The sequence below is a fragment of the Leiobunum rupestre genome, chromosome 7 (assembly GCF_980474605.1).
Source record: "Leiobunum rupestre chromosome 7, qqLeiRupe1.1.hap1, whole genome shotgun sequence".
NCBI classification, from domain to species: Eukaryota; Metazoa; Arthropoda; class Arachnida; order Opiliones; family Sclerosomatidae; genus Leiobunum; species Leiobunum rupestre.
In genome coordinates this window covers 12,783,043-12,855,131 of record NC_143390.1, presented here as the reverse complement: position 1 = coordinate 12,855,131, position 72,089 = coordinate 12,783,043, and the positions used below count along the sequence as shown (strand labels likewise).

Below are 72,089 nucleotides of genomic sequence, written 5' to 3'. Positions count from 1 at the left end.
TGGTGGAAGGCACAGAGGTTTCATGGAAAGACTTGGAAATTTTTTTCAATTTAGACCAAGAGATTGGAAAGTTCCGAAGTGCGCATAAATTGAAACGAAAGCATACCGCTTTACCAGCATTTTCCAACATGAAAGTTATTTTGGCAGCGCAAGTATTCAGCAAAAGCGTAGCTAATTGTATACAAGCAGCATTTTTCTTACACTGCGGAGTTCCTACTACACATGAATGATCTTTTTGATTGTTTCAATAGTAGGACCCTAAACAGTGCTACGCTATGCAAAAGAGACACATCCATCCATAAGCAAATGCTGAGTGAGAAATTGCAATGGTTTAACACATGGAAACCCCAAAACTGCAAATATAAAACATTGCCTTGTATCGAAGGGTGGAAACTTTCCATTAAATCACTGCTCTTTTTGTGGAAAGACCTAAAAGAAAATTTTGGATTTAAGTTCTTATTAACTGGGAGGTTAAGCCAAGATTTTGTTGAGAATTATTTTGGTTCTATCCGTCAAAAAGGAGGGAATAGACCACCCAAATCCTCAACAATTCCGGGCTGCATATAGAGCTGCATCAGTAAACAACCCTTTAAAGCCACCAGATTCAAATTGCATTGACGATTTAGATGATTTCATCTTGAATATTGATTCCTTTAAAACCCCAGCTCCAGGACCTGATGAAGATTTTTCAAATTTGGAAAGTCACGAAGTTCTGCAAAGGCAAGGACATTGCTCCGAAGAAGACTTGGAAATTTGTAAATCAATTGAAAGCATAAACCTACTAAAGCAAACGGTTTTAAGTTACATTTCAGGGTATTTAATCCACCGATGCTTTTCACATCACCAATGTTTATCTTGTCTTGGTCAGCTTAAAATTGAAAATCCAATGATTGATCCTACCAACATCCTCAGTTATTACAACGCAAATAAAACAGAGAAAAACTACGCTTTTGGTAACCTTATTGTACCAACAGAAGCATTCTTGAAATTTGTAACGCAGACCAATGAAGTTTTTGACACCAGTTTTCAATTACTGTCTCATATGACAAATGTAAGAGGCCGCTTAGAAAGATTTATAACACGACGTATTGAAAAAAAGTGGTTTGTTGCTCCAGACAATTCATCATGCGCAGCTACATTTCAAACCATGATAGGTTTTTTCATTGAGTTTTGTATTCACAGCGCACCAGTGGCGGCCCTAGGGGGTGGGCCAGGTAGGCCACTGCCTACCTTAAAATTTCGAAAGGGCCCCAAAATCACCCTATAAGGGGCCCCAAATTTCTCTAGAAAGGGTCTCAAAATTGTCCCCAGAGATAAAATTATTTATAAATAACAATGAAACAATTGTCGATAATGTATTTAGACATTTTTGAGGTATCTCCTAGTAAATAAAACCAGTTCTGTTATATTTGGACTCGTTTTACTGTTGGTAGAACTTTTTTGTTCGTCATGTACAGCACTACTATATTTTATTGAAGGATTTCGTTGAGAAAAGGGGGGTCGGGGGCCCATTTATTTGGTTTGCCTACCCTCGCGAAAATTCCTGGCGCCGCCACTGCAGCGCACTGAAAAAGCAAGATATCGACCATGAATACGCGAAATCTCAGAAAAGATTAGACAGAAAATTGATGAAAATTCAACACTAAATACATACCCAGGAATTTCCAGGAAAACCATTTTTCAAATAATTTCATCCTCATTCATACATAAGCGTAAACAATTATTCTTTCCATGTTATCAATTTAGGCCTTGGTCATTTTGTACAGTTTTCCATGAATTTCTTTAATTTATTAAAAGTTAGTGGTTGTCATAGTAAAACATAATAAAATAGTAAAATTTCTTGTCCTCACTAATGATATTTTTCATGAAATGTCTTTTTAATAATAAAATTGACCATCGGAAAATTTAGAGAAAACATTTTCCGGATCCTTACATATTGTAATGAAAGTATGAAACTCGTTCACTAGCGCCATCGCGTTTTGGGGACCTGAACTATCCCCCATGAAGCGCGCGCTTCAAAAATCTCTTACAAATTTTAACATTACGGGAATAGGAAGAGGCGCCTCTCATAGCGAAGCGACAACCCTCTCTGGTAAGAGCCTCAACAGAAAACGCGCTATCGAGAAACGCCGTGATTTCGAATCTAGGGTACGTAGTTATATATTATCTTTGCTACGACCAAAATTTAACGTTAGTCAGATAGGAAAAATCCACAAAAAACAATTATTTTTAAATACATTTTGAAAAACATTGAATTAAACCGAATGTAGGTTAATATTTAACTAATAGTATAATATTTTTTTCATGATTCAAATTTTTTAACGGTGTTTATAAATTATAAAAGAGTTAAACAGAAACCAAGAACATCCTCTAGATGCTGCCAGCAACATAGTATTATTGTTTAATACTTGAAACACATGTAAATAAATAAATAAAACAAAAAGTGAAAAGAAGATCACTGTAACTTCACGGTAAATATATTATTTTAACATTTTTTATTAAATAATATTAAGTTAAAATATATTATAAGCGCAATAAATTATAATTTTAGGTTTCAACAAGTTTTAAGCTTTCATTTTTTTAAACCTAGAATAAAATTGTGTATTTAGAAAGGGCCGGTTTGTAATTTTATCTGACTGAATATTTTTCCATAATAAACTTACAAACCTGAACAGAAATCATCCTCCTTGAAATGCAGGCTGAAGACCATCTATCTTTTACATTTTACCTATTTAGTTCCAAAGATGTACCTAAGCATCTTTTATCTTCAATTATATTAGTTTTAAGATTCTTACTCTTAAAACTAATTAGATTTACAGAAAATACTACCTAAGAACGGTTATAAACTCGTGAATTTGCTATATATATATACTATTAATAAAGATTTGTTATTATTAAAGATTTATAAATTTTAAGACAGCCTTCAAAACAATGAATACTAATATGGCGCCTTCGCGTAAAAAACGCGTCTCTTTTTCTTCATTTAATATTTATAAGGTAATATTTTTTTAAATTATGAATTATACATAAATATATTGTGAAAAGATAGTTTAACTTACTATACCTTGTTTTTTCTAAATAGGAAAGTGGAAAACCGAAGAAAAAACATTTTTCCGCGATTTCGCTTGTATTCCCGGCCTTTGGTCATGGATGAAGGAATATGACTGGGACACGGGGTACAGTCATAAGGATGAGCATCTCAATAGGAAATTTGGCAGACTAAAATACGCTAGCGCCACCTGCGCGCGGGCGCTCGTACTGCAAAAATAAATTAAATTTATATTTTTATTTCCGGCGGGACGGAGCTTTCAAAATAGAGTGTTTTAGCAAATCGTCGAAGTGGAATAGACAAAATTGTGGGGCCCATAGTTGTGTAAATTCGAGAGCTAATAACCCAGATTTATAATTTTTTCGTTTCCCTAAGAATTCTTTAAGGTAATTACTACTCTTTACGTAATTAAAACATTTCTTACGCCTATTATCCAACTACTACCACTAAGCCTTGTCACGTCACTTAATTATTATTAAGATGTTCCCAATGCATTGAGAATTCTGGGAGGATTGATTTATTTGGACGAGAGGCGGAGTTATTTAAAGCTGAGGTTGTTCTGTGTGCTAATCACTTTGAAGCACACTTTTTTATGATATCTCCAAGAGGTTAGATATGTAATTATTCTTTATAATCTCTCTTTTACTGAATTTAATGTCTTTAAAGAAACAGCCTGGTAAAAAATGCATTTCCAACAATATTTCTATTTATTACCTGAAATTGTACTGTTTGAAGATGTACCACAAAGTGAATTAGAACCATCAAATCTAAGTATCAAAGATGTAGAAAACTTAAATGTAGTGATGGAAACCAGCCCAAATTTAACATTTAACAGTAATATAGAGGATATCCCTAGTATTAGCGGTGTTAGGGTCAAATGATATGCATATTTGGTTTGCAAATTAATAAATGGTTAAAATTAAGCGATAAAATTAAGGAAAACACTACGAAAGGTTTATTTGATTTGGAACTATTTGACCAAATGATTTGATATTATCAAATATTTTTATAGCTATTTTCAAATATAAAATTTTGGTCAACAAATAAAATATTTGACAAATCGTTTTAAGCACTATTTGATTTGGCGAACCGATTATTTGATTTGGTATTTGGTAGTACTAAATATTTTTTAATCATTACAATTATACCATAGTAAATAAAAAGTTTATTATTTTTCTTAATACATGTATATCAATAATATTGTGATTTCCAAGAGATTTTGTTTATCTGTAATAGCTTATCAAAACAGCTTTGGAGGTGGAAGATTTGATTTGGGCCTGAATCTGTCATCCATTCATGATTATTTATTTTAAAACTTCAGTTTTCCTATTAAAAATATATTTTAGCTCTTCAGTTAAATTAAAATTTCAAATTAAATTTTTTTTTATTTACCTATGATATTGGTACCATGGGGGTACAAGAGCCAAGTCGTCTTGCGACTTAATAGGTCAATTCCAAAATTCAGGAGAAGGGAATTCACTTATGTCTTAACACTGCAAAGACAATTTCCCTTTGACTTTCCTACGATTAAGACAACATTATAATGTAGGTGAAGTGACTGTTCACTTTATAAGGGGATGGGAATTTTCATTCACTGACTTTCAGAATTGACCTATAAAATGAATTCTACTAGAAAATATAACATCATAATGGTACCACTAGTGAATGTTTTCGTTTTTTATTATATAGCTGGCCTTCAATAGTTTATTTTAATATACTCAAGTATAATCACTACTATGGATTCCTTCTATATTGTTTTCAGTTGATAAATTACATCCAGGGTTTCTGTAATTATGATATATAAATTTCATGGTTTAGAGTCACATAGTAGTAAAGTTCACCCTCAAAACAATTCATTTTTTACCAGGTTGTTTCTATAAAGACATTAAATTCAGTAAAAGAGAGATTATAAAGAATAATTACATATCTAACCATTTGGAGATATCATAAAAAAAGTGTGCTTCAAAGTGATTAGCACACAGAACAACCTCAGCTTTAAATAAATCCGCCTCTCGTCCAAATAAATCAATCCTCCCAGAATTCTCAATGCATTGGGAACATCTGAATAAAAATTAAGTGACGTGACAAGGCTTAGTGGTAGTAGTTGGATAAAAGGCGTAAGAAATGTTTTAATTACGTAAAGAGTAGTAATTACCTTAAAGAATTCTTAGGGAAACGAAAAAATTATAAATCTGGGTTATTAGCTCTCGAATTTACACAACTATGGGCCGCACAATTTTGTCTATTCCACTTCGACGATTTGCTAAAACACTCCATTTTGAAAGTTCCGTCCCGCCGGAAATAAAAATATAAATTTAATTTATTTTTGCAGTACGAGCGCCCGCGCGCAGGTGGCGCTAGCGTATTTTAGTCTGCCAAATTTCCTATTGAGATGCTCATCCTTATGACTGTACCCCGTGTCCCAGTCATATTCCTTCATCCATGCTTTGGTGATAGTAGGTTTTTGGTCGTATGTAGCGCCCCTATCGGGATTATTCATACACGCGAATTAACATTAGATGCGAGGCGATTTACGGGGCCGCTAAAGCGATCGAAGTTGGCCGTGCTTAAACAAATACCTATAAAACGATGCATTTTAAATTATTCTATGATGTTCCTATCATAAGCTAAGGAGACTTTTAGGTTAAGCGGGGTAAAAATTAACATTTATAGAACCCCCTGGCGCCATCTAAGAGCGGAGATCGGGACTAATTGGTAAATCTACGATGTTAAGACCTAACAATTTGCAAGTTTAACAGAAATAATAGCTATAGCTACGAGCTTTTTTTGTTTATTTTACAATTGATAAAGTAATTATTAATTAAAATCAACCGTTATCGAAGGAAATAATGGTCAGCATTTGACAGAGAGACTATTTGAAATCGCGAGGCGGTGACATGGTTGCCAGGGAATAAAATTCAAAATTTTCATCTTGAGCGCGGACCGGAATACCACAAATGCACTACTTCGCGCGTAATGCGCAGTCCTTATTGGTTAGAAATATCACGTGATCACTAGCTCTTCAAATAGGGTGTCAAACATGGTGGAAGGTAAAATCTCCTATTTACTTTTGGTAGAAGAGTATAAAGTTTTTTAACTAAGTTTTAAAAACTAAATTTATTTGAAAATAGACAAAATGTGTATAATTAAGTATATTTCAATATCTATTCATCAAATATTTTATTATAATATTTTGGGAAATAATAGGGGTGGTCACACTTACCTCCATTCACCCTATGTTATTTCTAGAGTTGACTAGACGTTAAATAACGTCTGGCAAGGCAACCACAAAATTCAAATATATTATAATTCGCTACCTGAGAGCAAAAGTCAAGTAAGTCGAGATACGTGACTATTGAAAGAAATTCAAAATAAGAATCCTTAGATTATCGTTGTTATTATGCTAGATTTTGAACTTAAAACTGGTTTTTCTCAAATAGGGGTTTTCAGACTTGCTTGACTCTTGCTCTAAGGTAAAGAATTGTTGTAGTCATAATATAAGAATTTTAATTGTAAATAGTTAAGAAACGTAGGTGTCATATTTATGCAGTATATTATAAAAACTATTCTCAAATAAATAACGCTGTGCAAGCACAAACAAAAAATGACAATTTAATTAGATTATTCGACAAAGTATTATTGAAAAATGAACTATATAAAATATGTTAAGTTGTAAATAAGTAATTTTTGAATCATTAAAAGTTCTTTGAAATCTGCAAAAAATAAAAAATAATTTAATATACATAATTAGATAACAGAAAATTTTAAATAAACATGTGGATAGTGATTTAAAAATAATTCTAGACAATACCTTTTTGAACTCTTTCTGATCATATAGCTTGTGTGAAAGAAGCCTTTCATGTGTGGTAAAAACTGTGAAAAGACAAAAATAAGTTGTATTCTAGAATTAAACTAATGACAGTATGTACTTTATTTCTCTGTATATCCAGGTCATTCAGCAAACTTGTCATCAGCAGTGTTGCCTAGGACTAGGTCTAGAACCATTTTCAGAAGGGTTGATAGCCAAAGCATGATTTCCAATGCCAGCTAGATTGATCAAGAAACCACTTCCAGAGCCAGGGTCTTCTATGAAGAGAGCCACTTCCAGATGCGGGTAAAATCCATTTTCATCAACAGGTTGATTAAAAAAGATCAAGCCAGGTTGATGGCGAATATAAATCATATAGAAATATGTTGCTGGAAAAAAATCCTTAAAAACCGAGACTGAATGTCAATCATCCCTATAGCTTATATTAAAACTGGTGGCAGGAAAGTTAAATTAGTTGGTCCATCATATACCTGGAAGTTCCTACTCCCTTTAAATGGTAGAGCCAGGTCCATTTGGAAAAATAAATTCAACCAGTTTAAATTGTCTAGCTATGTTAAACAACCAACAATGGTTGAGGATCTAAGTAAATAATCACTAAAAATGAATCTAAATAAAACCCAAATTCTGATAGAAACTGCAGCCAGATTTAAACAATTGGTAAAAATTGGATCAGTTTGTGCATTTTGTGGGAATTTAAGTAATCCCATCAGGCAACCTTTAACATAAAAGTTATTTAATATGTTATGTTTAATTAGGATGATACTGTTTACAACAATACCTTAAGCTAATGTGATTAATCACAGACAGCTATCAGGTCAAAGTACTAACACCTTTAGAGACCCTCAGGTCTTGGATTAATTAACAGCATAGTGATATTATGGTTTAGCAAAAACCTGGAAACCTGTGCTAATAGAGTGAAAATGCAACACATACCTGCAAAGGCGCGAAAAACGGGGTATAGGATATATTCAGAAAGGAGATGTTTATTTTTCCAAACCAATTTTAGAGTCCAATTTGTAAATAGTGAAACCGAAAATTTATCACTGGTTGCGTAATTAACGTAGAAAAAGTGTGCCCCGTTTTTCGCGCATGCTCATTGTTACAGAATATCCCTGTGCGTTAATTAATCCAAGCTCTGGTGTAGTTAAATTTTTCTAAAATATATATATTAGGACAAATTGAAACCCTAGGCAAGCCTCTGTCCAAAATGTCCACTGTTATCCCCTAATTGAATTTAACTTATTAAGAATTAGACAACCTATACATAACATCAGAAGTTTATACATTCTTTATGAGAGAAGTACCCATCTAGAGTTCTAGACCATTAAAATTAAAACACATGATATGTAAGTTGCATCACGGCTCAGTTTACTGGCCATATTACTTTTTCTAACCAAGTAAAATGTTAAAATTACATTGCGGAGAAATAAGTGCTAATTAATAAATAATTTTCCTGATAAAATAGGTTTAGAAACTTGGTATACGACCAATTTTGTCCACATTCTATATTTTCTTCGTAAAAGCATTTTTCAAAAAATAGCTGCGATGGTACATGTTATAACATCAGCAGGAAAGAGCGATAAATACTTCTCTCGTAAGAGATATATTGTACACTTCTTAAGAGATAATTATTGATCTTCATATATTGCTAATATTACGCAAGCTCCCACTGATTATTTGGAATATGTTTTGAAAAAACAATTGTGCAAAGGAAGTTGGTTACATTGATTTTACAGGAAAAATTTAATTTTTAAATAAAATTATTCTCAGTTGATTTTTAAATCTCTTTACATGCAAGCATTAAATTTTTAACAGTGATAGGGTGTACACAAATGGTTTCACTAAAAACTGCAACAAGTCTGCAGAAATAAGTGTTTACATCCCAGATGGATACTTCATTAAGAGGTTATTGCATTGGTGAAAATAAAACTATTTTTGATTTGATATTATAGGTATAAATTTGATAGTTTCAATTCTAGAAAACTCAATATTTAAAATACTTGATAAATTTAAAATTACATACTCAAGAATGTGATGTACCATTTATAAAAACTAGTTTGGCAAACTTGAATTAAATTCTTGTAGTGTTTGTTTTATGTTTAGGAAATAAAAGTGACTGTATATATCCATAAAATTAGATTCATTCGAATTTTACCTTACTAGTTTCAATTTAATTATTCAAAAGATTATTTTATACTTTACGAAGAAAAATGAACCTAACTGCTTTAAACTAGAGAACTATTTTTCATTTTATCGAAACTGTTGTTGGAATACTTAGGACTACTTTCATTTCCAAAATATCACAACTACCTATTAAACTTGAAACTTTTCCATAATTACTGTATTCATTTCCTAGTCATTTTTTTAAACCCAATATTTAAAAGACGAGGTGGCATAATCCATACTGATTTATAAAATGTAGAAATTATAGTGATTGGCTTACATAAATTTAATTAAGGAAAATATGTGGTTTTTATATTGGGATGTGGCCCTACCTACATAAAACTAAATATTAATTTTCTTTGTTATTAACTGTATTAATTTCTTAAAAAACCCAACATTTAAGTTAGTGTTCGTACGGGGTGGGTCTAACCCCGCGAAAAACAAGTCGGGGTCGGGGTCGGGAATGGAAAATTCTTTGTACTTATTAAGAATAGAAAAATTATAAAAATACCGAAATTTTACTGTGTAAGCCAGCCTCTGAGCCTAGGGACTATTAGTAATAGCCTTATTCGATAGCTACGCCGCAAAATTTTCGTTTTGAAAACGAAAATATTTGAGAGAGTTGGCCGTTTCGATCTATCGAAATCTGGCAGCCTTGCCTGCCTTCCGGCCTGTATCTCCATACCCAAAATGGCCGACGATTACGCAGCCGAAAATATTTTACAAAACTGATCGGCGGCATTTTGACCGTTATTTTGTATTATCGACTAAGAGTCTAAGACTATAGTAAAAATAGATAAGATAGGTAGATTTTAAAATAGAAATCTATAGCTTAGGCAATGTAATTGTTTAAATAAGTTGTTTTATAAATTCACAAGTTATTTACAAACATTGTAACTCCACACTCGGACACTCCTTAGCTGAGACTGAGAGAGCCCGAAACAACGGCAATTATGAAACTAAAACTTAAAATCGACTCAAGTCCGAATCAAGCGTTAAGCGAAAACCACGTCAGCGGCATCAGCCGAAGGTCATTTTTATCATTCTATTGTCGCCCATGAAAAAAGGGAGAGAAGGAACCTATCTATTTTATATTTTTAGGATTTAACGGGGTGCGTCGGCGCGAAAATTTAAAATTACACTACGAAAACATAACCCCGAAAAGTGGAAAACCCCGACTTGATTTGCGACAGTCGAGGTCGGGGTCCCCGTACGAACACTAATTTAAGTTATTTGCAACACCAGCTAGGACATATCATACGGATTTATGAAGGGTAGATATTATTGAGATTGGAGAAAAGACACTGCCTACATAAAACTAAGCTTAATTATTTCTTACAAAAACCTCATTTCAAATATTTGATGAATATTTTTCGTTTCGTACACTAGAAGAGATATAGCATACCGATTTTGAAGAGTATTTAGAGAAAACGTTTTTCTATATTTTGAGAATACAAATTATTTTGCCTACATAAAACTAAACCATTTTTAATTTAATATTTAACATTATACTTTGTACCTTTTTGATTTTTGAAGCGTAGATAGATATAGTGATTGGAAAACTTATTAAATTGGAGTAGTTTGTTTTGAAATTTTGGGAATAGTAGTAATCCTGCCTACATAAAACTAAATAATCATTCTATATTTTAACCGCATTAATTTAAACTTTTTCATTTCTTATAAAATCGGTTTTTTATAGTTTGCGAATAGAATTAATTCTGACTACATAAAACTAAACAATTCTTAATTTAATATTTGACATTATAGTTTGTACCTTTTCATTTTTTAAGCGTAGATCGATATAGTGATTGGAAAACTTATTTAATTGGAGTAGTTTGTTTTTAAATTTTGGGAATAGTAGTAATCCTGCCTACATAAAACTAAACCGTTATTCATTTAATATTAACCGTTATAGTTTGTATAACCTTTTGATTTTTGAAACTTTGTTTTAATATTTTGGGAATAGAAGTAACCCCGCCTACATAAAACTAAATTATCATTCTATGTTTTAACCGCATTAATTTAAACTTTTTCATTTCTTTTAAAAACCCCATATTTAAAATATTTGATGCATTTTTTTGTATCATACTGGAGAAGATATATACCATACTGATTTTAAAGAGTAGATATTATTGTGAGTTAGCGTTTTTTTACAGTTTGCGAATAGAATTAATTCTGCCTACATAAAACTAAACCATTTTGCTTTCATTATTAACAATAATATTTTGTATCTTTTTGATTTTTGAAGCGTTGATAGATATAGTGATTGGAAAACTTATTTAATTGGAGTACTTTGTTTTTAAATTTTGGGAATAGTAGTAATCCTGCCTACATAAAACTAAACCGTTATTCATTTAATATTAACCGTTATAGTTTGTATAACCTTTTGATTTTTGAAACTTTGTTTTTATATTTTGGGAATAGAAGTAACCCCGCCTACATAAAACTAAACCATTTTTAATTTAATATTTAACATTATACTTCATAACTTTTTGATTTTTAAAGCTTAGTGATTGAAAAAATTAATAAATTGAAGTAAACTTTTTTTTTATACTTTGCGAATAGAATTAATCCTGCCTACATAAAACTAAACAATTCTTAATTTAATATTTGACATTATAGTTTGTACCTTTTTATTTTTGAAGCGTAGATAGTTATAGTGATTGGAAAACTTATTTAATTGGAGTAGTTTGTTTTTAAATTTTGGGAATAGTAGTAATCCTGCCTACATAAAACTAAACCGTTATTCATTTAATATTAACCGTTATAGTTTGTATAACCTTTTGATTTTTGAAACTTTGTTTTAATATTTTGGGAATAGAAGTAACCCCGCCTACATAAAACTAAACCATTTTTCAATAAATATTAAACATTACAGTTTTTTACCTTTTTGACTTTTGAAGCATAGATAGATATAGTGATTCGAGAATTTATTTAATTGAAGAATACAGTTTGTCTTAAATTTAAGGAATAGAAGTAACCCTGCCTACATAAAACTAAACCATTATTCGTTTAATATTTACCGTTATAGTTTGTAAAACTTTTTGATTTTTGAAACTTTGTTTTTATATTTTGGGAATAGTAGTAATCCTGCCTACATAAAACTAAACAATTCTTAATTTAATATTTGACATTATAGTTTGTACCTTTTTAATTTTGAAGCGTAGATAGATGTAGTGATTGGATAACTTATTTAATTGAAGAAAAGTGGTTGTTTAATATTTTGGGAATAGAAGTAACCTTGCCTACATAAAACTAAACCATTTTTCATTAAATATTTACCATTATAGGTTGTTGATTTTTGAAGCGTAGATCGATATAGTGATTGGAAAACTTATTTAATTGGAGTAGTTTGTTTTTAAATTTTGGGAATAGTAGTAATCCTGCCTACATAAAACTAAACCGTTATTCATTTAATATTAACCGTTATAGTTTGTATAACCTTTTGATTTTTGAAACTTTGTTTTAATATTTTGGGAATAGAAGTAACCCCGCCTACATAAAACTAAACCATTTTTCATTAAACATTTAACATAATAGTTTGTATAACTTTTTGATTTTTGAAGCGTAGATCGATATAGTGATTGGAAAACTTATTTAATTGGAGTAGTTTGTTTTTAAATTTTGGGAATAGTAGTAATCCTGCCTACATAAAACTAAACCGTTATTCATTTAATATTAACCGTTATAGTTTGTATAACCTTTTGATTTTTGAAACTTTGTTTTTATATTTTGGGAATAGTAGTAATCCTGCCTACATAAAACTAAACAATTCTTAATTTAATATTTGACATTATAGTTTGTACCTTTTTAATTTTGAAGCGTAGATAGATGTAGTGATTGGATAACTTATTTAATTGAAGAAAAGTGGTTGTTTAATATTTTGGGAATAGAAGTAACCTTGCCTACATAAAACTAAACCATTTTTCATTAAATATTTACCATTATAGGTTGTTGATTTTTGAAGCGTAGATCGATATAGTGATTGGAAAACTTATTTAATTGGAGTAGTTTGTTTTTAAATTTTGGGAATAGTAGTAATCCTGCCTACATAAAACTAAACCGTTATTCATTTAATATTAACCGTTATAGTTTGTATAACCTTTTGATTTTTGAAACTTTGTTTTAATATTTTGGGAATAGAAGTAACCCCGCCTACATAAAACTAAACCATTTTTCATTAAACATTTAACATAATAGTTTGTATAACTTTTTGATTTTTGAAGCGTAGATCGATATAGTGATTGGAAAACTTATTTAATTGGAGTAGTTTGTTTTTAAATTTTGGGAATAGTAGTAATCCTGCCTACATAAAACTAAACCGTTATTCATTTAATATTAACCGTTATAGTTTGTATAACCTTTTGATTTTTGAAACTTTGTTTTAATATTTTGGGAATAGAAGTAACCCCGCCTACATAAAACTAAACCATTTTTCAATAAATATTAAACATTACAGTTTTTTACCTTTTTGACTTTTGAAGCATAGATAGATATAGTGATTCGAGAATTTATTTAATTGAAGAATACAGTTTGTCTTAAATTTAAGGAATAGAAGTAACCCTGCCTACATAAAACTAAACCATTATTCGTTTAATATTTACCGTTATAGTTTGTAAAACTTTTTGATTTTTGAAACTTTGTTTTTATATTTTGGGAATAGAAGTAACCCGGCCTACATAAAACTAAACCATTTTTAATTTAATATTTGACATTATAGTTTGTACCTTTTTATTTTTGAAGCGTAGATAGATGTAGTGATTGGATAATTTATTTAATTGGAGTAGTTTGTTTTTAATTTTGGGAATAGTAGTAATCCTGCCTACATAAAACTAAACCGTTATTCATTTAATATTTAACATTATAGTTTGTACAACTTTTTGACTTTTGAAGCGTAGATATAGTAATTGGAGAATTTATTTAATTAAAGAATACAGTTTGTCTTAAATTTTGGGAATAGTAGTAATCCTGCCTACATAAAACTAAACCATTTTTAATTTAATATTTAACATTATACTTCATAACTTTTTGATTTTTAAAGCTTAGTGATTGAAAAAATTAATAAATTAAAGTAAACTTTGTTTTTATAGTTTGCGAATAGAATTAATCCTGCCTACATAAAACTAAACAATTCTTAATTTAATATTTGACATTATAGTTTGTACCTTTTTATTTTTGAAGCGTAGATAGAAGTAGTGATTGGAGTAGTTTGTTTTTAAATTTTGGGAATAGTAGTAATCCTGCCTACATAAAACTAAATAATCATTCTATATTTTAACCGCATTAATTTAAACTTTTTCATTTCTTATAAAATCGTTTTTTTATGGTTTGCGAATAGAATTAATTCTGACTACATAAAACTAAACCATTTTTTTCATTATTGACATTAATATTTTGTACCTTTTTGATTTTTGAAGCGTAGATAGATATAGTGATTGGAAAACTTATTTAATTGGAGTAGTTTGTTTTGAAATTTTGGGAATAGTAGTAATCCTGCCTACATAAATCTAAATAATCATTCTATATTTTAACCGCATGAATTTAAACTTTTTCATTTCTTATAAAATCGTTTTTTTATGGTTTGCGAATAGAATTAATTCTGACTACATAAAACTAAACCATTTTTTTCATTATTGACATTAATATTTTGTACCTTTTTGATTTTTGAAGCGTAGATAGATATAGTGATTGGAAAACTTATTTCATTGAAGTAGTTTGTTTTTAAATTTTGGGAATAGTAGTAACCCCGCCAACATAAAACTAAACCATTACAGTTTTTTACCTTTTGACTTTTGAAGCGTAGATAGATATAGTGATTCGAGAATTTATTTAATTGAAGAATACAGTTTGTCTTAAATTTCAGGAATAGAAGTAACCCTGCCTACATAAAACTAAACCATTTTTAACTTAATATTTAACATTATACTTCATAACTTTTTGATTTTTAAAGCTTAGTGATTGAAAAAATTAATAAATTGAAGTAAACTTTGTTTTTATAGTTTGCGAACAGAATTAATCTTGCCTACATAAAACTAAACAATTCTTAATTTAATATTTGACATTATAGTTTGTACCTTTTTATTTTTGAAGCGTAGATAGATGTAGTGATTGGAAAACTTATTTAATTGGAGTAGTTTGTTTTTAAATTTTGGGAATAGTAGTAATCTTGCCTACATAAAACTAAATAATCATTCTATATTTTAACCGCATTTATTTAAACTTTTTCATTTCTTATAAAATCGTTTTTTTATAGTTTGCGAATAGAATTAATTCTGACTACATAAAACTAAACAATTCTTAATTTAATATTTGACATTATAGTTTGTACCTTTTTATTTTTGAAGCGTAGATAGTTATAGTGATTGGAAAACTTATTTAATTGGAGTAGTTTTTTCTTAAATTTTGGGAATAGTAGTAATCCTGCCTACATAAAACTAAACCGTTATTCATTTAATATTAACCGTTATAGTTTGTATAACCTTTTGATTTTTGAAACTTTGTTTTTATATTTTGGGAATAGTAGTAATCCTGCCTACATAAAACTAAACAATTCTTAATTTAATATTTAACATTATACTTCATAACTTTTTGATTTTTAAAGCTTAGTGATTGAAAAAATTAATAAATTGAAGTAAACTTTTTTTTTATACTTTGCGAATAGAATTAATCCTGCCTACATAAAACTAAACAATTCTTAATTTAATATATGACATTATAGTTTGTACCTTTTTATTTTTGAAGCGTAGATAGTTAGTGATTGGAAAACTTATTTAATTAGAGTAGTTTTTTTTTAAATTTTGGGAATAGTAGTAATCCTGCCTACATAAAACTAAACCGTTATTCATTTAATATTAACCGTTATAGTTTGTATAACCTTTTGATTTTTGAAACTTTGTTTTTATATTTTGGGAATAGTAGTAATCCTGCCTACATAAAACTAAACAATTCTTAATTTAATATTTGACATTATAGTTTGTACCTTTTTAATTTTGAAGCGTAGATAGATGTAGTGATTGGATAACTTATTTAATTGAAGAAAAGTGGTTGTTTAATATTTTGGGAATAGAAGTAACCTTGCCTACATAAAACTAAACCATTTTTCATTAAATATTTACCATTATAGGTTGTTGATTTTTGAAGCGTAGATCGATATAGTGATTGGAAAACTTATTTAATTGGAGTAGTTTGTTTTTAAATTTTGGGAATAGTAGTAATCCTGCCTACATAAAACTAAACCGTTATTCATTTAATATTAACCGTTATAGTTTGTATAACCTTTTGATTTTTGAAACTTTGTTTTAATATTTTGGGAATAGAAGTAACCCCGCCTACATAAAACTAAACCATTTTTCATTAAACATTTAACATAATAGTTTGTATAACTTTTTGATTTTTGAAGCGTAGATCGATATAGTGATTGGAAAACTTATTTAATTGGAGTAGTTTGTTTTTAAATTTTGGGAATAGTAGTAATCCTGCCTACATAAAACTAAACCGTTATTCATTTAATATTAACCGTTATAGTTTGTATAACCTTTTGATTTTTGAAACTTTGTTTTAATATTTTGGGAATAGAAGTAACCCCGCCTACATAAAACTAAACCATTTTTCAATAAATATTAAACATTACAGTTTTTTACCTTTTTGACTTTTGAAGCATAGATAGATATAGTGATTCGAGAATTTATTTAATTGAAGAATACAGTTTGTCTTAAATTTAAGGAATAGAAGTAACCCTGCCTACATAAAACTAAACCATTATTCGTTTAATATTTACCGTTATAGTTTGTAAAACTTTTTGATTTTTGAAACTTTGTTTTTATATTTTGGGAATAGAAGTAACCCGGCCTACATAAAACTAAACCATTCTTAATTTAATATTTGACATTATAGTTTGTACCTTTTTATTTTTGAAGCGTAGATAGATGTAGTGATTGGATAATTTATTTAATTGGAGTAGTTTGTTTTTAATTTTGGGAATAGTAGTAATCCTGCCTACATAAAACTAAACCGTTATTCATTTAATATTTAACATTATAGTTTGTACAACTTTTTGACTTTTGAAGCGTAGATATAGTAATTGGAGAATTTATTTAATTAAAGAATACAGTTTGTCTTAAATTTTGGGAATAGTAGTAATCCTGCCTACATAAAACTAAACCATTTTTAATTTAATATTTAACATTATACTTCATAACTTTTTGATTTTTAAAGCTTAGTGATTGAAAAAATTAATAAATTAAAGTAAACTTTGTTTTTATAGTTTGCGAATAGAATTAATCCTGCCTACATAAAACTAAACAATTCTTAATTTAATATTTGACATTATAGTTTGTACCTTTTTATTTTTGAAGCGTAGATAGAAGTAGTGATTGGAGTAGTTTGTTTTTAAATTTTGGGAATAGTAGTAATCCTGCCTACATAAAACTAAATAATCATTCTATATTTTAACCGCATTAATTTAAACTTTTTCATTTCTTATAAAATCGTTTTTTTATAGTTTGCGAATAGAATTAATTCTGACTACATAAAACTAAACCATTTTTTTTCATTATTAACAATAATATTTTGTACCTTTTTGATTTTTGAAGCGTAGATAGATATAGTGATTGGAAAACTTATTTAATTGGAGTAGTTTGTTTTGAAATTTTGGGAATAGTAGTAATCCTGCCTACATAAATCTAAATAATCATTCTATATTTTAACCGCATGAATTTAAACTTTTTCATTTCTTATAAAATCGTTTTTTTATGGTTTGCGAATAGAATTAATTCTGACTACATAAAACTAAACCATTTTTTTCATTATTGACATTAATATTTTGTACCTTTTTGATTTTTGAAGCGTAGATAGATATAGTGATTGGAAAACTTATTTCATTGAAGTAGTTTGTTTTTAAATTTTGGGAATAGTAGTAACCCCGCCAACATAAAACTAAACCATTACAGTTTTTTACCTTTTGACTTTTGAAGCGTAGATAGATATAGTGATTCGAGAATTTATTTAATTGAAGAATACAGTTTGTCTTAAATTTCAGGAATAGAAGTAACCCTGCCTACATAAAACTAAACCATTTTTAACTTAATATTTAACATTATACTTCATAACTTTTTGATTTTTAAAGCTTAGTGATTGAAAAAATTAATAAATTGAAGTAAACTTTGTTTTTATAGTTTGCGAACAGAATTAATCTTGCCTACATAAAACTAAACAATTCTTAATTTAATATTTGACATTATAGTTTGTACCTTTTTATTTTTGAAGCGTAGATAGATGTAGTGATTGGAAAACTTATTTAATTGGAGTAGTTTGTTTTTAAATTTTGGGAATAGTAGTAATCTTGCCTACATAAAACTAAATAATCATTCTATATTTTAACCGCATTTATTTAAACTTTTTCATTTCTTATAAAATCGTTTTTTTATAGTTTGCGAATAGAATTAATTCTGACTACATAAAACTAAACAATTCTTAATTTAATATTTGACATTATAGTTTGTACCTTTTTATTTTTGAAGCGTAGATAGTTATAGTGATTGGAAAACTTATTTAATTGGAGTAGTTTTTTCTTAAATTTTGGGAATAGTAGTAATCCTGCCTACATAAAACTAAACCGTTATTCATTTAATATTAACCGTTATAGTTTGTATAACCTTTTGATTTTTGAAACTTTGTTTTTATATTTTGGGAATAGTAGTAATCCTGCCTACATAAAACTAAACAATTCTTAATTTAATATTTGACATTATAGTTTGTACCTTTTTAATTTTGAAGCGTAGATAGATGTAGTGATTGGATAACTTATTTAATTGAAGAAAAGTGGTTGTTTAATATTTTGGGAATAGAAGTAACCTTGCCTACATAAAACTAAACCATTTTTCATTAAATATTTACCATTATAGGTTGTTGATTTTTGAAGCGTAGATCGATATAGTGATTGGAAAACTTATTTAATTGGAGTAGTTTGTTTTTAAATTTTGGGAATAGTAGTAATCCTGCCTACATAAAACTAAACCGTTATTCATTTAATATTAACCGTTATAGTTTGTATAACCTTTTGATTTTTGAAACTTGGTTTTAATATTTTGGGAATAGAAGTAACCCCGCCTACATAAAACTAAACCATTTTTCATTAAACATTTAACATAATAGTTTGTATAACTTTTTGATTTTTGAAGCGTAGATCGATATAGTGATTGGAAAACTTATTTAATTGGAGTAGTTTGTTTTTAAATTTTGGGAATAGTAGTAATCCTGCCTACATAAAACTAAACCGTTATTCATTTAATATTAACCGTTATAGTTTGTATAACCTTTTGATTTTTGAAACTTTGTTTTAATATTTTGGGAATAGAAGTAACCCCGCCTACATAAAACTAAACCATTTTTCAATAAATATTAAACATTACAGTTTTTTACCTTTTTGACTTTTGAAGCATAGATAGATATAGTGATTCGAGAATTTATTTAATTGAAGAATACAGTTTGTCTTAAATTTAAGGAATAGAAGTAACCCTGCCTACATAAAACTAAACCATTATTCGTTTAATATTTACCGTTATAGTTTGTAAAACTTTTTGATTTTTGAAACTTTGTTTTTATATTTTGGGAATAGAAGTAACCCGGCCTACATAAAACTAAACCATTCTTAATTTAATATTTGACATTATAGTTTGTACCTTTTTATTTTTGAAGCGTAGATAGATGTAGTGATTGGATAATTTATTTAATTGGAGTAGTTTGTTTTTAATTTTGGGAATAGTAGTAATCCTGCCTACATAAAACTAAACCGTTATTCATTTAATATTAACCGTTATAGTTTGTATAACCTTTTGATTTTTGAAACTTTGTTTTTATAGTTTGCGAACAGAATTAATCTTGCCTACATAAAACTAAACAATTCTTAATTTAATATTTGACATTATAGTTTGTACCTTTTTATTTTTGAAGCGTAGATAGATGTAGTGATTGGAAAACTTATTTAATTGGAGTAGTTTGTTTTTAAATTTTGGGAATAGTAGTAATCTTGCCTACATAAAACTAAATAATCATTCTATATTTTAACCGCATTTATTTAAACTTTTTCATTTCTTATAAAATCGTTTTTTTATAGTTTGCGAATAGAATTAATTCTGACTACATAAAACTAAACAATTCTTAATTTAATATTTGACATTATAGTTTGTACCTTTTTATTTTTGAAGCGTAGATAGTTATAGTGATTGGAAAACTTATTTAATTGGAGTAGTTTTTTCTTAAATTTTGGGAATAGTAGTAATCCTGCCTACATAAAACTAAACCGTTATTCATTTAATATTAACCGTTATAGTTTGTATAACCTTTTGATTTTTGAAACTTTGTTTTTATATTTTGGGAATAGTAGTAATCCTGCCTACATAAAACTAAACAATTCTTAATTTAATATTTAACATTATACTTCATAACTTTTTGATTTTTAAAGCTTAGTGATTGAAAAAATTAATAAATTGAAGTAAACTTTTTTTTTATACTTTGCGAATAGAATTAATCCTGCCTACATAAAACTAAACAATTCTTAATTTAATATATGACATTATAGTTTGTACCTTTTTATTTTTGAAGCGTAGATAGTTATAGTGATTGGAAAACTTATTTAATTGGAGTAGTTTTTTTTTAAATTTTGGGAATAGTAGTAATCCTGCCTACATACAACTAAACCGTTATTCATTTAATATTAACCGTTATAGTTTGTATAACCTTTTGATTTTTGAAACTTTGTTTTTATATTTTGGGAATAGTAGTAATCCTGCCTACATAAAACTAAACAATTCTTAATTTAATATTTGACATTATAGTTTGTACCTTTTTAATTTTGAAGCGTAGATAGATGTAGTGATTGGATAACTTATTTAATTGAAGAAAAGTGGTTGTTTAATATTTTGGGAATAGAAGTAACCTTGCCTACATAAAACTAAACCATTTTTCATTAAATATTTACCATTATAGGTTGTTGATTTTTGAAGCGTAGATCGATATAGTGATTGGAAAACTTATTTAATTGGAGTAGTTTGTTTTTAAATTTTGGGAATAGTAGTAATCCTGCCTACATAAAACTAAACCGTTATTCATTTAATATTAACCGTTATAGTTTGTATAACCTTTTGATTTTTGAAACTTTGTTTTAATATTTTGGGAATAGAAGTAACCCCGCCTACATAAAACTAAACCATTTTTCATTAAACATTTAACATAATAGTTTGTATAACTTTTTGATTTTTGAAGCGTAGATCGATATAGTGATTGGAAAACTTATTTAATTGGAGTAGTTTGTTTTTAAATTTTGGGAATAGTAGTAATCCTGCCTACATAAAACTAAACCGTTATTCATTTAATATTAACCGTTATAGTTTGTATAACCTTTTGATTTTTGAAACTTTGTTTTAATATTTTGGGAATAGAAGTAACCCCGCCTACATAAAACTAAATTATCATTCTATGTTTTAACCGCATTAATTTAAACTTTTTCATTTCTTTTAAAAACCCCATATTTAAAATATTTGATGCATTTTTTTGTATCATACTGGAGAAGATATATACCATACTGATTTTAAAGAGTAGATATTATTGTGAGTTAGCGTTTTTTTACAGTTTGCGAATAGAATTAATTCTGCCTACATAAAACTAAACCATTTTGCTTTCATTATTAACAATAATATTTTGAATCTTTTTGATTTTTGAAGCGTTGATAGATATAGTGATTGGAAAACTTATTTAATTGGAGTACTTTGTTTTTAAATTTTGGGAATAGTAGTAATCCTGCCTACATAAAACTAAACCGTTATTCATTTAATATTAACCGTTATAGTTTGTATAACCTTTTGATTTTTGAAACTTTGTTTTTATATTTTGGGAATAGAAGTAACCCCGCCTACATAAAACTAAACCATTTTTAATTTAATATTTAACATTATACTTCATAACTTTTTGATTTTTAAAGCTTAGTGATTGAAAAAATTAATAAATTGAAGTAAACTTTTTTTTTATACTTTGCGAATAGAATTAATCCTGCCTACATAAAACTAAACAATTCTTAATTTAATATTTGACATTATAGTTTGTACCTTTTTATTTTTGAAGCGTAGATAGTTATAGTGATTGGAAAACTTATTTAATTGGAGTAGTTTTTTTTTAAATTTTGGGAATAGTAGTAATCCTGCCTACATAAAACTAAACCGTTATAGTTTGTATAACCTTTTGATTTTTGAAACTTTGTTTTAATATTTTGGGAATAGAAGTAACCCCGCCTACATAAAACTAAACCATTTTTCATTAAATATTAAACATTACAGTTTTTTACCTTTTTGACTTTTGAAGCATAGATAGATATAGTGATTCGAGAATTTATTTAATTGAAGAATACAGTTTGTCTTAAATTTAAGGAATAGAAGTAACCCTGCCTACATAAAACTAAACCATTATTCGTTTAATATTTACCGTTATAGTTTGTAAAACTTTTTGATTTTTGAAACTTTGTTTTTATATTTTGGGAATAGAAGTAACCCGGCCTACATAAAACTAAACCATTCTTAATTTAATATTTGACATTATAGTTTGTACCTTTTTATTTTTGAAGCGTAGATAGATGTAGTGATTGGAAAACTTATTTAATTGGAGTAGTTTTTTTTTAAATTTTGGGAATAGTAGTAATCCTGCCTACATAAAACTAAACCGTTATTCATTTAATATTAACCGTTATAGTTTGTATAACCTTTTGATTTTTGAAACTTTGTTTTTATATTTTGGGAATAGTAGTAATCCTGCCTACATAAAACTAAACAATTCTTAATTTAATATTTAACATTATACTTCATAACTTTTTGATTTTTAAAGCTTAGTGATTGAAAAAATTAATAAATTGAAGTAAACTTTTTTTTTATACTTTGCGAATAGAATTAATCCTGCCTACATAAAACTAAACAATTCTTAATTTAATATATGACATTATAGTTTGTACCTTTTTATTTTTGAAGCGTAGATAGTTATAGTGATTGGAAAACTTATTTAATTGGAGTAGTTTTTTTTTAAATTTTGGGAATAGTAGTAATCCTGCCTACATACAACTAAACCGTTATTCATTTAATATTAACCGTTATAGTTTGTATAACCTTTTGATTTTTGAAACTTTGTTTTTATATTTTGGGAATAGTAGTAATCCTGCCTACATAAAACTAAACAATTCTTAATTTAATATTTGACATTATAGTTTGTACCTTTTTAATTTTGAAGCGTAGATAGATGTAGTGATTGGATAACTTATTTAATTGAAGAAAAGTGGTTGTTTAATATTTTGGGAATAGAAGTAACCTTGCCTACATAAAACTAAACCATTTTTCATTAAATATTTACCATTATAGGTTGTTGATTTTTGAAGCGTAGATCGATATAGTGATTGGAAAACTTATTTAATTGGAGTAGTTTGTTTTTAAATTTTGGGAATAGTAGTAATCCTGCCTACATAAAACTAAACCGTTATTCATTTAATATTAACCGTTATAGTTTGTATAACCTTTTGATTTTTGAAACTTTGTTTTAATATTTTGGGAATAGAAGTAACCCCGCCTACATAAAACTAAACCATTTTTCATTAAACATTTAACATAATAGTTTGTATAACTTTTTGATTTTTGAAGCGTAGATCGATATAGTGATTGGAAAACTTATTTAATTGGAGTAGTTTGTTTTTAAATTTTGGGAATAGTAGTAATCCTGCCTACATAAAACTAAACCGTTATTCATTTAATATTAACCGTTATAGTTTGTATAACCTTTTGATTTTTGAAACTTTGTTTTAATATTTTGGGAATAGAAGTAACCCCGCCTACATAAAACTAAATTATCATTCTATGTTTTAACCGCATTAATTTAAACTTTTTCATTTCTTTTAAAAACCCCATATTTAAAATATTTGATGCATTTTTTTGTATCATACTGGAGAAGATATATACCATACTGATTTTAAAGAGTAGATATTATTGTGAGTTAGCGTTTTTTTACAGTTTGCGAATAGAATTAATTCTGCCTACATAAAACTAAACCATTTTGCTTTCATTATTAACAATAATATTTTGTATCTTTTTGATTTTTGAAGCGTTGATAGATATAGTGATTGGAAAACTTATTTAATTGGAGTACTTTGTTTTTAAATTTTGGGAATAGTAGTAATCCTGCCTACATAAAACTAAACCGTTATTCATTTAATATTAACCGTTATAGTTTGTATAACCTTTTGATTTTTGAAACTTTGTTTTTATATTTTGGGAATAGAAGTAACCCCGCCTACATAAAACTAAACCATTTTTAATTTAATATTTAACATTATACTTCATAACTTTTTGATTTTTAAAGCTTAGTGATTGAAAAAATTAATAAATTGAAGTAAACTTTTTTTTTATACTTTGCGAATAGAATTAATCCTGCCTACATAAAACTAAACAATTCTTAATTTAATATTTGACATTATAGTTTGTACCTTTTTATTTTTGAAGCGTAGATAGTTATAGTGATTGGAAAACTTATTTAATTGGAGTAGTTTTTTTTTAAATTTTGGGAATAGTAGTAATCCTGCCTACATAAAACTAAACCGTTATAGTTTGTATAACCTTTTGATTTTTGAAACTTTGTTTTAATATTTTGGGAATAGAAGTAACCCCGCCTACATAAAACTAAACCATTTTTCATTAAATATTAAACATTACAGTTTTTTACCTTTTTGACTTTTGAAGCATAGATAGATATAGTGATTCGAGAATTTATTTAATTGAAGAATACAGTTTGTCTTAAATTTAAGGAATAGAAGTAACCCTGCCTACATAAAACTAAACCATTATTCGTTTAATATTTACCGTTATAGTTTGTAAAACTTTTTGATTTTTGAAACTTTGTTTTTATATTTTGGGAATAGAAGTAACCCGGCCTACATAAAACTAAACCATTCTTAATTTAATATTTGACATTATAGTTTGTACCTTTTTATTTTTGAAGCGTAGATAGATGTAGTGATTGGAAAACTTATTTAATTGGAGTAGTTTTTTTTTAAATTTTGGGAATAGTAGTAATCCTGCCTACATAAAACTAAACCGTTATTCATTTAATATTAACCGTTATAGTTTGTATAACCTTTTGATTTTTGAAACTTTGTTTTTATATTTTGGGAATAGTAGTAATCCTGCCTACATAAAACTAAACAATTCTTAATTTAATATTTGACATTATAGTTTGTACCTTTTTAATTTTGAAGCGTAGATAGATGTAGTGATTGGATAACTTATTTAATTGAAGAAAAGTGGTTGTTTAATATTTTGGGAATAGAAGTAACCTTGCCTACATAAAACTAAACCATTTTTCATTAAATATTTACCATTATAGGTTGTTGATTTTTGAAGCGTAGATCGATATAGTGATTCGAAAACTTATTTAATTGGAGTAGTTTGTTTTTAAATTTTGGGAATAGTAGTAATCCTGCCTACATAAAACTAAACCGTTATTCATTTAATATTAACCGTTATAGTTTGTATAACCTTTTGATTTTTGAAACTTTGTTTTAATATTTTGGGAATAGAAGTAACCCCGCCTACATAAAACTAAACCATTTTTCAATAAATATTAAACATTACAGTTTTTTACCTTTTTGACTTTTGAAGCATAGATAGATATAGTGATTCGAGAATTTATTTAATTGAAGAATACAGTTTGTCTTAAATTTAAGGAATAGAAGTAACCCTGCCTACATAAAACTAAACCATTATTCGTTTAATATTTACCGTTATAGTTTGTAAAACTTTTTGATTTTTGAAACTTTGTTTTTATATTTTGGGAATAGAAGTAACCCGGCCTACATAAAACTAAACCATTCTTAATTTAATATTTGACATTATAGTTTGTACCTTTTTATTTTTGAAGCGTAGATAGATGTAGTGATTGGATAATTTATTTAATTGGAGTAGTTTGTTTTTAATTTTGGGAATAGTAGTAATCCTGCCTACATAAAACTAAACCGTTATTCATTTAATATTTAACATTATAGTTTGTACAACTTTTTGACTTTTGAAGCGTAGATATAGTAATTGGAGAATTTATTTAATTAAAGAATACAGTTTGTCTTAAATTTTGGGAATAGTAGTAATCCTGCCTACATAAAACTAAACCATTTTTAATTTAATATTTAACATTATACTTCATAACTTTTTGATTTTTAAAGCTTAGTGATTGAAAAAATTAATAAATTAAAGTAAACTTTGTTTTTATAGTTTGCGAATAGAATTAATCCTGCCTACATAAAACTAAACAATTCTTAATTTAATATTTGACATTATAGTTTGTACCTTTTTATTTTTGAAGCGTAGATAGAAGTAGTGATTGGAGTAGTTTGTTTTTAAATTTTGGGAATAGTAGTAATCCTGCCTACATAAAACTAAATAATCATTCTATATTTTAACCGCATTAATTTAAACTTTTTCATTTCTTATAAAATCGTTTTTTTATAGTTTGCGAATAGAATTAATTCTGACTACATAAAACTAAACCATTTTTTTTTCATTATTAACAATAATATTTTGTACCTTTTTGATTTTTGAAGCGTAGATAGATATAGTGATTGGAAAACTTATTTAATTGGAGTAGTTTGTTTTGAAATTTTGGGAATAGTAGTAATCCTGCCTACATAAATCTAAATAATCATTCTATATTTTAACCGCATGAATTTAAACTTTTTCATTTCTTATAAAATCGTTTTTTTATGGTTTGCGAATAGAATTAATTCTGACTACATAAAACTAAACCATTTTTTTCATTATTGACATTAATATTTTGTACCTTTTTGATTTTTGAAGCGTAGATAGATATATTGATTGGAAAACTTATTTCATTGAAGTAGTTTGTTTTTAAATTTTGGGAATAGTAGTAACCCCGCCAACATAAAACTAAACCATTACAGTTTTTTACCTTTTGACTTTTGAAGCGTAGATAGATATAGTGATTCGAGAATTTATTTAATTGAAGAATACAGTTTGTCTTAAATTTCAGGAATAGAATATCCCTGCCTACATAAAACTAAACCATTTTTTTCATTATTGACATTAATATTTTGTACCTTTTTGATTTTTGAAGCGTAGATAGATATAGTGATTGGAAAACTTATTTCATTGAAGTAGTTTGTTTTTAAATTTTGGGAATAGTAGTAACCCCGCCAACATAAAACTAAACCATTACAGTTTTTTACCTTTTGACTTTTGAAGCGTAGATAGATATAGTGATTCGAGAATTTATTTAATTGAAGAATACAGTTTGTCTTAAATTTCAGGAATAGAAGTAACCCTGCCTACATAAAACTAAACCATTTTTAACTTAATATTTAACATTATACTTCATAACTTTTTGATTTTTAAAGCTTAGTGATTGAAAAAATTAATAAATTGAAGTAAACTTTGTTTTTATAGTTTGCTAACAGAATTAATCTTGCCTACATAAAACTAAACAATTCTTAATTTAATATTTGACATTATAGTTTGTACCTTTTTATTTTTGAAGCGTAGATAGATGTAGTGATTGGAAAACTTATTTAATTGGAGTAGTTTGTTTTTAAATTTTGGGAATAGTAGTAATCTTGCCTACATAAAACTAAATAATCATTCTATATTTTAACCGCATTTATTTAAACTTTTTCATTTCTTATAAAATCGTTTTTTTATAGTTTGCGAATAGAATTAATTCTGACTACATAAAACTAAACAATTCTTAATTTAATATTTGACATTATAGTTTGTACCTTTTTATTTTTGAAGCGTAGATAGTTATAGTGATTGGAAAACTTATTTAATTGGAGTAGTTTTTTCTTAAATTTTGGGAATAGTAGTAATCCTGCCTACATAAAACTAAACCGTTATTCATTTAATATTAACCGTTATAGTTTGTATAACCTTTTGATTTTTGAAACTTTGTTTTTATATTTTGGGAATAGTAGTAATCCTGCCTACATAAAACTAAACAATTCTTAATTTAATATTTAACATTATACTTCATAACTTTTTGATTTTTAAAGCTTAGTGATTGAAAAAATTAATAAATTGAAGTAAACTTTTTTTTTATACTTTGCGAATAGAATTAATCCTGCCTACATAAAACTAAACAATTCTTAATTTAATATATGACATTATAGTTTGTACCTTTTTATTTTTGAAGCGTAGATAGTTATAGTGATTGGAAAACTTATTTAATTGGAGTAGTTTTTTTTTAAATTTTGGGAATAGTAGTAATCCTGCCTACATAAAACTAAACCGTTATTCATTTAATATTAACCGTTATAGTTTGTATAACCTTTTGATTTTTGAAACTTTGTTTTTATATTTTGGGAATAGTAGTAATCCTGCCTACATAAAACTAAACAATTCTTAATTTAATATTTGACATTATAGTTTGTACCTTTTTAATTTTGAAGCGTAGATAGATGTAGTGATTGGATAACTTATTTAATTGAAGAAAAGTGGTTGTTTAATATTTTGGGAATAGAAGTAACCTTGCCTACATAAAACTAAACCATTTTTCATTAAATATTTACCATTATAGGTTGTTGATTTTTGAAGCGTAGATCGATATAGTGATTGGAAAACTTATTTAATTGGAGTAGTTTGTTTTTAAATTTTGGGAATAGTAGTAATCCTGCCTACATAAAACTAAACCGTTATTCATTTAATATTAACCGTTATAGTTTGTATAACCTTTTGATTTTTGAAACTTTGTTTTAATATTTTGGGAATAGAAGTAACCCCGCCTACATAAAACTAAACCATTTTTCATTAAACATTTAACATAATAGTTTGTATAACTTTTTGATTTTTGAAGCGTAGATCGATATAGTGATTGGAAAACTTATTTAATTGGAGTAGTTTGTTTTTAAATTTTGGGAATAGTAGTAATCCTGCCTACATAAAACTAAACCGTTATTCATTTAATATTAACCGTTATAGTTTGTATAACCTTTTGATTTTTGAAACTTTGTTTTAATATTTTGGGAATAGAAGTAACCCCGCCTACATAAAACTAAATTATCATTCTATGTTTTAACCGCATTAATTTAAACTTTTTCATTTCTTTTAAAAACCCCATATTTAAAATATTTGATGCATTTTTTTGTATCATACTGGAGAAGATATATACCATACTGATTTTAAAGAGTAGATATTATTGTGAGTTAGCGTTTTTTTACAGTTTGCGAATAGAATTAATTCTGCCTACATAAAACTAAACCATTTTGCTTTCATTATTAACAATAATATTTTGTATCTTTTTGATTTTTGAAGCGTTGATAGATATAGTGATTGGAAAACTTATTTAATTGGAGTACTTTGTTTTTAAATTTTGGGAATAGTAGTAATCCTGCCTACATAAAACTAAACCGTTATTCATTTAATATTAACCGTTATAGTTTGTATAACCTTTTGATTTTTGAAACTTTGTTTTTATATTTTGGGAATAGAAGTAACCCCGCCTACATAAAACTAAACCATTTTTAATTTAATATTTAACATTATACTTCATAACTTTTTGATTTTTAAAGCTTAGTGATTGAAAAAATTAATAAATTGAAGTAAACTTTTTTTTTATACTTTGCGAATAGAATTAATCCTGCCTACATAAAACTAAACAATTCTTAATTTAATATTTGACATTATAGTTTGTACCTTTTTATTTTTGAAGCGTAGATAGTTATAGTGATTGGAAAACTTATTTAATTGGAGTAGTTTGTTTTTAAATTTTGGGAATAGTAGTAATCCTGCCTACATAAAACTAAACCGTTATTCATTTAATATTAACCGTTATAGTTTGTATAACCTTTTGATTTTTGAAACTTTGTTTTAATATTTTGGGAATAGAAGTAACCCCGCCTACATAAAACTAAACCATTTTTCATTAAATATTAAACATTACAGTTTTTTACCTTTTTGACTTTTGAAGCATAGATAGATATAGTGATTCGAGAATTTATTTAATTGAAGAATACAGTTTGTCTTAAATTTAAGGAATAGAAGTAACCCTGCCTACATAAAACTAAACCATTATTCGTTTAATATTTACCATTATAGTTTGTAAAACTTTTTGATTTTTGAAACTTTGTTTTTATATTTTGGGAATAGAAGTAACCCGGCCTACATAAAACTAAACCATTCTTAATTTAATATTTGACATTATAGTTTGTACCTTTTTATTTTTGAAGCGTAGATAGATGTAGTGATTGGATAATTTATTTAATTGGAGTAGTTTGTTTTTAATTTTGGGAATAGTAGTAATCCTGCCTACATAAAACTAAACCGTTATTCATTTAATATTTAACATTATAGTTTGTACAACTTTTTGACTTTTGAAGCGTAGATATAGTAATTGGAGAATTTATTTAATTAAAGAATACAGTTTGTCTTAAATTTTGGGAATAGTAGTAATCCTGCCTACATAAAACTAAACCATTTTTAATTTAATATTTAACATTATACTTCATAACTTTTTGATTTTTAAAGCTTAGTGATTGAAAAAATTAATAAATTAAAGTAAACTTTGTTTTTATAGTTTGCGAATAGAATTAATCCTGCCTACATAAAACTAAACAATTCTTAATTTAATATTTGACATTATAGTTTGTACCTTTTTATTTTTGAAGCGTAGATAGAAGTAGTGATTGGAGTAGTTTGTTTTTAAATTTTGGGAATAGTAGTAATCCTGCCTACATAAAACTAAATAATCATTCTATATTTTAACCGCATTAATTTAAACTTTTTCATTTCTTATAAAATCGTTTTTTTATAGTTTGCGAATAGAATTAATTCTGACTACATAAAACTAAACCATTTTTTTTTCATTATTAACAATAATATTTTGTACCTTTTTGATTTTTGAAGCGTAGATAGATATAGTGATTGGAAAACTTATTTAATTGGAGTAGTTTGTTTTGAAATATTGGGAATAGTAGTAATCCTGCCTACATAAATCTAAATAATCATTCTATATTTTAACCGCATGAATTTAAACTTTTTCATTTCTTATAAAATCGTTTTTTTATGGTTTGCGAATAGAATTAATTCTGACTACATAAAACTAAACCATTTTTTTCATTATTGACATTAATATTTTGTACCTTTTTGATTTTTGAAGCGTAGATAGATATAGTGATTGGAAAACTTATTTCATTGAAGTAGTTTGTTTTTAAATTTTGGGAATAGTAGTAACCCCGCCAACATAAAACTAAACCATTTCAGTTTTTTACCTTTTGACTTTTGAAGCGTAGATAGATATAGTGATTCGAGAATTTATTTAATTGAAGAATACAGTTTGTCTTAAATTTCAGGAATAGAAGTAACCCGGCCTACATAAAACTAAACCATTCTTAATTTAATATTTGACATTATAGTTTGTACCTTTTTATTTTTGAAGCGTAGATAGATGTAGTGATTGGATAATTTATTTAATTGGAGTAGTTTGTTTTTAATTTTGGGAATAGTAGTAATCCTGCCTACATAAAACTAAACCGTTATTCATTTAATATTAACCGTTATAGTTTGTATAACCTTTTGATTTTTGAAACTTTGTTTTAATATTTTGGGAATAGAAGTAACCCCACCTACATAAAACTAAACAATTCTTAATTTAATATTTGACATTATAGTTTGTACCTTTTTATTTTTGAAGCGTAGATAGATGTAGTGATTGGAAAACTTATTTAATTGGAGTAGTTTGTTTTTAAATTTTGGGAAGTAGTAATCTTGCCTACATAAAACTAAATAATCATTCTATATTTTAACCGCATTTATTTAAACTTTTTCATTTCTTATAAAATCGTTTTTTTATAGTTTGCGAATAGAATTAATTCTGACTACATAAAACTAAACAATTCTTAATTTAATATTTGACATTATAGTTTGTACCTTTTTATTTTTGAAGCGTAGATAGTTATAGTGATTGGAAAACTTATTTAATTGGAGTAGTTTGTTTTTAAATTTTGGGAATAGTAGTAATCCTGCATACATAAAACTAAACCGTTATTCATTTAATATTAACCGTTATAGTTTGTATAACCTTTTGATTTTTGAAACTTTGTTTTTATATTTTGGGAATAGAAGTAACCCCGCCTACATAAAACTAAACCATTTTTAATTTAATATTTAACATTATACTTCATAACTTTTTGATTTTTAAAGCTTAGTGATTGAAAAAATTAATAAATTGAAGTAAACTTTTTTTTTATACTTTGCGAATAGAATTAATCCTGCCTACATAAAACTAAACAATTCTTAATTTAATATATGACATTATAGTTTGTACCTTTTTATTTTTGAAGCGTAGATAGTTATAGTGATTGGAAAACTTATTTAATTGGAGTAGTTTGTTTTTAAATTTTGGGAATAGTAGTAATCCTGCCTACATAAAACAACCATTTTTCATTAAATATTTACCATTATAGGTTGTTGATTTTTGAAGCGTAGATAGATATAGAGATTGGAAAACTTATTTTATTGAAGAATACAGTTTTGTCTTAAATTTTGGGAATATTAATAATCCTGCCTAGATAAAAAGTAAACCATTTTTCATTAAATATTTAACATTATACTTCATAACTTTTTGATTTTTAAAGCTTAGTGATTGAAAAAATTAATAAATTGAAGTAAACTTTTTTTTTATACTTTGCGAATAGAATTAATCCTGCCTACATAAAACTAAACAATTCTTAATTTAATATTTGACATTATAGTTTGTACCTTTTTATTTTTGAAGCGTAGATAGTTATAGTGATTGGAAAACTTATTTAATTGGAGTAGTTTGTTTTTAAATTTTGGGAATAGTAGTAATCCTGCCTACATAAAACTAAACCGTTATTCATTTAATATTAACCGTTATAGTTTGTATAACCTTTTGATTTTTGAAACTTTGTTTTAATATTTTGGGAATAGAAGTAACCCCGCCTACATAAAACTAAACCATTTTTCATTAAATATTAAACATTACAGTTTTTTACCTTTTTGACTTTTGAAGCATAGATAGATATAGTGATTCGAGAATTTATTTAATTGAAGAATACAGTTTGTCTTAAATTTAAGGAATAGAAGTAACCCTGCCTACATAAAACTAAACCATTATTCGTTTAATATTTACCATTATAGTTTGTAAAACTTTTTGATTTTTGAAACTTTGTTTTTATATTTTGGGAATAGAAGTAACCCGGCCTACATAAAACTAAACCATTCTTAATTTAATATTTGACATTATAGTTTGTACCTTTTTATTTTTGAAGCGTAGATAGATGTAGTGATTGGATAATTTATTTAATTGGAGTAGTTTGTTTTTAATTTTGGGAATAGTAGTAATCCTGCCTACATAAAACTAAACCGTTATTCATTTAATATTTAACATTATAGTTTGTACAACTTTTTGACTTTTGAAGCGTAGATATAGTAATTGGAGAATTTATTTAATTAAAGAATACAGTTTGTCTTAAATTTTGGGAATAGTAGTAATCCTGCCTACATAAAACTAAACCATTTTTAATTTAATATTTAACATTATACTTCATAACTTTTTGATTTTTAAAGCTTAGTGATTGAAAAAATTAATAAATTAAAGTAAACTTTGTTTTTATAGTTTGCGAATAGAATTAATCCTGCCTACATAAAACTAAACAATTCTTAATTTAATATTTGACATTATAGTTTGTACCTTTTTATTTTTGAAGCGTAGATAGAAGTAGTGATTGGAGTAGTTTGTTTTTAAATTTTGGGAATAGTAGTAATCCTGCCTACATAAAACTAAATAATCATTCTATATTTTAACCGCATTAATTTAAACTTTTTCATTTCTTATAAAATCGTTTTTTTATAGTTTGCGAATAGAATTAATTCTGACTACATAAAACTAAACCATTTTTTTTTCATTATTAACAATAATATTTTGTACCTTTTTGATTTTTGAAGCGTAGATAGATATAGTGATTGGAAAACTTATTTAATTGGAGTAGTTTGTTTTGAAATATTGGGAATAGTAGTAATCCTGCCTACATAAATCTAAATAATCATTCTATATTTTAACCGCATGAATTTAAACTTTTTCATTTCTTATAAAATCGTTTTTTTATGGTTTGCGAATAGAATTAATTCTGACTACATAAAACTAAACCATTTTTTTCATTATTGACATTAATATTTTGTACCTTTTTGATTTTTGAAGCGTAGATAGATATAGTGATTGGAAAACTTATTTCATTGAAGTAGTTTGTTTTTAAATTTTGGGAATAGTAGTAACCCCGCCAACATAAAACTAAACCATTTCAGTTTTTTACCTTTTGACTTTTGAAGCGTAGATAGATATAGTGATTCGAGAATTTATTTAATTGAAGAATACAGTTTGTCTTAAATTTCAGGAATAGAAGTAACCCGGCCTACATAAAACTAAACCATTCTTAATTTAATATTTGACATTATAGTTTGTACCTTTTTATTTTTGAAGCGTAGATAGATGTAGTGATTGGATAATTTATTTAATTGGAGTAGTTTGTTTTTAATTTTGGGAATAGTAGTAATCCTGCCTACATAAAACTAAACCGTTATTCATTTAATATTAACCGTTATAGTTTGTATAACCTTTTGATTTTTGAAACTTTGTTTTAATATTTTGGGAATAGAAGTAACCCCACCTACATAAAACTAAACAATTCTTAATTTAATATTTGACATTATAGTTTGTACCTTTTTATTTTTGAAGCGTAGATAGATGTAGTGATTGGAAAACTTATTTAATTGGAGTAGTTTGTTTTTAAATTTTGGGAAGTAGTAATCTTGCCTACATAAAACTAAATAATCATTCTATATTTTAACCGCATTTATTTAAACTTTTTCATTTCTTATAAAATCGTTTTTTTATAGTTTGCGAATAGAATTAATTCTGACTACATAAAACTAAACAATTCTTAATTTAATATTTGACATTATAGTTTGTACCTTTTTATTTTTGAAGCGTAGATAGTTATAGTGATTGGAAAACTTATTTAATTGGAGTAGTTTGTTTTTAAATTTTGGGAATAGTAGTAATCCTGCATACATAAAACTAAACCGTTATTCATTTAATATTAACCGTTATAGTTTGTATAACCTTTTGATTTTTGAAACTTTGTTTTTATATTTTGGGAATAGAAGTAACCCCGCCTACATAAAACTAAACCATTTTTAATTTAATATTTAACATTATACTTCATAACTTTTTGATTTTTAAAGCTTAGTGATTGAAAAAATTAATAAATTGAAGTAAACTTTTTTTTTATACTTTGCGAATAGAATTAATCCTGCCTACATAAAACTAAACAATTCTTAATTTAATATATGACATTATAGTTTGTACCTTTTTATTTTTGAAGCGTAGATAGTTATAGTGATTGGAAAACTTATTTAATTGGAGTAGTTTGTTTTTAAATTTTGGGAATAGTAGTAATCCTGCCTACATAAAACAACCATTTTTCATTAAATATTTACCATTATAGGTTGTTGATTTTTGAAGCGTAGATAGATATAGAGATTGGAAAACTTATTTTATTGAAGAATACAGTTTTGTCTTAAATTTTGGGAATATTAATAATCCTGCCTAGATAAAAAGTAAACCATTTTTCATTAAATATTTAACATTATACTTCATAACTTTTTGATTTTTAAAGCTTAGTGATTGAAAAAATTAATAAATTGAAGTAAACTTTGTTTTTATAGTTTGCGAATAGAATTAATCCTGCCTACATAAAACTAAACAATTCTTAATTTAATATTTGACATTATAGTTTGTACCTTTTTATTTTTGAAGCGTAGATAGATGTAGTGATTGGAAAACTTATTTAATTGGAGTAGTTTGTTTTTAAATTTTGGGAATAGTAGTAACCCCGCCAACATAAAACTAAACCATTTTTCATTAAATATTAAACATTACAGTTTTTTACCTTTTTGACTTTTGAAGGGTAGATAGATATAGTGATTCGAGAATTTATTTAATTGAAGAATACAGTTTGTCTTAAATTTCAGGAATAGAAGTAACCCTGCCTACATAAAACTAAACCATTATTCGTTTAATATTTACGGTTATAGTTTGTACCTTTTTATTTTTGAAGCGTAGATAGATGTAGTGATTGGATAACTTATTTAATTGGAGTAGTTTGTTTTTAATTTTGGGAATAGTAGTAATCCTGCCTACATAAAACTAAACCATTTTTCATTAAATATTTAACATAACATTATAGTTTGTATAACTTTTTGACTTTTGAAGCGTAGATAGATATAGTGATTGGAAAACTTATTTCATTGAAGTAGTTTTTTTTTAAATTTTGGGAATAGTAGTAACCCCGCCAACATAAAACTAAACCATTTTTCATTAAATATTAAACATTACAGTTTTTTACCTTTTTGACTTTTGAAGGGTAGATAGATATAGTGATTCGAGAATTTATTTAATTGAAGAATACAGTTTGTCTTAAATTTCAGGAATAGAAGTAACCCTGCCTACATAAAACTAAACCATTTTTAACTTAATATTTAACATTATACTTCATAACTTTTTGATTTTTAAAGCTTAGTGATTGAAAAAATTAATAAATTAAAGTAAACTTTGTTTTTATAGTTTGCGAATAGAATTAATCCTGCCTACATAAAACTAAACAATTCTTAATTTAATATTTGACATTATAGTTTGTACCTTTTTATTTTTGAAGCGTAGATAGAAGTAGTGATTGGAGTAGTTTGTTTTTAAATTTTGGGAATAGTAGTAATCCTGCCTACATAAAACTAAATAATCATTCTATATTTTAACCGCATTAATTTAAACTTTTTCATTTCTTATAAAATCGTTTTTTTATAGTTTGCGAATAGAATTAATTCTGACTACATAAAACTAAACCATTTTTTTTTCATTATTAACAATAATATTTTGTACCTTTTTGATTTTTGAAGCGTAGATAGATATAGTGATTGGAAAACTTATTTAATTGGAGTAGTTTGTTTTGAAATTTTGGGAATAGTAGTAATCTTGCCTACATAAATCTAAATAATCATTCTATATTTTAACCGCATGAATTTAAACTTTTTCATTTCTTATAAAATCGTTTTTTTATGGTTTGCGAATAGAATTAATTCTGACTACATAAAACTAAACCATTTTTTTCATTATTGACATTAATATTTTGTACCTTTTTGATTTTTGAAGCGTAGATAGATATAGTGATTGGAAAACTTATTTCATTGAAGTAGTTTGTTTTTAAATTTTGGGAATAGTAGTAACCCCGCCAACATAAAACTAAACCATTACAGTTTTTTACCTTTTGACTTTTGAAGCGTAGATAGATATAGTGATTCGAGAATTTATTTAATTGAAGAATACAGTTTGTCTTAAATTTCAGGAATAGAAGTAACCCTGCCTACATAAAACTAAACCATTTTTAACTTAATATTTAACATTATACTTCATAACTTTTTGATTTTTAAAGCTTAGTGATTGAAAAAATTAATAAATTGAAGTAAACTTTGTTTTTATAGTTTGCGAACAGAATTAATCTTGCCTACATAAAACTAAACAATTCTTAATTTAATATTTGACATTATAGTTTGTACCTTTTTATTTTTGAAGCGTAGATAGATGTAGTGATTGGAAAACTTATTTAATTGGAGTAGTTTGTTTTTAAATTTTGGGAATAGTAGTAATCTTGCCTACATAAAACTAAATAATCATTCTATATTTTAACCGCATTTATTTAAACTTTTTCATTTCTTATAAAATCGTTTTTTTATAGTTTGCGAATAGAATTAATTCTGACTACATAAAACTAAACAATTCTTAATTTAATATTTGACATTATAGTTTGTACCTTTTTATTTTTGAAGCGTAGATAGTTATAGTGATTGGAAAACTTATTTAATTGGAGTAGTTTGTTTTTAAATTTTGGGAATAGTAGTAATCCTGCCTACATAAAACTAAACCGTTATTCATTTAATATTAACCGTTATAGTTTGTATAACCTTTTGATTTTTGAAACTTTGTTTTTATATTTTGGGAATAGAAGTAACCCCGCCTACATAAAACTAAACCATTTTTAATTTAATATTTAACATTATACTTCATAACTTTTTGATTTTTAAAGCTTAGTGATTGAAAAAATTAATAAATTGAAGTAAACTTTTTTTTTATACTTTGCGAATAGAATTAATCCTGCCTACATAAAACTAAACAATTCTTAATTTAATATATGACATTATAGTTTGTACCTTTTTATTTTTGAAGCGTAGATAGTTATAGTGATTGGAAAACTTATTTAATTGGAGTAGTTTTTTTTTAAATTTTGGGAATAGTAGTAATCCTGCCTACATAAAACTAAACCGTTATTCATTTAATATTAACCGTTATAGTTTGTATAACCTTTTGATTTTTGAAACTTTGTTTTTATATTTTGGGAATAGTAGTAATCCTGCCTACATAAAACTAAACCATTTTTAATTTAATATTTAACATTATACTTCGTAACTTTTTCATTTTTAAAGCTTAGTGATTGAAAAAATTAATAAATTGAAGTAAACTTTTTTTTTATACTTTGCGAATAGAATTAATCCTGCCTACATAAAACTAAACAATTCTTAATTTAATATTTGACATTATAGTTTGTACCTTTTTATTTTTGAAGCGTAGATAGATGTAGTGATTGGATAACTTATTTAATTGAAGAAAAGTGGTTGTTTAATATTTTGGGAATAGAAGTAACCTTGCCTACATAAAACTAAACCATTATTCATTAAATATTTACCATTATAGGTTGTTTATTTTTGAAGTGTAGATAGATAGTGATAGGAAAACTTATTTTATTGAAGTAGTTTTGTTTTTAAATTTTGGGAATAGTAGTAATCCTGCCTACATAAAACTAAATAATAATTCTATATTTTAACCACATGAATTTAAACTTTTTCATTTCTTATAAAATCGTTTTTTTATAGTTTGCGAATAGAATTAATCCTGCCTACATAAAACTAAACAATTCTTAATTTAATATTTGACATTATAGTTTGTACCTTTTTAATTTTGAAGCGTAGATAGATGTAGTGATTGGATAACTTATTTAATTGAAGAAAAGTGGTTGTTTAATATTTTGGGAATAGAAGTAACCTTGCCTACATAAAACTAAACCATTATTCATTAAATATTTACCATTATAGGTTGTTTATTTTTGAAGCGTAGATAGATATAGTGATTGGAAAACTTATTTCATTGAAGTAGTTTGTTTTTAAATTTTGGGAATAGTAGTAACCCCGCCAACATAAAACTAAACCATTACAGTTTTTTACCTTTTGACTTTTGAAGCGTAGATAGATATAGTGATTCGAGAATTTATTTAATTGAAGAATACAGTTTGTCTTAAATTTCAGGAATAGAAGTAACCCTGCCTACATAAAACTAAACCATTTTTAACTTAATATTTAACATTATACTTCATAACTTTTTGATTTTTAAAGCTTAGTGATTGAAAAAATTAATAAATTGAAGTAAACTTTGTTTTTATAGTTTGCTAACAGAATTAATCTTGCCTACATAAAACTAAACAATTCTTAATTTAATATTTGACATTATAGTTTGTACCTTTTTATTTTTGAAGCGTAGATAGATGTAGTGATTGGAAAACTTATTTAATTGGAGTAGTTTGTTTTTAAATTTTGGGAATAGTAGTAATCTTGCCTACATAAAACTAAATAATCATTCTATATTTTAACCGCATTTATTTAAACTTTTTCATTTCTTATAAAATCGTTTTTTTATAGTTTGCGAATAGAATTAATTCTGACTACATAAAACTAAACAATTCTTAATTTAATATTTGACATTATAGTTTGTACCTTTTTATTTTTGAAGCGTAGATAGTTATAGTGATTGGAAAACTTATTTAATTGGAGTAGTTTTTTCTTAAATTTTGGGAATAGTAGTAATCCTGCCTACATAAAACTAAACCGTTATTCATTTAATATTAACCGTTATAGTTTGTATAACCTTTTGATTTTTGAAACTTTGTTTTTATATTTTGGGAATAGTAGTAATCCTGCCTACATAAAACTAAACAATTCTTAATTTAATATTTAACATTATACTTCATAACTTTTTGATTTTTAAAGCTTAGTGATTGAAAAAATTAATAAATTGAAGTAAACTTTTTTTTTATACTTTGCGAATAGAATTAATCCTGCCTACATAAAACTAAACAATTCTTAATTTAATATATGACATTATAGTTTGTACCTTTTTATTTTTGAAGCGTAGATAGTTATAGTGATTGGAAAACTTATTTAATTGGAGTAGTTTTTTTTTAAATTTTGGGAATAGTAGTAATCCTGCCTACATAAAACTAAACCGTTATTCATTTAATATTAACCGTTATAGTTTGTATAACCTTTTGATTTTTGAAACTTTGTTTTTATATTTTGGGAATAGTAGTAATCCTGCCTACATAAAACTAAACAATTCTTAATTTAATATTTGACATTATAGTTTGTACCTTTTTAATTTTGAAGCGTAGATAGATGTAGTGATTGGATAACTTATTTAATTGAAGAAAAGTGGTTGTTTAATATTTTGGGAATAGAAGTAACCTTGCCTACATAAAACTAAACCATTTTTCATTAAATATTTACCATTATAGGTTGTTGATTTTTGAAGCGTAGATCGATATAGTGATTGGAAAACTTATTTAATTGGAGTAGTTTGTTTTTAAATTTTGGGAATAGTAGTAATCCTGCCTACATAAAACTAAACCGTTATTCATTTAATATTAACCGTTATAGTTTGTATAACCTTTTGATTTTTGAAACTTTGTTTTAATATTTTGGGAATAGAAGTAACCCCGCCTACATAAAACTAAACCATTTTTCATTAAACATTTAACATAATAGTTTGTATAACTTTTTGATTTTTGAAGCGTAGATCGATATAGTGATTGGAAAACTTATTTAATTGGAGTAGTTTGTTTTTAAATTTTGGGAATAGTAGTAATCCTGCCTACATAAAACTAAACCGTTATTCATTTAATATTAACCGTTATAGTTTGTATAACCTTTTGATTTTTGAAACTTTGTTTTAATATTTTGGGAATAGAAGTAACCCCGCCTACATAAAACTAAATTATCATTCTATGTTTTAACCGCATTAATTTAAACTTTTTCATTTCTTTTAAAAACCCCATATTTAAAATATTTGATGCATTTTTTTGTATCATACTGGAGAAGATATATACCATACTGATTTTAAAGAGTAGATATTATTGTGAGTTAGCGTTTTTTTACAGTTTGCGAATAGAATTAATTCTGCCTACATAAAACTAAACCATTTTGCTTTCATTATTAACAATAATATTTTGTATCTTTTTGATTTTTGAAGCGTTGATAGATATAGTGATTGGAAAACTTATTTAATTGGAGTACTTTGTTTTTATATTTTGGGAATAGAAGTAACCCCGCCTACATAAAACTAAACCATTTTTAATTTAATATTTAACATTATACTTCATAACTTTTTGATTTTTAAAGCTTAGTGATTGAAAAAATTAATAAATTGAAGTAAACTTTTTTTTTATACTTTGCGAATAGAATTAATCCTGCCTACATAAAACTAAACAATTCTTAATTTAATATTTGACATTATAGTTTGTACCTTTTTATTTTTGAAGCGTAGATAGTTATAGTGATTGGAAAACTTATTTAATTGGAGTAGTTTGTTTTTAAATTTTGGGAATAGTAGTAATCCTGCCTACATAAAACTAAACCGTTATTCATTTAATATTAACCGTTATAGTTTGTATAACCTTTTGATTTTTGAAACTTTGTTTTAATATTTTGGGAATAGAAGTAACCCCGCCTACATAAAACTAAACCATTTTTCATTAAATATTAAACATTACAGTTTTTTACCTTTTTGACTTTTGAAGCATAGATAGATATAGTGATTCGAGAATTTATTTAATTGAAGAATACAGTTTGTCTTAAATTTAAGGAATAGAAGTAACCCTGCCTACATAAAACTAAACCATTATTCGTTTAATATTTACCATTATAGTTTGTAAAACTTTTTGATTTTTGAAACTTTGTTTTTATATTTTGGGAATAGAAGTAACCCGGCCTACATAAAACTAAACCATTCTTAATTTAATATTTGACATTATAGTTTGTACCTTTTTATTTTTGAAGCGTAGATAGATGTAGTGATTGGATAATTTATTTAATTGGAGTAGTTTGTTTTTAATTTTGGGAATAGTAGTAATCCTGCCTACATAAAACTAAACCGTTATTCATTTAATATTTAACATTATAGTTTGTACAACTTTTTGACTTTTGAAGCGTAGATATAGTAATTGGAGAATTTATTTAATTAAAGAATACAGTTTGTCTTAAATTTTGGGAATAGTAGTAATCCTGCCTACATAAAACTAAACCATTTTTAATTTAATATTTAACATTATACTTCATAACTTTTTGATTTTTAAAGCTTAGTGATTGAAAAAATTAATAAATTAAAGTAAACTTTGTTTTTATAGTTTGCGAATAGAATTAATCCTGCCTACATAAAACTAAACAATTCTTAATTTAATATTTGACATTATAGTTTGTACCTTTTTATTTTTGAAGCGTAGATAGAAGTAGTGATTGGAGTAGTTTGTTTTTAAATTTTGGGAATAGTAGTAATCCTGCCTACATAAAACTAAATAATCATTCTATATTTTAACCGCATTAATTTAAACTTTTTCATTTCTTATAAAATCGTTTTTTTATAGTTTGCGAATAGAATTAATTCTGACTACATAAAACTAAACCATTTTTTTTTCATTATTAACAATAATATTTTGTACCTTTTTGATTTTTGAAGCGTAGATAGATATAGTGATTGGAAAACTTATTTAATTGGAGTAGTTTGTTTTGAAATATTGGGAATAGTAGTAATCCTGCCTACATAAATCTAAATAATCATTCTATATTTTAACCGCATGAATTTAAACTTTTTCATTTCTTATAAAATCGTTTTTTTATGGTTTGCGAATAGAATTAATTCTGACTACATAAAACTAAACCATTTTTTTCATTATTGACATTAATATTTTGTACCTTTTTGATTTTTGAAGCGTAGATAGATATAGTGATTGGAAAACTTATTTCATTGAAGTAGTTTGTTTTTAAATTTTGGGAATAGTAGTAACCCCGCCAACATAAAACTAAACCATTTCAGTTTTTTACCTTTTGACTTTTGAAGCGTAGATAGATATAGTGATTCGAGAATTTATTTAATTGAAGAATACAGTTTGTCTTAAATTTCAGGAATAGAAGTAACCCGGCCTACATAAAACTAAACCATTCTTAATTTAATATTTGACATTATAGTTTGTACCTTTTTATTTTTGAAGCGTAGATAGATGTAGTGATTGGATAATTTATTTAATTGGAGTAGTTTGTTTTTAATTTTGGGAATAGTAGTAATCCTGCCTACATAAAACTAAACCGTTATTCATTTAATATTAACCGTTATAGTTTGTATAACCTTTTGATTTTTGAAACTTTGTTTTAATATTTTGGGAATAGAAGTAACCCCACCTACATAAAACTAAACAATTCTTAATTTAATATTTGACATTATAGTTTGTACCTTTTTATTTTTGAAGCGTAGATAGATGTAGTGATTGGAAAACTTATTTAATTGGAGTAGTTTGTTTTTAAATTTTGGGAAGTAGTAATCTTGCCTACATAAAACTAAATAATCATTCTATATTTTAACCGCATTTATTTAAACTTTTTCATTTCTTATAAAATCGTTTTTTTATAGTTTGCGAATAGAATTAATTCTGACTACATAAAACTAAACAATTCTTAATTTAATATTTGACATTATAGTTTGTACCTTTTTATTTTTGAAGCGTAGATAGTTATAGTGATTGGAAAACTTATTTAATTGGAGTAGTTTGTTTTTAAATTTTGGGAATAGTAGTAATCCTGCATACATAAAACTAAACCGTTATTCATTTAATATTAACCGTTATAGTTTGTATAACCTTTTGATTTTTGAAACTTTGTTTTTATATTTTGGGAATAGAAGTAACCCCGCCTACATAAAACTAAACCATTTTTAATTTAATATTTAACATTATACTTCATAACTTTTTGATTTTTAAAGCTTAGTGATTGAAAAAATTAATAAATTGAAGTAAACTTTTTTTTTATACTTTGCGAATAGAATTAATCCTGCCTACATAAAACTAAACAATTCTTAATTTAATATATGACATTATAGTTTGTACCTTTTTATTTTTGAAGCGTAGATAGTTATAGTGATTGGAAAACTTATTTAATTGGAGTAGTTTGTTTTTAAATTTTGGGAATAGTAGTAATCCTGCCTACATAAAACAACCATTTTTCATTAAATATTTACCATTATAGGTTGTTGATTTTTGAAGCGTAGATAGATATAGAGATTGGAAAACTTATTTTATTGAAGAATACAGTTTTGTCTTAAATTTTGGGAATATTAATAATCCTGTCTAGATAAAAAGTAAACCATTTTTCATTAAATATTTAACATTATACTTCATAACTTTTTGATTTTTAAAGCTTAGTGATTGAAAAAATTAATAAATTGAAGTAAACTTTGTTTTTATAGTTTGCGAATAGAATTAATCCTGCCTACATAAAACTAAACAATTCTTAATTTAATATTTGACATTATAGTTTGTACCTTTTTATTTTTGAAGCGTAGATAGATGTAGTGATTGGAAAACTTATTTAATTGGAGTAGTTTGTTTTTAAATTTTGGGAATAGTAGTAACCCCGCCAACATAAAACTAAACCATTTTTCATTAAATATTAAACATTACAGTTTTTTACCTTTTTGACTTTTGAAGGGTAGATAGATATAGTGATTCGAGAATTTATTTAATTGAAGAATACAGTTTGTCTTAAATTTCAGGAATAGAAGTAACCCTGCCTACATAAAACTAAACCATTATTCGTTTAATATTTACGGTTATAGTTTGTACCTTTTTATTTTTGAAGCGTAGATAGATGTAGTGATTGGATAACTTATTTAATTGGAGTAGTTTGTTTTTAATTTTGGGAATAGTAGTAATCCTGCCTACATAAAACTAAACCATTTTTCATTAAATATTTAACATAACATTATAGTTTGTATAACTTTTTGACTTTTGAAGCGTAGATAGATATAGTGATTGGAAAACTTATTTCATTGAAGTAGTTTTTTTTTAAATTTTGGGAATAGTAGTAACCCCGCCAACATAAAACTAAACCATTTTTCATTAAATATTAAACATTACAGTTTTTTACCTTTTTGACTTTTGAAGGGTAGATAGATATAGTGATTTGAGAATTTATTTAATTGAAGAATACAGTTTGTCTTAAATTTCAGGAATAGAAGTAACCCTGCCTACATAAAACTAAACCATTTTTAACTTAATATTTAACATTATACTTCATAACTTTTTGATTTTTAAAGCTTAGTGATTGAAAAAATTAATAAATTAAAGTAAACTTTGTTTTTATAGTTTGCGAATAGAATTAATCCTGCCTACATAAAACTAAACAATTCTTAATTTAATATTTGACATTATAGTTTGTACCTTTTTATTTTTGAAGCGTAGATAGAAGTAGTGATTGGAGTAGTTTGTTTTTAAATTTTGGGAATAGTAGTAATCCTGCCTACATAAAACTAAATAATCATTCTATATTTTAACCGCATTAATTTAAACTTTTTCATTTCTTATAAAATCGTTTTTTTATAGTTTGCGAATAGAATTAATTCTGACTACATAAAACTAAACCATTTTTTTTTCATTATTAACAATAATATTTTGTACCTTTTTGATTTTTGAAGCGTAGATAGATATAGTGATTGGAAAACTTATTTAATTGGAGTAGTTTGTTTTGAAATTTTGGGAATAGTAGTAATCCTGCCTACATAAATCTAAATAATCATTCTATATTTTAACCGCATGAATTTAAACTTTTTCATTTCTTATAAAATCGTTTTTTTATGGTTTGCGAATAGAATTAATTCTGACTACATAAAACTAAACCATTTTTTTCATTATTGACATTAATATTTTGTACCTTTTTGATTTTTGAAGCGTAGATAGATATAGTGATTGGAAAACTTATTTCATTGAAGTAGTTTGTTTTTAAATTTTGGGAATAGTAGTAACCCCGCCAACATAAAACTAAACCATTACAGTTTTTTACCTTTTGACTTTTGAAGCGTAGATAGATATAGTGATTCGAGAATTTATTTAATTGAAGAATACAGTTTGTCTTAAATTTCAGGAATAGAAGTAACCCTGCCTACATAAAACTAAACCATTTTTAACTTAATATTTAACATTATACTTCATAACTTTTTGATTTTTAAAGCTTAGTGATTGAAAAAATTAATAAATTGAAGTAAACTTTGTTTTTATAGTTTGCGAACAGAATTAATCTTGCCTACATAAAACTAAACAATTCTTAATTTAATATTTGACATTATAGTTTGTACCTTTTTATTTTTGAAGCGTAGATAGATGTAGTGATTGGAAAACTTATTTAATTGGAGTAGTTTGTTTTTAAATTTTGGGAATAGTAGTAATCTTGCCTACATAAAACTAAATAATCATTCTATATTTTAACCGCATTTATTTAAACTTTTTCATTTCTTATAAAATCGTTTTTTTATAGTTTGCGAATAGAATTAATTCTGACTACATAAAACTAAACAATTCTTAATTTAATATTTGACATTATAGTTTGTACCTTTTTATTTTTGAAGCGTAGATAGTTATAGTGATTGGAAAACTTATTTAATTGGAGTAGTTTGTTTTTAAATTTTGGGAATAGTAGTAATCCTGCCTACATAAAACTAAACCGTTATTCATTTAATATTAACCGTTATAGTTTGTATAACCTTTTGATTTTTGAAACTTTATTTTTATATTTTGGGAATAGTAGTAATCCTGCCTACATAAAACTAAACCATTTTTAATTTAATATTTAACATTATACTTCGTAACTTTTTCATTTTTAAAGCTTAGTGATTGAAAAAATTAATAAATTGAAGTAAACTTTTTTTTTATACTTTGCGAATAGAATTAATCCTGCCTACATAAAACTAAACAATTCTTAATTTAATATTTGACATTATAGTTTGTACCTTTTTATTTTTGAAGCGTAGATAGATGTAGTGATTGGATAACTTATTTAATTGAAGAAAAGTGGTTGTTTAATATTTTGGGAATAGAAGTAACCTTGCCTACATAAAACTAAACCATTATTCATTAAATATTTACCATTATAGGTTGTTTATTTTTGAAGTGTAGATAGATAGTGATAGGAAAACTTATTTTATTGAAGTAGTTTTGTTTTTAAATTTTGGGAATAGTAGTAATCCTGCCTACATAAAACTAAATAATAATTCTATATTTTAACCACATGAATTTAAACTTTTTCATTTCTTATAAAATCGTTTTTTTATAGTTTGCGAATAGAATTAATCCTGCCTACATAAAACTAAACAATTCTTAATTTAATATTTGACATTATAGTTTGTACCTTTTTAATTTTGAAGCGTAGATAGATGTAGTGATTGGATAACTTATTTAATTGAAGAAAAGTGGTTGTTTAATATTTTGGGAATAGAAGTAACCTTGCCTACATAAAACTAAACCATTTTTCATTAAATATTTACCATTATAGGTTGTTGATTTTTGAAGCGTAGATCGATATAGTGATTGGAAAACTTATTTAATTGGAGTAGTTTGTTTTTAAATTTTGGGAATAGTAGTAATCCTGCCTACATAAAACTAAACCGTTATTCATTTAATATTAACCGTTATAGTTTGTATAACCTTTTGATTTTTGAAACTTTGTTTTAATATTTTGGGAATAGAAGTAACCCCGCCTACATAAAACTAAACCATTTTTCATTAAATATTTAACATTATACTTCATAACTTTAATTTTTAAAGCTTAGTGATTGAAAAAATTAATAAATTGAAGTAAACTTTGTTTTTATAGTTTGCGAATAGAATTAATCCTGCCTACATAAAACTAAACAATTCTTAATTTAATATTTGACATTATAGTTTGTACCTTTTTATTTTTGAAGCGTAGATAGTTATAGTGATTGGAAAACTTATTTAATTGGAGTAGTTTGTTTTTAAATTTTGGGAATAGTAGTAATCCTGCCTACATAAAACTAAACCGTTATTCATTTAATATTAACCGTTATAGTTTGTATAACCTTTTGATTTTTGAAACTTTGTTTTTATATTTTGGGAATAGAAGTAACCCCGCCTACATAAAACTAAACCATTTTTAATTTAATATTTAACATTATACTTCATAACTTTTTGATTTTTAAAGCTTAGTGATTGAAAAAATTAATAAATTGAAGTAAACTTTTTTTTTATACTTTGCGAATAGAATTAATCCTGCCTACATAAAACTAAACAATTCTTAATTTAATATATGACATTATAGTTTGTACCTTTTTATTTTTGAAGCGTAGATAGTTATAGTGATTGGAAAACTTATTTAATTGGAGTAGTTTTTTTTTAAATTTTGGGAATAGTAGTAATCCTGCCTACATAAAACTAAACCGTTATTCATTTAATATTAACCGTTATAGTTTGTATAACCTTTTGATTTTTGAAACTTTGTTTTTATATTTTGGGAATAGTAGTAATCCTGCCTACATAAAACTAAACCATTTTTAATTTAATATTTAACATTATACTTCGTAACTTTTTCATTTTTAAAGCTTAGTGATTGAAAAAATTAATAAATTGAAGTAAACTTTTTTTTTATACTTTGCGAATAGAATTAATCCTGCCTACATAAAACTAAACAATTCTTAATTTAATATTTGACATTATAGTTTGTACCTTTTTATTTTTGAAGCGTAGATAGATGTAGTGATTGGATAACTTATTTAATTGAAGAAAAGTGGTTGTTTAATATTTTGGGAATAGAAGTAACCTTGCCTACATAAAACTAAACCATTATTCATTAAATATTTACCATTATAGGTTGTTTATTTTTGAAGTGTAGATAGATAGTGATAGGAAAACTTATTTTATTGAAGTAGTTTTGTTTTTAAATTTTGGGAATAGTAGTAATCCTGCCTACATAAAACTAAATAATAATTCTATATTTTAACCACATGAATTGAAACTTTTTCATTTCTTATAAAATCGTTTTTTTATAGTTTGCGAATAGAATTAATCCTGCCTACATAAAACTAAACAATTCTTAATTTAATATTTGACATTATAGTTTGTACCTTTTTAATTTTGAAGCGTAGATAGATGTAGTGATTGGATAACTTATTTAATTGAAGAAAAGTGGTTGTTTAATATTTTGGGAATAGAAGTAACCTTGCCTACATAAAACTAAACCATTTTTCATTAAATATTTACCATTATAGGTTGTTGATTTTTGAAGCGTAGATCGATATAGTGATTGGAAAACTTATTTAATTGGAGTAGTTTGTTTTTAAATTTTGGGAATAGTAGTAATCCTGCCTACATAAAACTAAACCGTTATTCATTTAATATTAACCGTTATAGTTTGTATAACCTTTTGATTTTTGAAACTTTGTTTTAATATTTTGGGAATAGAAGTAACCCCGCCTACATAAAACTAAACCATTTTTCATTAAATATTTAACATTATACTTCATAACTTTAATTTTTAAAGCTTAGTGATTGAAAAAATTAATAAATTGAAGTAAACTTTGTTTTTATAGTTTGCGAATAGAATTAATCCTGCCTACATAAAACTAAACAATTCTTAATTTAATATTTGACATTATAGTTTGTACCTTTTTATTTTTGAAGCGTAGATAGTTATAGTGATTGGAAAACTTATTTAATTGGAGTAGTTTGTTTTTAAATTTTGGGAATAGTAGTAACCCTGCCTACATAAAACTAAACCGTTATTCATTTAATATTAACCGTTATAGTTTGTATAACCTTTTGATTTTTGAAACTTTGTTTTAATATTTTGGGAATAGAAGTAACCCCACCTACATAAAACTAAACCATTTTTCATTAAATATTTAACATTATAGTTTGTATACCTTTTTGATTTTTGAAGCATAGATAGATATAGTGATTCGAGAATTTATTTAATTGAAGAATACAGTTTGTCTTAAATTTAAGGAATAGAAGTAACCCTGCCTACATAAAACTAAACCATTTTTCATTAAATATTTAACATTATACTTCATAACTTTAATTTTTAAAGCTTAGTGATTGAAAAAATTAATAAATTGAAGTAAACTTTGTTTTTATAGTTTGCGAATAGAATTAATCCTGCCTACATAAAACTAAACAATTCTTAATTTAATATTTGACATTATAGTTTGTACCTTTTTATTTTTGAAGCGTAGATAGTTATAGTGATTGGAAAACTTATTTAATTGGAGTAGTTTGTTTTTAAATTTTGGGAATAGTAGTAATCCTGCCTACATAAAACTAAACCGTTATTCATTTAATATTAACCGTTATAGTTTGTATAACCTTTTGATTTTTGAAACTTTGTTTTTATATTTTGGGAATAGAAGTAACCCCGCCTACATAAAACTAAACCATTTTTAATTTAATATTTAACATTATACTTCATAACTTTTTGATTTTTAAAGCTTAGTGATTGAAAAAATTAATAAATTGAAGTAAACTTTTTTTTTATACTTTGCGAATAGAATTAATCCTGCCTACATAAAACTAAACAATTCTTAATTTAATATTTGACATTATAGTTTGTACCTTTTTATTTTTGAAGCGTAGATAAATGTAGTGATTGGATAACTTATTTAATTGAAGAAAAGTGGTTGTTTAATATTTTGGGAATAGAAGTAACCTTGCCTACATAAAACTAAACCATTATTCATTAAATATTTACCATTATAGGTTGTTTATTTTTGAAGTGTAGATAGATAGTGATAGGAAAACTTATTTTATTGAAGTAGTTTGGTTTTTAAATTTTGGGAATAGTAGTAATCCTGCCTACATAAAACTAAATAATAATTCTATATTTTAACCACATGAATTTAAACTTTTTCATTTCTTATAAAATCGTTTTTTTATAGTTTGCGAATAGAATTAATCCTGCCTACATAAAACTAAACAATTCTTAATTTAATATTTGACATTATAGTTTGTACCTTTTTAATTTTGAAGCGTAGATAGATGTAGTGATTGGATAACTTATTTAATTGAAGAAAAGTGGTTGTTTAATATTTTGGGAATAGAAGTAACCTTGCCTACATAAAACTAAACCATTTTTCATTAAATATTTACCATTATAGGTTGTTGATTTTTGAAGCGTAGATCGATATAGTGATTGGAAAACTTATTTAATTGGAGTAGTTTGTTTTTAAACTTTGGGAATAGTAGTAATCCTGCCTACATAAAACTAAACCGTTATTCATTTAATATTAACCGTTATAGTTTGTATAACCTTTTGATTTTTGAAACTTTGTTTTAATATTTTGGGAATAGAAGTAACCCCGCCTACATAAAACTAAACCATTTTTCATTAAATATTTAACATTATACTTCATAACTTTAATTTTTAAAGCTTAGTGATTGAAAAAATTAATTAATTGAAGTAAACTTTGTTTTTATAGTTTGCGAATAGAATTAATCCTGCCTACATAAAACTAAACAATTCTTAATTTAATATTTGACATTATAGTTTGTACCTTTTTATTTTTGAAGCGTAGATAGTTATAGTGATTGGAAAACTTATTTAATTGGAGTAGTTTGTTTTTAAATTTTGGGAATAGTAGTAACCCTGCCTACATAAAACTAAACCGTTATTCATTTAATATTAACCGTTATAGTTTGTATAACCTTTTGATTTTTGAAACTTTGTTTTAATATTTTGGGAATAGAAGTAACCCCACCTACATAAAACTAAACCATTTTTCATTAAATATTTAACATTATAGTTTGTATACCTTTTTGATTTTTGAAGCATAGATAGATATAGTGATTCGAGAATTTATTTAATTGAAGAATACAGTTTGTCTTAAATTTAAGGAATAGAAGTAACCCTGCCTACATAAAACTAAACCATTATTCGTTGAATATTTACCGTTATAGTTTGTAAAACTTTTTGATTTTTGAAACTTTGTTTTTATATTTTGGGAATAGAAGTAACCCGGCCTACATAAAACTAAACCATTCTTAATTTAATATTTGACATTATAGTTTGTACCTTTTTATTTTTGAAGCGTAGATAGATGTAGTGATTGGATAATTTATTTAATTGGAGTAGTTTGTTTTTAATTTTGGGAATAGTAGTAATACTGCCTACATAAAACTAAACCGTTATTCATTTAATATTTAACATTATAGTTTGTACAACTTTTTGACTTTTGAAGCGTAGATATAGTAATTGGAGAATTTATTTAATTAAAGAATACAGTTTGTCTTAAATTTTGGGAATAGTAGTAATCCTGCCTACATAAAACTAAACCATTTTTAATTTAATATTTAACATTATACTTCATAACTTTTTGATTTTTAAAGCTTAGTGATTGAAAAAATTAATAAATTAAAGTAAACTTTGTTTTTATAGTTTGCGAATAGAATTAATCCTGCCTACATAAAACTAAACAATTCTTAATTTAATATTTGACATTATAGTTTGTACCTTTTTATTTTTGAAGCGTAGATAGAAGTAGTGATTGGAGTAGTTTGTTTTTAAATTTTGGGAATAGTAGTAATCCTGCCTACATAAAACTAAATAATCATTCTATATTTTAACCGCATGAATTTAAACTTTTTCATTTCTTATAAAATCGTTTTTTTATGGTTTGCGAATAGAATTAATTCTGACTACATAAAACTAAACCATTTTTTTCATTATTGACATTAATATTTTGTACCTTTTTGATTTTTGAAGCGTAGATAGCTATAGTGATTGGAAAACTTATTTCATTGAAGTAGTTTGTTTTTAAATTTTGGGAATAGTAGTAACCCCGCCAACATAAAACTAAACCATTACAGTTTTTTACCTTTTGACTTTTGAAGCGTAGATAGATATAGTGATTCGAAAATTTATTTAATTGAAGAATACAGTTTGTCTTAAATTTCAGGAATAGAAGTAACCCTGCCTACATAAAACTAAACCATTTTTAACTTAATATTTAACATTATACTTCATAACTTTTTGATTTTTAAAGCTTAGTGATTGAAAAAATTAATAAATTGAAGTAAACTTTGTTTTTATAGTTTGCGAATAGAATTAATCCTGCCTACATAAAACTAAACAATTCTTAATTTAATATTTGACATTATAGTTTGTACCTTTTTATTTTTGAAGCGTAGATAGATGTAGTGATTGGAAAACTTATTTAATTGGAGTAGTTTGTTTTTAAATTTTGGGAATAGTAGTAATCTTGCCTACATAAAACTAAATAATCATTCTATATTTTAACCGCATTTATTTAAACTTTTTCATTTCTTATAAAATCGTTTTTTTATAGTTTGCGAATAGAATTAATCCTGCCTACATAAAACTAAACAATTCTTAATTTAATATTTGACATTATAGTTTGTACCTTTTTATTTTTGAAGCGTAGATAGATGTAGTGATTGGAAAACTTATTTAATTGGAGTAGTTTGTTTTTAAATTTTGGGAATAGTAGTAATCCTGCCTACATAAAACTAAACCGTTATTCATTTAATATTAACCGTTATAGTTTGTATAACCTTTTGATTTTTGAAACTTTGTTTTTATATTTTGGGAATAGAAGTAACCCCGCCTACATAAAACTAAACCATTTTTAATTTAATATTTAACATTATACTTCATAACTTTTTGATTTTTAAAGCTTAGTGATTGAAAAAATTAATAAATTGAAGTAAACTTTTTTTTTATACTTTGCGAATAGAATTAATCCTGCCTACATAAAACTAAACAATTCTTAATTTAATATATGACATTATAGTTTGTACCTTTTTATTTTTGAAGCGTAGATAGATGTAGTGATTGGATAACTTATTTAATTGAAGAAAAGTGGTTGTTTAATATTTTGGGAATAGAAGTAACCTTGCCTACATAAAACTAAACCATTTTTCATTAAATATTTACCATTATAGGTTGTTTATTTTTGAAGTGTAGATAGATAGTGATAGGAAAACTTATTTTATTGAAGTAGTTTTGTTTTTAAATTTTGGGAATAGTAGTAATCCTGCCTACATAAAACTAAATAATAATTCTATATTTTAACCACATGAATTTAAACTTTTTCATTTCTTATAAAATCGTTTTTTTATAGTTTGCGAATAGAATTAATCCTGCCTACATAAAACTAAACAATTCTTAATTTAATATTTGACATTATAGATTGTACCTTTTTATTTTTGAAGCGTAGATAGATGTAGTGATTGGAAAACTTATTTAATTGGAGTAGTTTGTTTTTAAATTTTGGGAATAGTAGTAATCCTGCCTACATAAAACTAAACCATTTTTCATTAAATATTTAACATAACATTATAGTTTGTATAACTTTTTGACTTTTGAAGCGTAGATAGATATAGTGATTGGAAAACTTATTTCATTGAAGTAGTTTGTTTTTAAATTTTGGGAATAGTAGTAACCCCGCCAACATAAAACTAAACCATTTTTCATTAAATATTAAACATTACAGTTTTTTACCTTTTTGACTTTTGAAGGGTAGATAGATATAGTGATTCGAGAATTTATTTAATTGAAGAATACAGTTTGTCTTAAATTTCAGGAATAGAAGTAACCCTGCCTACATAAAACTAAACCATTATTCGTTTAATATTTACGGTTATAGTTTGTACCTTTTTATTTTTGAAGCGTAGATAGATGTAGTGATTGGAAAACTTATTTAATTGGAGTAGTTTGTTTTTAAATTTTGGGAATAGTAGTAATCCTGCCTACATAAAACAACCATTTTTCATTAAATATTTACCATTATAGGTTGTTGATTTTTGAAGCGTAGATAGATATAGAGATTGGAAAACTTATTTTATTGAAGAATACAGTTTTGTCTTAAATTTTGGGAATATTAATAATCCTGCCTAGATAAAAAGTAAACCATTTTTCATTAAATATTTAACATTATACTTCATAACTTTTTGATTTTTAAAGCTTAGTGATTGAAAAAATTAATAAATTGAAGTAAACTTTGTTTTTATAGTTTGCGAATAGAATTAATCCTGCCTACATAAAACTAAACAATTCTTAATTTAATATTTGACATTATAGTTTGTACCTTTTTATTTTTGAAGCGTAGATAGTTATAGTGATTGGAAAACTTATTTAATTGGAGTAGTTTGTTTTTAAATTTTGGGAATAGTAGTAATCCTGCCTACATAAAACTAAACCGTTATTCATTTAATATTAACAGTTATAGTTTGTATAACCTTTTGATTTTTGAAACTTTGTTTTAATATTTTGGGAATAGAAGTAACCCCGCCTACATAAAACAAAACCATTTTTGATTAAATATTTAACATTATAGTTTGTATAACTTTTTGACTTTTGAAGCGTAGATAAATATAGTGATTGTAAAACTTATCTAATTGAAGAAAAGTGGTTGTTTAATATTTTGGGAATAGAAGTAACCTTGCCTACATAAAACTAAACCATTTTTCATTAAATATTTACCATTATAGGTTGTGGATTTTTGAAGCGTAGATAGATATAGGGATTGGAAAACTTATTATATTGAAGAATACAGTTGTCTTAAATTTTGGGAATTGAAGAATACAGTTTGTCTTACGTTTTGGGAAAATTAATAATCCTGCCTACATAAAAAGTAAACCATTTTTCTTTCATTATTAACAATAATATTTTGTACCTTTTTGATTTTTGAAGCGTAGATAGATATAGTGATTGGAAAACTTATTTAATTGGAGTATTTTTTTTTTAATTTTGGGAATAATAGTAATCCTGCCTACATAAAACTAAACCATTTTTCATTAAATATTTAACATTATAGTTTGTATAACTTTTTGATTTTTGAAGCGTAGATAGATGTAGTGATTGGAAAACTTATTTAATTGGAGTACTTTGTTTTAATATTTTGGGAATAGAAGTAACCCCGCCTACATAAAACTAAACCATTCTTAATTTAATATTTAACATTATAGTTTAATCATTAACTGTTTGTTTTTATATTTTGGGAATAGAAGTTATCCTGCTTACATAAAACTAAACAATCTTTATATTTTTACTACATTAATTTAAAACTTTTTCATTTCTTACTAAAACCTCATTTCAAATATTTTAATAATTTTTTCGTTTCATACATGGGAAGAGATATAGCATACCGATTTTGAAGAGTATTTAGAGATTGGACAACTTATAGTAGTTTGTTTTTAAATTTTGGGAATATAATCCTGCCTACATATAACTAAACCATTTTATTTTGTACCTTTTTGATTTTCAAAGTGTAGATAGGTATAGTTATCGGAAAACTTATTTAATAGAAGTTAGTTTGTTTTATATTCTGGGAATTGTAGTTATCCTGCCTGCATAAAACTAAACCATTTTTCTTTTATTATTAACCATAATATTTTGTACCTTTTTGATTTTCGTAGCGTAGATAGATAGAAATAGTGATTGGAAAACTTATTTAATTGAAGTATGTTTTTATATTTTGGGAATCCTGCCTATATTTTAATGTTTAACTTTTTCACCTCATATATAAAATATTTCATAATATTTTTAGCTTAATAGAGGAGAAGAGATATTCCATACCAATTTTAAAGAGTATCTGGAGAAAACATGTTTTATATTCTTCAAATAGAAGTAATCCTGAATAAATTTTCATATTTACGGTACTGGTAATCAAGTACTCGATTACTCGAGTCTACTTCTAAAAGTATATATATTGTGAGCAAGAAAATTTATTTTTAAATAGCTCCATTTGCTTTTTTACAATAAATGTAACCAAATTTACTGTTCAAGTTAATGGGCTAAATTGACTAGGATTAACAAAAACAGTTTGCGTTTTTATTACTATTAATTTTACCTGTTAAGGAGTTAAAACTTTGCTACTTAGCTTTAATAATAACGAACTTTTGGTATTAAATTTTCATTACTCCAAAATTATTACCTATTTTACGTTTAGACACACACTAGTGTCCATTATAGGGAAACTTCTAGTTTATTTAGAATTCTTTATCGACACCAATTATGGGCAGTCAATTTATCGTATCCTGTATTTTAACATTGATACCAGTGTGTTCACTTTAAGAGATTAAGCCTAGAGATAACATCCTATATAAAGCCATTGTAAATTGAATTATACAATTTAAAATTAGTCTTTTTCCATAGCAATACTGCTTTTAACTTGTATGACCCTCAAGGGGATTTGTAATTTACCTGTTTATTATACCATGGGAGGAAACGTATGATATTTCTATAATCATGGTATTAAGTTTTTCTTAGTAATAAAATCGAACCTAGAACATATTTTAAGAAAATACAAAAAATTTATACACTAAACCATCTTAACTTATAAATCAAAACCATTCACCAAAATTAGGATACAGGAAACCAACCTTTTAAAACCTACTTACAAAATGTGAACACCGCCCATCCAAACTATCAAAAACTGCTGTTTTTTGAAGAAAATGGTACTGAAATTTTTTTATAAGCTTATACTATTTTGATTATTAGAATTTTAAGGCAAAGAGACTTTTAGACGCATTAAAGTTATTTTTAATGTTGAATTATTTTTTGGAGTACAGGGTGAGTTAACCCATATTTGCTAGTTTTTACGAAGACTGAACCCAAACATCTTATTAGTTACTGAAATTTTAAAAGTTCAATGAAATATGAAGAATATAGAAACAGCTAATGCTATTTTAGGAGGGTAACCCAAAAGGGATGGGTTAAATCACATTATTTCCATATAAATTACAAAATTACACTTTATAAAGTATTCAAATGTATCATTCTTTACAAGGCGATGTAATTATTAACACCAAAACCTAAATTACTAAAAATACACCAAAAATCAGAATGACCTCTTAGCAGAGCTGGATAATTAAATAATGCAAAAATGTAATATTAGTTTGGTATTGTTTTTTTAAAGTGAGAAAAGTTCAAATTATCAAAAGTATGAAAATTTTAACCGTTATTAATTACTTTCACAATGTTTCAAATTTTTAAAAGGGTTTATACAAAAGAGCCCTTAATCCATCTTTAATTTAGTTTTTTGTTAATATTTGATGGGATATTATTGGTATAATGCGATATATTCTTATTAAACTGAACCTCCTAAAGTTTTACTACAGTTGATGCTTGTATTCTTTATATTAGGCTTTATAATGCTGGATGGTCTGTAATATTTTACTCAGTTGGTATTAAGAATTAGGATACCGTTTCAAACCCTTAGTTCTCAATATGGGATATTTCTGTTGACAATTTATCTTGTAACCCAAGATTCTTTTCTTGAAACATTTCATTTTTACCAGGGCTTTACTTGGTTTTGCTTGAAGTAGATTTCAGGAGTTATTGGCTATTCATTTACATATTTTGCCATTTTATCAAATACATCTTGGAAATTAAATTACTTTGATATCATTACCAACTTCTAGATAAAGGATATTTCATCCATCTAGATTACTTCAATATTTACTGGTATGGTAATGTATATATTACTTTGTATTCTTTATTTTCCTTTTGTAGATTTCTTCAGGATCTTTTCATTGGTTTTGTCTCGACTATGTCGAATTACTTTTTAAATGAGTTCTACTAAATATTTTTTTAAATATTCAGACTATTCAATATAGATTATTTAACTGTTGGTGATGATGCATAATTTTATCAATTACTGGGGTCGCCTGTTATTTATCTTTAAATATTGGGGATAGCGCATAGTATTAGGGCTGGCCTATATTATTAATCTTGAAATCTTGGAAATAGCCTGTATTTTTCATCTTGAAATCTTTTAAATTGCCTGTATTTTTAATCTTGGAATATTGAGAATGGTGAAACCTTAGGTATTACCTGTATTATTAATCTAGAAATCTGGGGGATGGTCTGTTTAATAACCTTTAAATAATGGGGATGGCCTGTTTATTAATCTTGAAATATTGGAGACGGCCTTAATAATCTTGAAATATGGGCGATGGCCTGTTTATTAATCTTGAAATATTGGCGATGGCCTGTTTATTAATCTTGAAATATTGGAAATGTCCTGTTTATTAATCTTGAAATATTGGCGATGGCCTGTTTATTAATCTTGAAATATTGGCGATGGCCTGTTTATTAATCTTGAAATATTGGCGATGGCCTGTTTATTAATCTTGAAATATTGGCGATGGCCTGTTTATTAATCTTGAAATATTGGCGATGGCCTGTTTATTAATCTTGAAATATTGGCGATGACCCATTTAATAATCTTGAAATATAGGGGATGGCCAGTTTATTAATCTTGAAATATAGGGGATGGCCAGTTTATTAATCTTGAAATATAGGGGATGGCCAGTTTATTAATCTTGAAATATAGGGGATGGCCAGTTTATTAATCTTGAAATATAGGGGATGGCCAGTTTATTAATCTTGAAATATAGGGGATGGCCAGTTTATTAATCTTGAAATATAGGGGATGGCCAGTTTATCAAACTTGAAATATTTGGGATGACCCGTTTAATTGATCTTGAAATATAGGGGATGGCCAGTTTATTAATCTTGAAATATAGGGGATGGCCAGTTTATTAATCTTGAAATATAGGGGATGGCCAGTTTATTAATCTTGAAATATAGGGGATGGCCAGTTTATCAAACTTGAAATATTTGGGATGACCCGTTTAATTGATCTTGAAATATTGGGGATGGCCAATTTAGTATTCTTGAAATATTGGGGATGGCCTGTTTATTAATCTTGAAATATTGGCGATGGCTTGTTTATTAATCTTGAAATATAGGGGATGGCCAGTTTATTAATCTTGAAATATAGGGGATGGCCAGTTTATCAAACTTGAAATATTTGGGATGACCCGTTTAATTGATCTTGAAATATTGGGGATGGCCAATTTAGTATTCTTGAAATATTGGGGATGGCCTGTTTATTAATCTTGAAATTTTGGCGATGGCCTGTTTATTAATCTTGAAATATTGGGGATGACCAGTTTAATAATCTTGAAATATAGGGGATGGCCAGTTTATTAAACTTGAAATATTTAGGATAACCTGTTTAATAGATCTTGAAATATTGGGGGTGGTTAATTTAGTATTCTTGAAATAATGGGGATGGACAATTTAGCATTGTTGAAATATTGGGGATGGCCAATTTAGCATTGTTGAAATATTGGGGATGGCCAATTTAGTATTCTTGAAATATTGGGGATGACCTGTTTATTACTCTTGAAATTTAGGTATGGCCTGTTTATTATTTCTTGAAATATTGGGATGATTTATTTTATTAATCTTGAAATATTGGTGATGGTCAGTTTTACTAATCTTGAAATATGGGGGATGGCTGATTTTATTAATCTTGAAACATTGGATATGGCCTGTTTTATTAATCTTGAAATATTGGAGATGGCCTGTTTTATAATTCTTGAAATATTGGGGATGGCCAATTTAGTACTATTGAAATATTGGGAATGGCCAGTTTAGTATTCTTGAAATATTGGGGATGACCTGTTTATTACTCTCGAAATTTAGGTATGGCCTGTTTATTATTTCTTGAAATATTGGGATGATTTATTTTATTAATCTTGAAATATTGGTGATGGTCAGTTTTACTAATCTTGAAATATGGGGGATGGCTGATTTTATTAATCTTGAAACATTGGATATGGCCTGTTTTATTAATCTTGAAATATTGGAGATGGCCTGTTTTATTAATCTTGAAATATTGGAGATGGCCTGTTTTATTTAAATATTATTGATTTGCAGATAATAGCTTAGAACTATTGGTACAGATGAAATTTGTAGTCTTAAATATTTCTATTGTGGATGGCTATTATATTTATATTGAGGCTGGGCAAGGAATTTAAAATATCAGGAATAGTATGCGATAATTATTTAAGCATTGTCATACAATATTAACGTAGCATTGGGAACGAATGATAAAATATTATAAAATAACTTTCTTTGCTTTTCATTGCAATGGCATTTTTGCTGTACTGTAACAATTAAATGATGTAAATGTAGCTATATAATTAAATTGAGAAATTTCCAATTATTATAAATACACATTTATACTGATTAATATGCTGATAATCTTACTAAAGCAGATATATTGTAGCACTTTAATTTAGATAGTCTTTTGATGATATTGTATTGTAGTCTTTTGATGATATCGTATTGTTCTTAAAAACTTATGAAGCACAAGAATAACTTTTTAATAAAAACCTATTTTCTATATAAAACACTTTTCTTGATCATATCACACCTACTGGGTGGATATAATTTCTTATATCTTGGCTCACTTGCTTTGGCTCTATAATCTTTTGTCTTTTTTTAGGTATTTATCTACTGTTAATCTTTTAATAAGTTTTTTTTTAACTTTGACAGACTTTCATTAAGAGTGTCTTTTTGTTTTGATTACGCCATTTATATATTTTCGGAAAAACAATTATTATTTCCTAATAATTTCTTAATGAAGTGAAATGTTTTATATGCATTTTTTCCTACAATGCATGTACAATTATGGGTATTTTGCAATTAAGCAAACATCTAATCATCCGATTAGTACTATTAACACTAGTAAGGGTTAATTCTAAACATTGTGAAAGGTCACATCTCTGAAGAAGACATTCTGCATTTCTTTTACCATGCTCTATTTTAAGATTTAAAAAGAGCTTTAAAGGTCAGTGTGAACAACTTATCAAGTTAAATATATAAGATACTATTTTTACCAACAATTTAACTCTCATCAAGTTATTAGCAAAATGAAGGTAAATAAGATGTTGGCTTTAGTAAAAAAATTGCGATTTCTTTACAGATTGATTTCATCAGGCAATGATAGTACAGTGGGTTTGAATGAATAAGTGTTCTTAAAAAACATCAATGTGATCGAAGATGAAACCATCCTGCAAATATAGTTCTAACCGAAAACAAACTCCGGCTGCTCTAATGAAGGATTCGCTGCCGTGATTTAGCTTAGATTCCGGTAATGGACGGGGACTAGTAGAATTGATTCCGACACGACTGGGGACCCGCTGGTTTCATTCCAGCAATGAACAGGTAATATTAGAATGCATTCCGGCACGAAAGGGACCTGCTGATTTCATTCTGGCCATAAACGGGGCTGGTAGATCTGATTCCGGCACGACTGGGGACCTGCTGACTGCATTCCAGCAATGAACACGGGGGCTGGTAGACCTGATTCCGGCACGACTGGGGACCTGCTGACTGCATTCCAGCAATGAACACGGGGGCTGGTAGACCTGATTCCGGCACGACTGGGGACCTCCTGACTGCATTCCAGCAATGAACAAGGGGGCTGGTACACCTGATTCCGGTAGACTGGGGACCTGCTGACTGCATTCCAGCAATGAACAGGGGAGCTGGTAGACCTGATTCCAGCATGACTAGGGACCAGCTGACTGATTATTTAGGGACCACTTCCGAACGGATTCTTTTGCTAATGCAGCTGACCATGACGCCTCCCTATTACAGATTGGTGACTAATGGGAAAATGCAGATCTTGTTGCTACAGGAATTGACTAGCTTGACCGCCTAACACTTGTGGCACAGCTGCGGCATTCGACGCTAGAAACCCATTATTTGTAGTGAGAACCGCTTTGCGATGTTCCTAATTTCACGTGGAGATCCCACACGCACAGCGCAGATGGGAAAACACTGCCCTTGGGATTTCTTGATATTTGCATGGCAAAATGCTTAAAATATATCTCTACATCCTAATTGGAACAAAATTGTGTTAAGATCATTCCTTAAAAATACCACTTTTTCGATGATATTCAAACGCTTTTAATCCATTTGCAGATTCCCTTAGAATTGCCAAATATTCCTTATCAACTTCCCACAGTAAATTGATAAACGTATCAGCATAGATTGAGAAGTCCATTTGAAACTTTCTACCCACGATTAGCTGCTAGCGAGACCCAAACTGACTGGTAACCGCAGAAGAGTAGCAGACATAATTGCCTGATTTCAGGGAAAAAATTATTAAGCTCAAGTAGGCCTACATATTTAAAATTAAAATTGAAAATTCAAACTATTCCAAAGGGGGATCTGGGGTTTCTTTAACTTATAATATTGCAGTGGTAAATAACTTTTTCCCCATCATTCTTCTGATAAGGCGGAATTGCCAGGTTATATTAAATTGCAAGATTCACTCTTGGTATTTTAGCTATATTTGAGTAAAAAGAACCCAAAATTAATTTGGTCAATTCATAGTAATTAAAGTCTTTAACAAACTGTTAGTCAAACTCTATTGCTGAATTTTCTTTTCTTTGATGTTTGTCCAGTTTCTGGTTATGAAAAGCGCTCTTAAGAGTTAACAGACCCCCTTTAAAGTTTAGATAAATTATTATTAACCTGAAGATCAGGAAAAAAGGCAAAAATTAGTAAAGGAAAGGAGGAAACCTCCAAAAATGATTGGGTGAAAAAATTCCAATACTCTTAACCCAAGTTTTAGCAAATGCAAGAGGCTAATTTTCTTTGGCACACGAGTTCTTAGATGCTCTTTGGGACCTAATTGTAAATGTTATTGCAAAGAGTACACTAAACCTAGCACCAACAGTCAAGAAATAGTAAAATAACATTAAATTTTGGCCTGATTGATCCGGCGTTCTATTCAATCTTCGAGTAGTCCAGTTATATAGCTCTACAAATAGCTGAGAGATTGCAGAAATATACATGTAGAAAATAGAACTAGGGAAAATCGTTTAAAAATTATGAGTTCAAAGAAACTTGGTTAAAGAAATATTTAAAATTAAATTTCTTAGCCTTGATACAAGAACCAGTTAACAAAACTGTCATGGAACGCAATAAAAGCATCCAGAATAATTAATAAAGGGTACTAAACAAAGATAATTTTTGAATTAGAAATTATTTGTCATTTTTAACTACCCATACCACATCCATGCCAATATTAAAATTGGAAAATTTAAATTAACAGCATACTCCGAAAGAAACTGTAAAATACGATACTTTGTTCAGACTCCCACCTACATGCAGCCAAAAAATTGCCGGGCTGTAATAGCATGACACTATGTGGCAAAAACCTAATATTGCCCAGTGGCTATCAATATTTTGGTTAATCTGAAGCGTGGGCAAAAGAAAATACATTAGTGTGAATTGCACAAACTGCCTAAGCATTTGAGTAATTTAAAACGATACTCTTGACCAAATTAGATTTTAAACTATCTCTTGCAAACTGAGGCTTCCGTAGAAATAAGGTAGCCAAAAATCATCTTCAAAGGACTTGTATAGCTAGGGTCAGTGCACTCTGAAGAAAACCGGCATCGCTCTTGGCCCAACCTATCGAGTGACAAAAACAATTGATGGCACCATAGCAAACCAATAACCGCAAGCGTGAAATCATCGTGGCCTGATTGACAGCTTAGGCAAAAGGATATGAAGTTCGTGCCTCATCAACATAGATCAAGAAAATACCCGGGAAACTTTATGAATTACCTTTACATACTAAAAAACAACAAAAAGTGAGATGGTGCGCAAAATATTGGACGATAAACAATCTAAGATTGCGATACTCTTTTTACCGATAACCTGTAATTACCCACTGCCCTTCATAGAGCCAGCTAATCTCTACCCACAGAGGCAATAAGATTATGTCGAATAAGGAGTGGAACCATGAAAAACGACAAAGGGGCCGCAACCAGATGATCTACCCATAGCTCTTCAATAGGGTCTTTTAAAGAGGTTATGTTGACGGAAAACGAATACCACGGATTCATCTTTGAAAATTGAAAGCGAGAACAAAGGGGAACCACAAGATGTCTTTAAAATTATCTGTAAATTAAAGGGAAATTTATTTCACAAGTGGCTATTCCACTCTATTGCTTGGCATTTCTAATCTGATTATTGTTAATATTTATCATTAATTTACTATTAAAAATTTTTAAACTATTAGACCATTTTAACTTAGTTTGCATGTCCAACTTCATTGATTAGGTGTTAACCCTTTCTTAAGTTCTTCCTTAGAGCGGCTTCCCACAATCACTAGAGACTGGATCATGCAAACTTACTGTAAAAGAAAAATGACTGTTTCTCGCTTACACGTCTGAAGTCTTTCCTTAAGTTTCCAAAGTGAAAAGTCTCATCCTCCTTCTCCCAGCCACGTAACGCTCTCAATAATGTTTACTACAAATTGGTTAATTCAATATAAAAATATTTAATACCTAACTCTTATTTACAATTAAAAACTCTTAAGGACAAGTGTTTGAAGTTGAGTACACAAAAAGACATTTACCATTATAAATTATTAATTTTGGAACTCGTTTCGTCTGTGGTCTATTCAACTTAAGGAAGTTAGGAATATTTTCCTTTAGCCGTGGCATCAGCATTGCCACAGTCAGGATTTGACTGAAAAAAGAACCCTTTCATTAGCTAACAATGGTATGGCACACACGGAGCCCTTTGTATTATCACAGAAAATCATCTTTGGTTACTTGAGGCTAATGGAACTAACAATCTTTAAGGTACATTATATTTATCGGATACTTGAACAGTTTTTAATTTAACAAAAAACTCATCTAACCCAAATGGATCATCATCCATTGGCTTGTCCAACGATATATCTGAACCATCTCTACAACTTGATAAAAGTTTAAGTCTTTTGTTACAAAGTTCGTCTCTCATTTGAAACCATTTTCTCTTTCTTTGAGATTGTCTTCTACGAAGTTCTTCGTCTACCCATCGATAAGTAGCTTTAAGTACAGCGAGTTTCCTAAGATCGTCTCTCACAGTTTTCTGCTTTCTAACCACACTACTAATCATCGTACCCAAAGTTGGGCAGCTATCTTCAGGCGCATAATTGCGTTTGTTATCGTATATCATAATTTAAGTTACTTCAAACGAATTGATACCGCTTTAGCGTCTCGAACCTAGGCCAACAGATTAGGCCCAGGCTAAATTTGCAATTAAACGTTCTTAAGTCCTTTGTTAAAGATTTCTACACGGTTGCGTCGAATTTCACGAATAAACTTGGATAACGTAAATATTTAACTTCTTTGCTTACCTCGAGTTGAGGTCCTCGACCAAGAAGCGTACGTTGAACGTTTTACGGAGTAGGCGAATATTAGACAAAAGCAGCGGAGAAAAACCGACGACAACTAGCCCAGCAACATCACTTCGCAATCTATCTGTAAATTCTTCCGCCTGAGTTTTATATAGCCCTAAAACGGCATTCCCCTGTGCTCATACGCGTATTTTCGAAAAATAGGTCTGTATTTATAGGCTATTTAAATTATTTTTAAAGATACTAATAATCGATTTCTCTTCAAATTATCGTTTGCTAAACAGTTTTAATAAAGAAACATTTCATAAAAATGTCCAATAAATTAAAATTTTTAATTTTAGTGAAATACCTCATCCGCGGAATATACACTGCGTAAACAATCATCTCGAATGGAGACTACATGTGAGAGATTCGGTTAAAAAATAGTCCTTAAATTATTTTTCTATAAATATAAAATATTAATGTATTTCTTGACTTAAAATATATATTTGAATGAAATTATCAATACTTCAAACAACTATTTAGTATTTTAAAGCGTATAGATCTTTAAATCTGAAAATAGTTAGTCGATACAATGACGTCAATATTGCGACAAGCTAGAAATGACGTGGGAATTTTCCAGAATTATTTTCCTCTACTACCTACCCTCTCCCACCTTCTTCCGTTTGTCCTTTTTTGTTACGGGCCAAGGCTTAAAGCTCAGTAGACTAGACTGGCTTTCCTTGTTAAAATTGCTTCTATTTTCATTATGTTTGGGACCTTTGGGCTACGGTTTGGGTCCAGCAGTTAAAGTAGCGTAGGCCTGCTTAGCCCTTAACAGTCTTATTTACCAGCATTTTAGACATGTGTAGATATTTTCACTCTCAAGAGTTCTGATTTCTATGATAATATTTTATCCAAGATTTTATAATCATATATATATATTAATATTATATATATATATATTATATATATATATATTATATATATATTTTAATTTGACATTATCCTATGTTACACAAAATAATAACATTAAACAACGCTAACGGTAAAAACAACGTTTGGGGAAACTAAAATATATTTATTTATTTATAAATTTATTTATTTATTTATATATTTATTTATTTATAAATACATTCTTGTTTATGTATTTATTTAAAATCGATACGCGGTACAGTACTTCGGCCGATAGGCAGAAGTTACTAGTTAAGAACTTAACACACAAAAAATAAAACCTGAAGCGGAATAAAATTAAATTTTTAGCTTGAAAATTAATGTCAGACATACATGAATTTCTGCTTGGGAATAAAGTTACTAAAATCATCAGAATGAAACAATGAAAGTAAAAAAAATGAAGATCATGAAATGTTATGGAATATTTTTTCGAAAGATAAAGCGCATTTAACCTCGTAGAAGGCGCTTGTTAAGCTCTAATGCCTAAAAATTCATACTCGATAATCGATATTCGAGGGGCCTCTGTAAAGACTGTAAACATTCCACCGTGGATCAGGGTTGCCAGACGTAGAATAACTATCGTATAAGTCGATAAATTTTAGCTAACTGTGGAGCGGTACGATAATTTCAGTTAACATTTTCTATTCGCGACTGAAACGATTCTAGGTGGCGTAAAGGCACCAGCTTCTCCGAGGTTGCGCCTATGACAAATTAAAAAGTAATAAGAACTTTTTTTAAATAATCTTATCAAATTATAAGCAAACGATGTAAAAATCATATTAAAATGCAAGTATCATTATTTATGAAGTCAAAATGACTAATAACGACTAGGAAAGACCATTATTATAAACTTATGGAAAGACTAATAGCGTCTGTTTTAGCCGCTACCTATCTATAGCTTTCAATGGCGAACCAAAGGGGGCGTAGTGATAGTTTTCGGTCGCGAATAATTCAGCCTGAGCGTATGATTAGGTACGATAGTTATCGAGTTTAGCAGAAAAGCGGTTAAAATTATAATATTCATATTAATATTACACACTTGTTTTGGTCAATACTGTTTACAATATTATCGATTTTATTTAAATTAAAATTACACCCTGAGTGCTTTTGAGTTAAAAGTAGCTCGGTACTAAGCTGAGCTTAATAAGTAATATGGTCCAACTTCGATCACGCTTACCGCGCTTTAGCAGGCCCGTCAATCGCCTCACATCTAATGTTAATTTGCGTGTATGAATAATCCCGATAGGGGCGCTACATACGACCAAAAACCTACTATCGCCAAAGATGGGAAGTACAAGTGAAATCGAGGAAAAAATGTTTTTTCTTCGGTTTTCCACTTTCCTTTTTAGAAAAATAAGGTATAGTATATAAAAAATATTACCTTATAAAAATTAAATGAAGAAAAAGAGACGCGTTTTTAACGCGAAGGCGCCATATTAGAACACATAGTTTTGAAGGCTGTAGAGGTGTTTAGAGCGTTTTGATGCGTAAATAATGTATCTCTTAAACCAAGAATGTATTTTCCAGTGCCGTAACTAGGCAGGTGCGAGAGGTGCGGCCGCACAGGGCCCAGAAGCCAAGGGGGGGCCATAAACGAAGTTAAAAACAAATATGTAAAATTCTTTTTTCGAAGCTGTGGTGACGCCGAGATTATTTGGAAATAAGTAGGCCCCCTCACAGGGGCGTATTAACCATTAGGCAAAGTAGGCACGTGCCTAGGGCACCATTTTTGTAGGGGTGCCAAAACTCTGATAAAGCCCCACGGTCCATGTACTTGGCTTGCCCCTACTCAAAATAACGCCGAAAAGGTTGGGGAAACTAAAATATATTTATTTATTTATTAAAAACCGATACGCCCGTCCTTAGCTGACCAATGCGAAGGGGCGCCAAATTTGTATGTGCCTAAAGGCGCCGAAAGGGTTAATCCACCGCTGCCCCCTCATTTTATTATTCTTAAAGCTCAAGATGGCGAGTCACCGTCTGCATTTCAATTTCTTTGTCCATTAGAAAAATGTCAATTACTTTAAGGCATTTTAAAAGTTTTAAAATGCTAGTTTAATTTTTTGGCCGCCTTTCAAATTACCAATTAAGCCGTCACTGAAAATCAACTGGACCACTTAGGGCCCTATAGTAGCAGGAAATGAAGCTAAATGTTTTGAGACAAAATTGAAAGTTCAAACATTGTCAAATATTTGAAGTAGCTCCAAAATATTTAAACCCATACGAAGAAGCGTGTAATGTTGGAAATGTTGGTGTTCCACACCAAATACCTGAGGTTTAATTACATATCATGTAATTTACGACTCACAATGTTCAGGTAACACAGCAAATTTAGCATTAGACATAATTAAGTGCTGTCGATTATCACGCTCACAAACTTGTGCCATAAAATTTCAGATCTTAATTATTTTCCCTGCACAATTCGTGCAGTGTGTTTTAGTAATTTACCCAAAACATAAAGGGCCCAAAAATTGAACTTTGCACAGGGCCCAAGAAAAGCTAGTTACGGCACTGTGTATTTATTTATATTTAGGAAGAATGATTATGTTGCGACAATCGCCGGGCACGTTGAACGCCTTTCCAACGTCTCGCGCGGGGGGGAAAAGACGAAACGTCACCGGCGTTTGATTACCATCGCGTTAGGTGACGTAAATTTTAAGCAGCCAATGAAATACCGGGACTATTAGTTTTATTTTAAACGGAGGAGCGTACTGGGGGGACCAACGAGTGGATTGAGAGAAAGGCTAAAAACCGTCTCGCCATAGACATTCTCCCTAGGTATAAATAAATACATTCTTGCTTAAACTTCATTAATCTTTAATATTAACAAATCTTTATTAATAGTATATATATATATATAGCAAATTCACGAGTTTATAACCGTTCTTAGGTAGTATTTTCTGTAAATCTAATTAGTTTTAGGGGTAAGAATCTTAAAACCAATATAATTGAAGATAAAAGGTGCTTAGGTACATCTTTGGAACTAAATAGGTAAAATATAGAAATATTCATCATAATGCCTTCGTGTTGCATACCATATTATACATCAAATCATGTAAATAGAAAAGACCTACCTATTCACAAGTTTACTAGCGAAGAAAGCCTTAGAAGTTTATGGTTAAAAAACATTAGTCGAGATGATACACAGATGGTCTGCAGCGGTTGCAGCCTGCATGCCAAGGAGGATGATTTCTGTTCAGGTTTGTACCTTTATTATGGAAAACATTTTCAGTCAGATAAAATCACACACCGGCCCTTACTAAATATATAATATTATTCTAGGTTTAAAAAGACGAAAGCTTAAAACTTGTTGAAATCTAAAATTATAATTTTTTGCGCTTATAATATATTTTAACTTAATATTATTTAACTAAAAATGTTAAAATAATATATTTACCCAGAAGTTACATTGGATCTTCTTTTCACTTTTGGTTTTATTTATTTATTTACATGTGTTTCAAGTATTACGCAATAATACTATGTTGCTGGCAGCATCTAGAGGATGTTCTTGGTTTCTGTTTAACTCTTTTATAATTTATAAACACCGTTAAAAAATTATAATCTTTAAAAAAATATTATACAATTATTTAAATAATAACCTACATTCGGTTCAATTAAATGTTTTTAAAATTCATTTAAAAAAAGTTGTTTTTAGTTGATTTTTCCTATCTGACGATCTGACTAACGATAAAGGGCATCGCACTTCTTCTATGGGATTTGGCAATCGACCGATTTTTTTCAAATTGAAACATGTTGTGGGGCTTGATCAAAGGAGCAAAATTGTCCATTGCCATTTTTTTCCTAGCTCCTATAGTTTGGCCAGTAGCAGCGGTCAAAAGTGGACGAAACTTAGTGTAGTCTATTTGTTAAAAGAAGTCTCGGCCCATCGCTTAGCGCTCTATGTTTGCGCGTCGCTAGTCCGGGCTCACTATCAATAGAGGTTTCTTGCCGAAATTCCGGGTGCTTCCCAAAACCGAGCGACCACCGTCAATCTGCCTGAAAAAAGGGGGAAAGCAGTAAGAGACGTTTTCCTATTTATATTCCGGATATCGCTGGACTCCTACAGAACCAAAAATAAATTATCAAAAACCAAAGACGGAATTAACCAATATACATTTTTTTTATAAACGAAAAATTAAACGTTTTTACTAATTAATTTTATAATAAACTATTATTTATTTTATATATTAGATATAACATATCCAAAAAAAGACCAAACTAAATATCATACATTTTCTTAAAACCTTTCTTCTCATAGCAGAACGAGTTTCGCTATGATAGTATGCAAATAGAACTGACTAGAATTTTCGAAGTGTACTACAACTACTCTTAAGCCTGGTTTTCACTTGGCGGTTTTTGGGCGAAAAAGCCCGGCGTCGACGGAAAATGGGCGAAAATTTCCGTCGACGCCGGGCGGAAATTCCGTCGGTTTTCGGTTTTGTGTGGCGATTTTCATTTCTATTTTTTTCGCTCAGTTGGGCGATTTCGCTCTTTTTCAACCAATCAAAAACCATTTTCGAAAGGTGACTGTGACGTCAGGGGGATGGTTAATTTCCCGCTTCTTGCATCCGGAACTCGGCCACGTGCTTTTCTGTGAATTTTGGAACGTGTTTTTTTTATACCCTTGTTGCCTTCTTTTCCAGTATGTTTCTTTCACACAAACCGATCTTTCATAACTCATATTTCTTTGAACACGATAGATCATGTAAAAAAACATTAAATTTAAAATGCTTACCTGCGCTTTAATCAATAGTTCACTATTATGATCAGATAAATCATCCATTTTTAGGCCTAGGCTTAAATCTCCACAATCAGACGAAAACCGACGAACTCGCTGGAACAAAATCG

The 72,089-nt window shown here is 27.5% G+C and overlaps 1 protein-coding gene and 2 long non-coding RNA genes across 4 annotated transcripts in view; all 3 read right to left on the bottom strand.

Annotated features, from left to right (window-relative positions):
• Positions 1-254, bottom strand: part of LOC149934728 (uncharacterized) — a 1,139-nt gene extending 885 nt beyond the window's left edge. For both annotated transcript variants that reach the window (XR_016472205.1, XR_016472206.1), the window contains exon 1: positions 202-254. This is a non-coding gene — a long non-coding RNA (uncharacterized LOC149934728). The remainder of the gene's footprint in view (positions 1-201) is intronic.
• Positions 255-6,635: 6,381 nt separating this feature from the next.
• On the bottom strand, positions 6,636-10,573 carry LOC149934727 (uncharacterized). Its single transcript, XR_016482335.1, has 3 exons — positions 6,979-10,573; positions 6,861-6,922; positions 6,636-6,762 (listed from the first exon to the last, which is right to left on the bottom strand). It is a non-coding gene; the product is annotated as an uncharacterized LOC149934727 (long non-coding RNA).
• A 47,248-nt stretch (positions 10,574-57,821) lies between these two features.
• LOC149934726 (uncharacterized) lies at positions 57,822-66,442 on the bottom strand. The gene is made up of 4 exons (XM_090181115.1): positions 66,309-66,442; positions 65,541-65,653; positions 65,348-65,431; positions 57,822-65,080 (listed from the first exon to the last, which is right to left on the bottom strand). The coding sequence occupies exon 4, from the start codon at positions 62,669-62,671 to the stop codon at positions 62,333-62,335; it is 339 nt and encodes a 112-aa protein (XP_090037241.1). The 5' UTR covers positions 62,672-65,080; positions 65,348-65,431; positions 65,541-65,653; positions 66,309-66,442; the 3' UTR covers positions 57,822-62,332.
• Between the last annotated feature and the right edge of the window lie 5,647 nt (positions 66,443-72,089).

Bases quoted from the DNA above. Each gene is read 5' to 3' on its own strand.
- LOC149934726 (XM_090181115.1), bottom strand. From the start codon at position 62,671: ATGCTGGAATCAGGTCTACCAGCTCCCCTGTTCATTGCTGGAATGCAG.